We start from the raw sequence: 72,089 nt of genomic DNA, 5'->3' as shown, positions 1-72,089 counted from the left end.
TTTAGACCCCTAGAGATAAGCAATCCAGGACCCTGTGGATGATGGACCCCTGGTCTCAGAGCAGCATAACCCAATGCCTTAGGAACTCTGAGGGTTGGGATATACTTCTTTTATGGCTCCTAGTCAGGTATGTTAAACTGGATCTGGGGTCTCCCATAGCATGTGCACTTCACTGATCCTATCTCTTTCTTAGTCTTTGGAAAGTTTAATGTCTACACTTCCCTGGAGCTTAGTGTAAATACCAACTTTAAGAGCATCATATTGCCTGTTTTCTCCCAAAGCTTAGATGTTTCTCTTTATTCAACTTGCTCTCCTTTATGCAAGGAAGCTCAGAACAAAGATTCCAAAACCTGAAAATACCTTCTGAATGAGAAGAAACAATTAATTTTTTTGTTTATTAATTCACAATGGGAAAATAACCAATTAAAGTGGGGACTCAATTAATTAGTGAACATATTACTCAATAATGAATAATATTCCCCTATTTTGAAGTATTATTTAGGAGAGATTCCAGACATATAACACTGAAACAAAGTTATTTTTAAAAAGTGTTCTGTGTTTGCAACACACAAGCAAGTTGAACACCTTGTGGTTCTCACAGAAATCAATAAACTCACCAGTTTGCCATTATAACTGGCACTGTTTTGTTTTGTTTTTTAAGAATTATCTGGTTTAATAGTGAAAATAAAAACTGACCACCCAACCAGTAGCATTAATTTTTACTCTGCCATTTTTAGAATGATATTCTGTAATTTTTATCATTTTAGCAACAAACAACTGGAAGCAGCCCATTGTTTGTGTATAGTTCTCTGTCGAAACAGAAATCACTGCTTAATTACATCATAATCCATTGAGATTACTCATCTGCACAATTTACAACCAGGGAGTCCTCATTATCTGTAAAAGGCAAGTGTAAAAGTGGAATCAATTAAGTTAAATGCTTCATTGAAGCTGAGAGAACTGTTCCCTAAATATTTATTCTGATCATCTACCAAGAATATAATGTACACACAGCCAAGGAATGAGCTTTAGAACAACACTAAACAGATTGGTGTCTCTAAATCTTATTAGCATTAAGTAGTTATCAGTGGCCTCAAAATTTCATTAGCATCTGCCAATATTGACTAATAATATGAACAGTAGACTTAAGTGATTAAACATGTTAGGTAATTAGTAGTAGAAAGCTTACTCTCCCTCCAAATCACCAATAGTATCCAACTTGGGCAAAGTTAAGTTCATGGGACTTATAGCTAAAACCACATTCCCCATGAATTTCATATTTAAATAGTAATTTTTTTTGTGAGTGGTCCAGTTTGTCTTTATCTGGCTGGGACATAATTGGGAGATATTCTGCCCACTATTTCCAGACTTCAGTCCATTTCAAGGACACAGCCTTGAGAGAACAAGGTGCTGTAGAGACTACCTTGCCTCTGTATGTGACTGAACCCTGTTTAGGCCTCTGTTTAAACTTTTAAGACTTTGGCAGATGGGTACAGTGATTTACCTGTCTGACAAGCCTCATAAGTGAGTAGTCCTTTGCTTATAAAATCTGCCAACAGCCAGTCTGGGGTAGTCTGCCTCTTTCTTTAGTCTCTGCCTCTGAGGGCCAGTTTCGAATTTTACCAGGGAACTCCCAAGGTTGAGAATCAACAGTGACATAACAATGTTTTGAAAAATCAAAATGCCACATGTTTCACTCCAATAATAATTAATTATATATTTATCAACCTCTTGAATGTTCTTAACAACTGTGGCCCTTAAAACTAAAGCACATGAATCAAGTTGAAATATATACTACTGTACTCTCTTCTTTATTAATACAAACTCTATTCCCTTGAAGTATTTCCCTTAGTGTCCTCAGATAAAACATGGTGATGCCTACTTTAAAAACCAGGTCAAATTGTATGACAAGCTCTACTAATATTACTTAAATTATATTTTACTGAAGTGAAAAAGTATTCTTTTTTGGAGGGGAAAATGTTTTTGTAAACATCATGCAGTTATTGCTTTTCTATAAAATATAATATTTTTGTAGTCATTGCCCTTGTAAATTGGACAAGAATTCCCACTGTAAGTTAAAATACCAACAAGTGCCCCAAAACTAAAGAATATATTAACATATTCATAGTAAAACTATAAAAAAAAAACTCTGAACACATGTATGCACATTAAAATCATTCGAGCAATTTCCTTTGTCTGGAATGTTCTTTCCTCATCTTGCCTGTAGTGTATTGGCTTGTGATGATTTCAAACCCACTCGTTTATGACTTGAGTGAAGTGAACTTGCCCCACTGAGGAGCTGTGCCAGGACGTGGTCACATACAGCTGTTGCTGTCCCTAAGCACTCAGAAACTTAGCCGCTGACAGCAGTTCTAGGGACTTAACCAATAAGAACATAGGGCGGAGCAACAATCACACCATGAACATCAAATGTTAAATACCAAGAATTTGTGAGAACTCATGGAGAGAGCTTGGCCTAGGCAAGATTACTCTGCTGATAAATGGCTCTCCGAAGATCTTGAACGTCTTGAGGCCCTTGCTTCCACCATGGTCAGGCTATTCTTGATGGGTGGCAGGTGTTCAATGGTGAAGTTTCAGAAAAAAAAGGGACAAGAGACATGTGTTTCCTGCTTCAGTGAAGCTACTCCTGGTAGGCAGTGGTCCCTGAAGCAATTTCCACTGGAGCAGCCCTCCCTGTCTGCGAACACACAGCCGTTGCCTGCTGCCTAAGTGAGGACCTAAGCCGGCAGCGGATGCCCAGCTAATAGTTGGAAGGACTGACTCTATCAAAAACCAACTATTAGAAAGGTGCACCTCAATGAAATTTGGACTTTATTTATTTTATCTCCTCTGTATCTGGAACAATAGTGTGATTAATCTATCATTACTTTGGAATAGGTTCTTTTTTTATTGACTCATTAAAAGACATTATGCTGTATGCTATTGGCTTGTGAAATATTATTATAAATGATAATTCCCACAGCAAATCTATACTAAATATGTTATGTTATATGTTAAATATTGCAAAGACAATCTCAGTCTCTGAGAGTAATCTGCCCCAGAAAAACAAATTGCCAAATTTGTGAATCCTATTAGTCATGAACAAGTTAATTGTCTGCTTTTGACAATGTTACTGATAATATACCCTCTACATTTAATTACCTTAAACAAAAATCTCTCCTTTCCCTAAATTGCTAGAACATTTATTAACTGTGCCCCCTCTTTGGAATTTAGTTTAGAATGGTTTGTATTATTAGTTTATTTTTTACAAGTTTATCATCTCTGCCTAAAAACTATATGCTCTTGAATCTGAGAAACTAAGTCTTATAATTGTTTGTATCCTTTGGCTTCATGTGGTTTTCATGTGTGATTATCGGATGTCAGAGGAATTCTGTACTGATTAATGAACTTTGAAGCTTCATTAAGTCATCTGTAAGATGTAATTACTTGTAAGATGATTGATAGGAGAAATCACAAATATTACAAATATACACATAAATATATTGTAATTGTACTTTTTTTAAGATTTTATTTATTTATTTTTTAGAGAGGGAAAGGAAGGAGAGAGAGAGAAACATCAATGTGCAGTTGCTGGGGGCCATGGCCTGCAACCCAGGCATGTGCCCTTACTGGGAATCAAACCTGTGACACTTTGGTTCGCAGCCCGCACTCAATCCACTGAGCTACACCAGCCAGGGCTGTCATTGTACTTTTGTTCATGACATTTCTTCATGTGCTTTGAGGAGAAGATGAAACTTAAATTTTAGAGGTATGTTAGCAAATTATTTTGTAAAGGGACAGATAATAAATATTTTGGATTTTGTAGTCTATCAAATCTGTCACAACTGTTTAACTGTTATATAGCTGTAAGAATATCCATAGTCAATACACAAGAAAATGAGTGTAGCTAGTCACAATTTGATGTATTTGCCAAAACAAGGGACAGACCAGATTCAGTTGCCCAAATCTAGAGGGATGCTCTAGTGTTTTGTTCGAGAATGTTAAACAGGATATATCAAACTAAAAAAAAAAAAAACAACCACATCTTATTTCCTCTAAACCTATGGATACAAATTAAATAAACAAACTATCAGTCAGAAAAGATTACTTTTCTCACATCCTGATATTCGGCAAACTTAACATAGGCTTTGTTTTACAAATTTTGAAAATATTTTATAGTACAAGCATAACTTTGTTTTGCCATTATTATATTCTTACATGTATCTATGTTTTCAGTGGTAAGATAAAATCATAAAGTAAATGTGGTTACATTTTTTCCTTGAGAATGGAAACAATTATTTATTTATGACTCAGAGTTCAATTTTAATGTTTAATGATGTAGTATAACTTTTCATTAATCAATAAGTTCACTTGGAAATCTCCTAAACAAACGGTTGTTCCAGGAACCACAGAAAACTTTGTAGAACATCTGCCTTCATCTTATTTGTCCTAGAAACACATTCCTTGTGCATTCTTGATGCTTCTCTGTTGTGTAACTCCAGACTTCTGAAGATATAGTTATAAAGAGATAGATAGATGAATAGATAGATAGACTTATCTATTCATAATTCATTAAAGTACTCAGAAGTCAGAGTCAAGCTTTGAATTTTTGCTTATACACACTATTAAAAATAATACTAAATTTGTTCTTGAGAGAGTTTATTTTGCTGAAAACAATCAATAGCCACAGATAAATGTAAACAATTCTTTTTGTTTTTCTGCTCCAGGTGTGTGGTAGTGCCACCTGCTGGTGCACTTGAAGCAAATGTCAGTGTCATGAGTTAAAACAATCTACCTGTTGGACACAATATCAAAACGCAAAGTAGAGACCTAGAAAATGAAATAATGTTGAGCATTATTTGAGGTATAAAAAGTTACTTCACCTATTTTGAATTTTATTTTTTAGAATTTATTTATTTATGTATGTATTTTTTTTTTTAGAAAGATGCGAAGAGAGGGGGAAAGACAGAGAAAAATCAATGCATGAGAGAGACATGGGTATGTGGGAGAGAGGGGCCTCTCCCATGCCTCTGACGGGAGACCTGGCCCACAGCCCAGGAATGTGCCCTGAGCAGGAGCCAAACCAGCAACCTTTTGGTTTGCAGGCCCACGCGCAATCCACTGAGCCAAAGCAGTCAAGACAATTTTTTAAGATTCATTTTTAAATGCAATACAGTTGTTAATTTCAGACCTTTAGTGAATTTATTTTTGTAACAGTGAAATGTTTAAAACTTTCTCATGAGACTTTACAACTTTAGGCAGCAACATTGTTTTTATTCAATTACTTTGCACTCTTTCTAAAATTTCTTTATACTTTTCAGTTTTCTCAAACACATACTCAGAACATACTTTATCTGAATGCACTCATTTGATAGATAGTAAATATGCCTTCGACCCACTTTACACTCTGTTTTCCACGTTAATTGGTGAGCCATTATTATATGTTATAGTCAGAGTATTTCACATACTAGCCTTCCTATGCCCCTCTACATTTGTTTTTCCAACTTCCTGTACTCAAATAAGCCACCTGAACAATTTTTTTTAAATTAAAACTTCTTTTAAAATAATCAGAATGGATTTACTAGTGTCAGCTTACAAAAAAGACCTATAATTTAAAGCTACCATGTTTGTAGAGGAGAAGAAAACACAGATCTCTCTACCTTAGAAAGTTTTTTTTAATGAATGAATCAACCAAAAGTTTTAATATCATGTGAGTTAAGCCTAACTAATGAAATCAACTCTTCATTCACCTTATTCCTACAATATATTTTATATAAGAGTTAGTCCACAATTTGTCTATTGCCTTTTTTCTCCTGGCACAGAAAAATTAGAAGAGCACTGGCAAAACAGATGCATGCTGAGGGTGAAAGTGTGGAGTAGTCCAAGTTTACATCAATACAGTAGTTCCTTCACATCAACTTTCTGAGCATTTCTGGAGTCCCTCTAGCAACCATCCCACATTTAGTACTGATGTCTTCATGCAGCCCTCTGGCTATGCAGACTGCTGCTAAAATATTGAATATTTGGGATATTTACTATTTCCCTTAATACAGTCATCAATATACCTTCCCTGGACCAAAAACCGTGGTATCACCCCCTGCCTCTCTTCTGCTATGTAGCTTTTGATATTTCTATTTTGCTCCATTTTTAATTGTCTAATTTTAAATGCTTTTGCCATAAGCAATCTCAATTAAAAAATAGTCTGAATATAAAGAATAGCTACATTTAGCCCTGGCCGGTGTTTCAGTTGGTTGCAACATTGTTTTGTACCCCAAGAGGTAGAGGGTTTGATTCTCAGTCAGGGCACATACCTAGGTTGGGGGTTCAATCCCAGCTTGGTGTGTGTACAGGAGGCAACCCATCCATGTGTGTATGTCTCTCTCTCCTTCTTCTCTCTTCTCTCTCTAAAATCAATAATATTAAACAAACATATCACCAGGTAAGGATTTTTAAAAAAGAATAAACACATTTATTTTTTTTAATCCTTACCTGAGGACCCTTTTTATTTTCCACTTGCTTTTTTTAGAGAAAGGAAGGAGAGAAACATCAATGTGAGAGAGAAGCGTCAATTGTTGCCTCGGAATGCGCCAACCAGGGATCTGCACATGATGGGGACCATACACATCTAGATCGGGTGTCAAACTGCAATCCATGGATATGCCCTTCTGGGGAATTGGACCCACAACCTTTCGATTATGGGACAATGCTCCAACCTACTGAGCCACATCAGCCAGGGCAAGAATAAACATACGTAACAAATAAATATCTGTTGTAGGCTTTTTTCCCTTGAAGAAATTTTTCTAAAAAGTTATCAGTAGAACTAGTGGTTTAATAAATTCTTGGTTATGGCTTTGGCTTTACATGGTTGACTTTTTAAAAAAACTTTGCTTAAACTTAAAGGAGTCATATGAATGCTAACATTTTATCTACTGTATATATTAGTGCCAGGTTATGGAGAAGATGCAAGGTCTGTGGCCCCTGGAAGTCCACAATTTGAATATTGCTTTTTCTACCTAACATCAGAGCTGACCCAATGGGAGTTTAACAGTGAAGTTGCCAGGACAACTCTCATCTTAGTTTCTATTAGTATCATAGACCATTTTGACAAAACAAAGAAATAAAATTTCTCAAACATTTCTGAGCTTGCTAATGTAAAAGAAATTTAATGTGACTTCTATAGCAAAAATATTCAATGCTTTGTGATGCTTATATATCCTACCAAGATGTAACAAAGCCATGTATTACCACCTATCTCTGTGAAGACACATTACTTGACCTGAATGGACAATACTATATATTGATTCAAAGCATTAATCTTCTGAGGATGAAATTCATTTTGTTGCCCTGAGTTGCTTTATCATTAAATGATGGTCAATGCTGGCCATCTGCTTGAATGAGCAACAGGAAAATGACTAATTCATTTTGGTGCTAATTAGTTGAGGATTTGAGTTGGCATGTTATTGAGGAAGCCTTCTTTTATTTGCTTAGACAGCTTATCTTTTTATGTAAGTTTGCTAAAAGCACCTTTGTTGTCTCTAAAGAACTGTTTTAAGAGACAGTTTCAGTCTGAATAAAAACTTCAATTTATGCCATTACGCTTAAAATTTGGAGACTATCTAGCCCATCTTGGACAACTCACAGGGCACACCTCTCAGTGAATAAGTCTCTCTGTTGGAGTAAATTGGATGCCCTTTGAAGATACACAGATTACCAAAAGCTAGGAAAATGAGATTTAATAAAAATTGCTACTAATTTAGTGAAAAGTACCTGCTTATATGATAGAAGATCATTTATTACAGAAAATAACAAATTTTCTGCTTGTGTGTTATTAATGCTCATTGCAACTCTCTCACTAGTGGTTATGTGCTAATTCAAGCACAGAAAACTGTGTCTGTGATTTGCTCAAGTGCAAAAGTGCCCACAGTAGTAGTCAATGTGAACGTACATTTGATGTCCTGCTGCCCAAATGCCCAAATGCAGGGCCTTGGAAAGTATTTCCCAGTCATGATGATCCTGTGCTAGGAAATACAGGGACTCAGGTCCACTTATCTACTTAAGCTAAGATCAGTATGTAAAGTTTTAACATCTCTATTACTTGCTATTGAGGTTATTGGTAAAAAGTATTAAATACTTTAAAGGCCAAAAAATAAATAAATAAACATCCTGACATGTAATGAAAAAAGAATTAAATTAAAAAGCAGTAATCAATACCATATTCTTCCTATGTATTATTCCATACTTCAGGGGTATGTTGAAAACTTCACACTTATACATAGCTAGTAAGAATATAAATTTTAAAATCTCTTCAGAACATAATTTAGCAATATACATCTCATTCCTGAAAATATTTCTATTTTTTATTTAATCTTTACTGTATTTTTTCCATTACCGTTTAGTCCCCTTGTACCCCTGCCCCCAGCAATCACCACACTGTTTCTATCCTTTGAACAATTTATTTTCATTTTTGTAACAATTCATTTTAGTACTTTAAGGAGGTAATCATAGATGTTAGCAAATAGTTAAAATCAATTATTTCATTGTAGCATTATGTGTAATTAGTTAAATATTAAAATTTTCCTAAATATTTGAAAATACATTTAAATTAACAAATACAATAATATACATGATAAAATATTTTATAGACATTTAAAATATCTTTATTAGATTCCTTAAACATGAAAAAATGCTTATGGTATTTTATATTTTATATCATAAATACTCATGCTTTTTATATCATAAAGATGATGTAAATACATATTGACAGACGTTATTAACCAAATTATATTTGTTTGGCTAATTAAACACATATTGCCAAATGCTTTTAATGTCTTTTCTGCCTTGTCTTTTATTTTTTTTACATAGGCAAATGTTATTTTGGGCAAATAAAATAGTATATAATTAAAAATTGTAGGTTTTAAATTAGAACTCAAATACTAATTCAATAATATTTACATAGCTATCACAATCTAGCTAATAAAAGGAAGAAACATACCTGATCATTTTTATCAATTTTAAAAAATATATACATATATTTTAAATATTTTGGAAGGAGATCTATCTTTTTTAAAAAAGATTTTATTTATTTATTTATTTTTAAGATTTCATTTATTTATTTTTAGAGAGGGAAGGGAGGGAGATAGAGAGAGAGAGAAACATCAATGTGCGGTTGCTGGGGGCCATGGCCTGCAACCCAGGCATGTACCCTGACTGGGAGTCAAACCTGCAATTCTTTGGTTCACAGCCCATGCTCAATCCACTGAGCTACGCCATCCAGGGCTTAAAAATATATATTAAAAAACCCTTCAATACCTAAGGCACCACAGGCAAATCTGGATAATGGATTGGTGGTTTTTCTGTTGTTTCCATCAATCTTTACAAGATAAATATAATTGCCCTCCTCCAGCTTTGGATGTGTTTCAGCTTCTAAGTCACAGGCTGCCCCACTTGGATCCTCAAATTAAGTCTTTCCACCATCCAGTCCTAAAGTTCAGGTCAATGTATGCCTGTTATATGTCCAGTGGGGGTTCCATTCTATACTATATCAATCATTCAACTTAGTTATGATGAGTCATAATGGTGTTTCTTCAACTATGCCAGAGATGCATGAGAGAGAGCCCTTTGTCCTGGTTTACCCTATTCACATCTGTTACCCAGTATAATTGTTAATGGTACCACTTCCTTCTAAAGACTGTCCGTATTTGTATGATAAATTATATGGTCAGCTCTAATCACAAGAGAAGCAGACTATTTCAAGGAAGGAGTAACCAGTGGTTATCATCAAAGACTTGTCAGTGGAGATAATTATCAGGGAGTAAGAAAGGTTTGTTCAGTAATATCATGTAAACAGCTATTAAGTAGCCTTCATGTAGGACTAATCAGAAATTAAATTACTCATTGAATTATGATCATTCCATTTTTGCCATTATTGAAATAACTTTTTGAACCTCAGTTTTCTCATTGGTTACTAATTATATCTCCCATAATAGTTACCAAAAATGAATTGTGTACTTTAATAAACTGCATATCTTTAGTTCACCACATCTACTTTGGTTACTTCTACTTTTTATTGTGTCTCATTTATTTGTACTTTCATAAATTACTATAATTTAATCTGTATTTTCATAAGAAGACTGATTTAATTGTAGCCAAAGGGGTGAAGTTTGCGTTTTTTAAACTTCCCATGAAATTATTCATGTCATTTTCAAATATAATCTTTTAGATTCTAGTATTAAATATTAATTGAAGAAAATGTAGATGTCCTTTCTCCAAGTTATGCTTTCAAAAAACAAGATAATCATTGCATTGCCAACAACTTTTTAAAATCAAGACATGCTTATGCCAGAATTTATCTCCTCCAAATATGGTGGATGAGGCCAGGAAATAAGTGGAAACAGACAGGATTCTTACTTATCTCAAAGGCGTGATTAAAAAAATGTAGTAAAACCATTATTCTGGAAAGAAGTATATATGAAGACATTTTAGAAGGATTATATGATAGCAATATTCTTTTTAGATTTTTTTTAAATTTAGACAATAATTTCCAGCTCCCTTCCACATCCCAGATTATTTGTTTCTTTGGATAAAGTTAAATTTGGACTTTTTTTTAAAAAAAAAACTGATATTAGAAAACAGCGCCGTAATTAGGATTTTGCCCTAGTGGCCATGAAGACGAGTGGGAAGCAGTTCCCATTGCTCACTGCATTTCCTCCCACAGCCTCTGCAGCTTTCTAATCTGGTCTCCTACTGCCGCCAGCCCCCCAGTGCCTTTCTTCCAGTTTAAATACTACCCATTCTGCAAGGCTGCATTCCAGCCTCAAGCTCTCCATAAATAATTTTTATAATGACTTCATCTCAGTAATATCTTTTTCTTCAACCTACTGTACATAAGTCTTAGAACTTAGAGCAAGATATTTTTTGGAGATATTCACTTACATTTTCTTCTTGCATTCTCTATCTTTTCTTTCTCTATCTTTCCTTTCTACCTCTTCAAGTGTTTCCATGGCTTCTGTTGCAAGGCTTTCTGCATTATTTCCCAAAGTCTAAAGATTTGAGGAAAGGAAGGTATGAGCCTTCATACTGTTCCAACTGAGAGAATACAGTGGTGTTGGTACTTGGAGAAGAGGGACTAGCAGGCTACTCTCTGACAGGACACAGGGCCTCAGAAAGAATGGACAGAAGTTCTAGGTGAGGTTCAGTTCACACCTAGAGCTCTGCACTGAAGATTTCTGTGTGTCAGCCATGGCAGAAATGTAACAAGGCATGAAGTGACCATGTAGGTCAGAACAAAAGGTACCTAAACAGTAACCACTGCAATCAGGTGATCACAACTTCAGGGACCTGAGACCCTGGAAAAGAGTGAGGTTGGAAATCTCCAGGAATGCCTTTAAGTTAAATTTCCCACCATCCTTAAGAGATGAGGTACTAGAGTTAAAAAGAAAATGACTTAGAGAAATTAACATGGTTAGTATTTTTTTAAAGATTTTATTGGTTTATTTTTAGGAAGGAGAAGAGAGAAAGAGGAGAGAAACATCAATGTGTGATTGCCTCTTGAGCGCCTCCTACTGGGGACCTGGCCTGCAACCCAAGCATGTGACCTGACCGGAAATAGAACCAGCAACCCTTTGCTTCACAGGCCAGAGCTCAATCCACTGAACCACACCAGCCAGGGAGATTAGTATTTCTTCTATTGCTGAACTTATGAATGTAAATTCACACACTATGAAATTATTTCATAGAATCTCATAGGAAGAAATTATACCCTATTCTGCATTTTAAAGTAGAACTGGTAGGAAGAAGTTTCTTATGAACTTCCAGGTGTTTAAACATGGCTAGACCTGAGATCTCAGACTCCATCACCACAATTTTTTTTTATTTTTACCAAACTAACTTCTGGTTATTGATGGTGGGGGCGGGGGAGGCCTTTTAGAATTAATATTCACTGAAATTATGCTCTGGAAAGTGACTATTGTTTTTGAGCTTGCTTTGCCTTATAGATGCTCCATTCCTAAAGTCAAATGTACAGTTGCCCTTCGTAGTTTTCCCAGATGTAGTGGGAAAGTGTCTCTTGGACCATGATATCTTCAAAATGCATAAGCTGGGTCATTGCAGTGAGATAAGAGTGGCAGGGGAAAAAATATGGAACAGGGAGAGCCAAAAGATTCATAGGTTCCCATACAGAACCGTCTGCTTTTTCCTTTGAGTATCTCTATTCACACCAACTACAACTACCAATTTATTTACTTTCCTCTACTTCAAACCTCTTTAAAAACAAAAAGCAATCAGACTGACATTTGACAGAGGGGAGGGGTAAAAGAGGTAAAGGAATTAAGAAGTACAAATTGCTTGTTACAGAATAGTCACAGAGATGTGAAGTACAGCATAGAGAGTACAATCAATAACATTCTAATATCTATGTATGGGGCCAGGTGGGTGCTAGAAATACCGAGGCAATGACTCTGAGAGTACATGATTATCTAACCACTATGCTGTATATCTGAAACTAATGCAGAATAATATTAAATGTAAACTGTAATTAAAGAATGCAAAATAGTAAAAAATAAATAAAATTAAAAACCGCATAAACAATCTTGAGTTTCAGCCTCTAATTTCTGATCTCCTTTTCACTTAATTACTGAGAGATCTGGTTTTATATTGGATAGTTCTTGACTTTCTCTGCCAATGTATTTTCTTCTTTAGCTAAATCTTACTATTTCTTTGGGTAGCTACACCTTCTGTTGAATGTAATGTTTAATGCATAGAGAATGTGTGACCACTACACTCAGGACCCTGGTTGTTACTAAGCCCAACATTCATTTTCCCACACACAGGCCCAGACCTGGTATAGATTCACCAGCATATTTATCCCTGTTTGTTTTTATTATCTGGCAGAAAGGTTCTTGGTTACTTAAGTACAATTTTCCAGAACTGAAAGTATTAAAATTGTTGTACTTATGGTGATCTTGATATATAGAACTTTTTCATGTGCATATAAAGCCAAATATGTATGTCTTTTCCTAAAGGAATACATTTCTTTGTCTTTAAAAATCAATTTTCATCATAAGATCAGATAATCACCTATAAATCCTACTTGCAAGATTACATTTTTTAAACAAATACTTTAATCCATGCATACTTATTTGATATATGCTCAGAAATGAAGCTCTTATTCCAATGTGGTTTTCAAAAGTAAGCCAAGTGTCACAAGACCATTATTAAATAACACTTTCTTTTCCTACTGGTTTTTAAAGACACCTCCATCAAAAATGAAATTCTCACATTGATAATTGTATAAATAATTTTGAAATTATTAATATAATTTGAAAACTTACTGTAAATATCAAATACTAAAAACTACTTTGTTAGAAAAAAATTTAATTATTATGTTTTTAGGTTAAAATCTTCCCTTCTCTGTCTTTTGTTTCAAAGCATTACAAGTGACCTTTTACAGGTGCTGGAAATTGATTTAAATATGCTGATGAAATCGCTTGGCCTGCAAGATGTTTGATAGAAAAATGAAACCTTAAACTACCAACTGTGTTTGAACAGATGATGTTTTTCTGCCTAATGCACCAACATTCATTAAACAGAAGTATGTCCAAAGTTCAGGTATGAATAAAAATGAAATGGATTTTCTGGATGCTTACATGTTAATCTTAATTAGGTCATCGTTTCTTAATACCATTATGATTTGTACTTTGTTTTTCAATATAAAAGAAGCAATTAAAATATTATAAAGCCCCCATGAACTCAGAAGAACTTTTGTTCTCATTACTAATCATTTTTGAACTGGAATTCTGTAGTTAGCTTTACAAACTTGCGTAACTGACTAATTCTAGGAACTCATTCCACTCTTATTTTCATCCTTCTTATGTCCCTAAATTTTCTCCCAATATTATGGATATCAAGTAAAAGTAGAGAATGACTAAGAAGAAGAATTTGAGAAGACAAAATTCTTTATATTTTATATTGTGCTTACTATCTCTATTATAATGAACTGATTAATATTATGATATACTTTTATATATATCACCAAAACATGACCAGCACTCCCTGCCATATATGTTCTGTGTTCCTATGAGCCATTACGCTAGGTTCTCAGTGGATCTTTTAAACACATGGTATGTGATTAATCCTCTCCAGCCCTCCAACTCTCTTTTCCGAACTTCCTCTTCTTTTACATCCTCATCTTTTTTTCCCACCTTCTCCAAGCTATCTGACTTCTTGGAAAATATGCAGAGTTAAAGTGATGAGTAAGAAACATGTTTATTTCACTGTGTATCAGTTAGTCAATATGTATGTTTATTAAAGGGAAATGTATTTTACCAAATAATTATGTGTTTTTTATATTTTATAAATATTGTCAATATTTTAGTTACTCATTATTCATGATTTCTGAGTTACTGATATATTTTTTCATTAGAAATATAATGATCACATTTGGTCTAATATATAATATGTTTCTATGTCATAGACTGAAGTAATTAAGTGATTTTAGTTATATTCAATTTTATTTCATTAAATGACTCCATAAAAGCTTTTTAATTTGTATTTATGCACAGTATGCAAAGAATATCAGTGTCACTGGATTGATTTAGTTTTGTATTTAACTTTATTGTCATGAATGTTTCCATGTCAGTTCACTATTTTACTCAGATTATTTATGATCCTTTAAAATTCAGAATTTAACCAATCTAGTTTTAAAAATTTTATCAAAACACTTTGTTTATACCCTACATGTTTTCTGAGAACCATGGGAAAAACAGCTTTAAGCTTAGAGATAGCTCCCCTTTTCAGAGTCCAACAGAGTGGTTTTCATTTTCAGAACCAACCTAGGACAAGGCAGAGTTTCTCTCTTAGGAAGGAAAATTCTAATTTCATTTACCTTTTATTGAACTCTTCAAGTTTTCTTTTTTTTACTTATATAATTCTTCCTTTATTTTTATTGTTTACACTATTAGAAATGCCCCATTGTTCCCCCCTTTGCTCACCTCTCTTCATCTTTGCCCTCCCTTCCTGGCCACCACCACGCTGTTGTCTGTGTTTATGAGTTACACCTATATGTTCTTTGGATAATCCCTTCACCTTCTGTCATCCAGTCCCTCTCCCCACCTCCCCTCAGCTGTCAGTCTGTTCCATGTATCCAAGCCACTTACTATTTTGTTTTTCAGCTTATTTTGTTCATTAGATTCCACATAAAAGTAAGATCATATGGTATTTGTATTCACTGACTGGCTTATTTCACTTAGCATAATAATCTGCAGGTCCATCCATGCTGCTGCAAAAGGTAAGAGTTCCTTCTGTTTTATAACCACGTGGTATTCCATTGTGTAAATGTACCACAGCTTTTTTGTCCACTCATCTACAGATGGGCACTTGGGCTCTTTCCAGATCTTGGCTATTGTAAATAATGCTGCTGTGAACATAGGGGTGCATATATTATTTCAAATTGTTGTTTTGGGACTCCTATAAGTGGGATCACTGGGTCAAAAGTCAGTTCCATTTTTGATTTTTTGAGAACACTCTACACTGTTTTCCATAGTGGCTTCACCAGCCTGTATTCCCACAAACAGTGCACTAAGGTTCCCTTTTCTCCACATCCTTGCCAGCGCTTGTTGTTTAATTAAACTTTTAGGCTCCTGCCAAAAATAATGCAATTACATTTGTCTTTTTAGGAGAACTAAGATCTAGATAGCTAATATATATATATAATATATATATAATATATATATATACACATACACACACATATAATATACACATATAATATATATACACACACACACAAGAGTGCACACACATACCACATATATGGTTCATTATTATGGTACAGGTCATGAGGAAGTATTCTACAAATTATCTTTGTTTGTTCTTTTCAAGTTTCCTGGCAGAGAGAAACACATTCTACTTGCTTTGTAAAGACACTTAAACTTGAGTTTACCTCCCAAGACTTGTTCAATTAGTACACTGAAGAATTCTAGTACTTGATGAAAATATATGTGCAGAGATTAAGATAATTTTGAAGTAAGTACAAGAGAGAATATGTGGATATTTCTGTGATAGTAATACCACAAGAAATATTAAAGAAGTATTTTTGAAGAAATGTAAATAAATATGTATTTAATAATCCACATATCTAACAATAGTTGGAATATAGAACAGAAATTAGCATAAATTACTTGTATCATTAAATTTACATAGAACTAAGCACAGATGGGCCACATGTTCAATAAACAACTATAGAATTTAAATTTGGTTTAGAAAGAAGTGTCTTTTTTAAAATGTTCTTTTCCAGTTATTAGGAATGAATAGTGCTATGTGCCTATATACCAAGAACAGCCCTCAGCACTATTCTGAAATAACATTCCCCCAGTCACTGAGATATTTCAATGCCTTTAGTTATGCTGCCACTTAGTTTTCCCACATTCATCAAGCCATTTATTTTTTCCCATTTAAATTATTAATAGAAGATGACTTTGCCAAATCTAATTCAGAATAGTATAGATTTATGGAAGGTTCTGTTATTGGATCTTCTGTTCCTTAGATGATCACACAGAAATTTTAAAATACTTCATCTGCTTATGACATTTCTGCATGATAAGCAGAAAAGATGAAAGCAGCACAAATTAGAATTTTAAACATGGCAGTAAAGAAAGATAAGTGGAAGAGGGTATGCATGCTCTAGACAGCATGTTAGGATAGGTAGTCTTAAAGCAGAACGGGGCATGAATATGTCTTCTAAAAGACATGGTTCTTCACTGTGATCTGTAATAAGTCTTGCTTACTTTTATGATTTTTTTTAACCAAACCTTGTGAATTACACATAAATGACTGAATTTTTTACTTGACATATTTTGGCTGTCCTCAAAAACAAAGCAAAACTGAGGCAAATCCCAAATAATCAAACATAGCCTTTGATCTCTAGCAGAGGAAATGAAACACCTTTCTTTCTCCCTCTTTGCACCCCTGTTTACATTGTCTCCCTTCTACAACCCCGACATTAGATTATCTTGGGTCATGAACTAAGCCATAGCCAGATGATTATAATTAAATAATCTCACTGTAGTAACTAAGGAAAGCATTCTGCTTCTTTCATCTTCAGAGATGCTTAAATGAAAAAGGAGTCAGGCTCTTTCGGTACAATATCAATTAAGTTGCTGTGTTCTGTATTGATTTCTTGTTACATCATATGATATCCTTGTGTCACCCAGGAAGACTACTAAGGAGCTAATCACTTTTTTTTTTACACCGCGAGTATAAGAGATAAAAATATACATTTTCTGATTCAGGTCCCAATAACGAACATATTTTGTGAAAGATTTATGCACTCCACAATGTACCTGTATACATCACTTATTAATGCTGTCTAATAAAACTCAGAGCAAAGAGGTTTTCTGACTAAATTAAATCAGACACAGCAGCCCATTGTTTATACCAGACTTACTCTATTTAAGTGAGTGAGGCAACTGACAAATCTCCCCATGAACTCCAGTACAACAGGGACATTGCCCTTTGTGGACGAGCATCATTCCTCAGTCAATGGCTCGCCTTGCCATTTATTTTCCATAAGTGACAAGTTTACCCTTTAGACAGCATTAGGAGATCATTCATCTTCAGCAAGGTTGCAAGCCATTGTCATTATCTCTTCCCTGGGCAATAAAGAACCTTGATTTCTGGATATGAAAAAAATTTAAGTAAGAATAAATGGAATAATCTGCATATCATTGCTGCTTTCATTATCAGTAAAGAGCCAACCATGACATGTGTGACTGACATGCACTTTAAGTAATGTCTGATTCCAATGTGACTGAGGTCCTCTTTGAGTCCATATGTCTGTATAATCTTTTTCTTAAAACACAGCTTTGAGTAAAATTTATCATCTTTTTAGAAGTTATGAGTTGTGGGAATACTACATTTTATTGCCACTTAGACTAACTGAATAAATTAATTTAGATTCATTTTCATAGCTGGATGCGAATCTCCCCAACTTAATTCCTCTCACTCTCTCTCCCCCTGTAAGAGGTGGAGTGGGGGAGAGAGAGAGTATAAAATAACCACACATTCTAATTAGTTTGATGTGATATGAATTGCAAGTTGATGAAGAATGAATTGACAGCAATTGAGCATATCATTGTATAAAGTTAAATTGTTCAGCAGTGCTAGTTCATTGTCATACAAGAAATAATATTGATATTATTTATGCATTATACCTGTGTTCTAATACAAGGTTATATGGAGATCCAAATGCTGAAAACAAGAGAATATTATGTGTTTTAGAGAATTTGTTTCTTCTCATGTTTTTTCTCTAGAACCATATATAAACAAAAAGTCTATACAGAGAAATACATAGATATAGATATGGGACTAGAGTTAGATAAACCTCAATATCAATATACCTTTTTTTTCTACAACATAAAGCAGTGTTATTAACTTGCTCAGGCTTTAAGTGCCTTGGATTCCTATACCAGCTCTACTACTTACTGCAGAGCTTTTGGTAAGTCTTGAACCTCTTTATAACTCAATTTCCTAGTCTGTGAAATGGTACCTACCTCACTGGATTAATGGGAGGATCAAATAAAGTAATACAAAGCACATTGACTTAATAATAATAAACATTCATTATTATAAAAATTTATTAGTAAGTGCTAATCTTTATTAACAATTTTTTATATGTCTGACATTCTCTAAATGAAATAAGTATCAGTATTATCTCCATTTTACAGATAAAATAAACTAAGTCACTGAAAGGTGAAGTTACTTGCCCGTCAGTACATAGTATTAAGGTATAAAGCTTGGGTTCAAGCCCAAACAATTTAACTGCACAAACTAGCTACATACTAAAACCATTATGCTATCATTTTTAACTCAATCAAAAATGTTTAAAAAATTAGAAAGCATATATTAAAAAAACTATAAATTCTATTACCTTGAATCTCACTTTTATATAGCATACTAGCATTTTTCTAGGTTAATGTATTTCTTAAAATGTTTGATGGGATGTGAATTGATATGATATAATATGATATGATATAAAAATATTTAAAAATAATTTTTGAAGTTTTTCAAAAATAATCCTTTGTGTATTTTTCAAAAATAATCCTTTGCTTAATTGAATAGGAGGTATAGTAAATGAACCAGACTAATAAATATTCCTGAGTAAGACTTCTGCTATATTTTCTTTTATTACCTTAAATTTAATTGGATTTTCTTTTTATTTACCTGATAGTTTTCAGACCATGTTACTATTTTCATTAGTATTTAAGCAACTGTAAATAAATTCTAAAGTAGCAGCTTAAAATCTCAAGAGGAATTTTTTAAGACTCCAAAATAACAACAAAAAAAAAACCACCAAATGAGAGAACATTTTTTAAATTTAAAATCTTAACAAACACACAAAATAAAATATCAACATATTTAGTGCATACATAAAATACTATGTACAAGGGGGGACCCCCCAAAATAACATAATTATATTCTGGAGGGTCAGCCCCTTGTAGTATAGGCTTCCCTGCAAGGTGAGTGTTCTAGGAACCCATCTGTATCAGAGTACCAGGTAGTGTTATTGTGAGAGGCTACGTTCAACTTTAGTGCATTGTTTTGAAAACTCTTCCAAGGGAATTGCCCATTTTATAATGGGTGAATTAAGAGCACACCTGCTCACACTGTACTCCATGTTTGGCAGTTTTTGACCAAAATACGGCATGACTCCCATGCTCCACCCCCCCTATTCACTGAATCTCACCCCAAGCAACTTTGTTTCCGTGGATAAAAAATGTCCTCAAAGGGAAACATTTTGCTACTGTGGAAGAGATGAAGCTAAGAATGGCAAAAGCACTAAAAGGCACTAACATCAAAGAGTTCAAAAACTGTTTGTTATGATCAGTGAAAAAAAAATCTCGGTCAGTGTATTGCATGAAACGGAAAGTATGTTGAAGGTGACTAACTTTAAACACATAAGAACAAACACACAATTTTTTAGAAATAAATTCTGTTTTTTTTTTGTTTGAGGTGCCTCCTTGTATGTCAATGTCCCATATACATTTAAATTACAAGCAAGAAATTGGGAGAATTTTAATTATAAAATTATAAAAACAATGAAAATTAATATACTTAATACATTTAAAACACAAATTGGTAATAAAACTGAAGGTTTTTAAATAAAAAAGCAATATATACCATCTGTTAATTAACAAAATGATGAGTACGAATAGCTAATATAGATATGAACTATAACATATTAGCAATCAAAAATGGACATTAAATTAAGAAATGCTATAGTCTTAGTAAACATAAAGCATCAGTAATTAGATTTTATTATTGACATTGAGAATGCAAAAAAAAATGTCAATTTTTCTTTTGTGGTGCTATTGTAAAATGGTAGAACAGCATCAATCACATTTTAAGAATGTCTTTTCAGATAACAATTTCTCAGCATCTACAAATGTTGGGATGCTTCCAATGCAAACCAATTCATTTATAAGTGTGGGTACAGGAACCGTGCTGGAACACACCATAGCCACAGCCAGTGAATAGCCATAGCCAATCAGAACGGCTCTCTCAAAAATGTTGATTGCGAAGCAGACAAGTAATCTTGCCTGGCTAAAAGCTTAGGGAATGATCTGGAGATCTATGAGGTAGTATAGATAGAGAATTAGCCAGGCTGTTTTGTAGACAGTTTGGCAGTATGAAATGTGAGGAATACAGGGAAAAAGAGTAGGAAAGTCAAAAAGATGAAATGGCTTTCCATTTCCTATTTAGTCTTAGCTTATGTTTTAGCCTTTTCTATGAGTTCTATTTTTTGCTCAAATTGTTTCTGGTATTTGAAACCAAATCACAGTAGAATAAATTATTTGTAAAAACAATTTGGAAGACAAACCAATTGTGAGGGCAGTGAGACTGAGAGAAAATATTTGCAAAGGATATAACTGATAATGGATTATTACCCCAAATATACCAATGACCCTTAAAACTCAATGATATGAAAACTAATAACATAACTTAAAAATGGACAATCTGAATAGTCACTTCACTAAAGAAAAAATACAGATGGCAAATAACATATAAAAGATGCCAGGCATCATTTGCAAATTAAAACAATAATGAGATACCATTGCACACCTATTAAAATGGCAAACACCCAAAATACTAACAACACTAAATGCTGATGAGGATGTGGAGCAATAGGAACTCTCGTTCATTACTGGTGGGGATACAAAATGGTACAGCCACTTTGGAAGATAGTTTGGCAGCTTCTTACAAAACTAAACACACTCTTCCCATATGATTCAGCAATTGCACACCTTGATATTTACCCAAGGAACTTAAAAACTTATGCCTACACAAACACAGATGTATATAGTAGCCTTACTCGTAATTACCAAGATAGGAAAGCCACAAGATGTTTTTCGGTAGGTGGATGAATAAACAAACTTCGGTACATCCAGACAGTGGAATATTAGTTAGCACTACAAAGAAATGAGCTACCAAGCCATGAAATAATACCGAGGAAGCTGAATTGAAGTGCATGATAAAAGTGAAAATAGTAAACCTGAAAAGTTTACACACTATAGGTTTCTAAGTATGTAACATTCTGAAAAAACCAAGAGAGAGTGAAAAGGTCATCAGTGCCAGAGGGATTAGGAGGGAAAAAAGAAAACAAATGGATGAAATGCAGAATTTTAAGGACAGTGAAAATATTCTGTAGGATATTACAATGGTAGATACAGCCATTATAGATTTGTTAAAACCCATAGACTATACAATACACAGTCTTTATATATTTGTTAAAACCCATAAAATGTACAAGAGCAAACTGTGGACTTTGGGCAACAATGATGTGTCAGTGCAGAGTCATCAGTTATAACAAAGGCGCTGTTCTGGTGGGGAATGCTGACAATGGGGAGGACAATGCAGGTATGGGAGCAAGGAGCACATGGGGTCTATCTCTACTTTCTGCTTAATTCTATTTTGAACCTAGAACTACTCTAAAAAATGTCTTTTGTAATTAGAAAAGAAATTTGGAAATGGTTCTAAGAACTTTAAAAATATTATAAGACAGATTCAATAATCCTTCCTCTAGCAATATATCCTAAGGGAGGATATTCAAAACAATTCAAAATAGTTATGTGGTAAAAATACATTGTATGAAAATAGTTTGGCTAAAAAAGTTAATCACGTTGTTATTTATAAAAGTGAAAAGAAGAAAAAATGCAAACACCCAACAATAAAGAAATAGTTAAAATGTAATAGATCTATACAATTCAATATTATGTAAAATTAAAACTGTGTTATAAAAAGTTGATTTAAAAATTGATAAATGAATAGATTATAGTTCTGAGAATACTATAATGGGGACTTCTATTTCTGGCTTTCCACAATTACAACTATAACATTCTTGTTTCCATTACACAAAACAAATAGTTAAAATTTAAACATTATTAAGAAAATAATGTCTATGATTGCAATTTTAGAATTTTAGGTAGCATAGTAATTCCAGGCAGATTTTATGATACTCTTCATTATCTATCATTTGGCTGATATATTTCACCAATATATTCCAATGGCTCTAAATAATAATACCAAAATTATTAGGGGCAATTTTCAGGTGCTATTCTTTCTGTATATCATTTACTTAATTTTTAAGATATGCAATGCCCAATAAACTTATTTCTATTTAGTTTTGTTAGCAAATTCTTTTTTAAAACACACTGGAAAAGTACTTTTTGAATATGCAAAGTTCTGAAAAGTTGTAAGAATTCTGCAAGAGTAAGATCATTATTTATTTTTTTTAAGATTTTATTTATTATTTTTAGAGAGGGAAGGGAGGAAGAAAGAGAGAGAGAGAGAAACATCAATGTGCGGTTGCTGGGAGTCACGGCCTGCAACCCAGGCATGTACCCTGACTGGGAATCAAACCTGCAACACTTTGGTTTGAGCCCACGCTCAATCCACTGAGCTACGCCAGCCAGGGCAAGATCATTATTTTTGATTACCTATAATCTTCTCTCATTAGAGAAGACTAGTAAAGCTTGAAAATATGGAAAAATGTGTCATTTTAAAAATAACTATTTTTGAAGCAATAGCTAATGATTGGGGCACTTGTATTTTTTTGTAAAATACCAATGGGGTTATTAAGAAAACATTTAAGTTTTATGAAACTACATTCTTCTCAATATTAACATTAAATTAGCACAAAACAACCAAGTTACCTTGAAACATTCCAAAATATTAATGTTTAAAAAATTCTAATGAAGCATGGCCCTTGCTTAGGTCAGCAATATCCATCAATGCTTGTCAGTTTACTTCTGTTTGCTATCTTACTCCTAGTGTACATTTTTTAAAAGTGTCACATTTATTCACTTATATAATGAAACCATGATCATTGCAAAATCTTGATGCTGATATTTATCTTCAAATCAATTGTCTGTAGTGTATTGTTTTTTTTTCCATTCTCATATATTGTGAATCTATTCTGTATATGAAGTTGCACCCAGTGCTACCATGGTTACTACCAGCTCAGGAGCAGAATGATTAAGTGCAAAGGCTCAGGCATGGTCCGGTATAGAGAGGATGGTATGGTGTATGACTCAGGCAGTTGTTGTGAGATTTGCGTGGCATAACTGGGGAAAGTGCCTAGATCTCACCAGCATACAGTAAGAGCCTACTATATATTCATTTTTGAATGAGTAAGTTGAAATCGAGGGAGAGATACTATCACTCATGTTCATCTTCTCTACAGATTACTATAATTTTACTCAATGTTTTTTCATTTATAATACTATAAAAATTAAATTGGTTTTCATTGTTTTTCAAAAATGTATATACCTGCATGAATTAGTAGTTATATATTCATTCTTATATTTATTTAGTCTTCTATACTTTCAATTTATATTTAAATACTTAAATATTCATAATTTCTCAAAATTATGTAGCATATTCTCTTGTCATTCTGCAAGTTTAATGGAAAGTTATCAAAAAAGAAAAAATCTCATATATATAAATTTGTCATTTTTTAGTGATGAAAGACCCTTATTTTTCAATTTATTGGAGCATTATTTCTTTGAGGGACACTTTTTTTAAGTTTTTGATTTCTTTCTAAAAGGTCTGAATTACTAAAGTTGTGAAAAAAAGTTTCAGATTTCTCCCTTCCTTTCAATCTATACCCCATAACCAGCTTTCATCTCCCGCGTGGATTATGTTTGAGTTAGAAGGAAGGCAGTTCAGACTGATAAAGCAATACCCCTGGGAAAAGATGATTAACATGTATAAAGGGATTTCCCTGCAGTATAAATGCCAGCACGCGCCCTCTTGGGGCATCAGAGCCTTCCTGATGTATATATGCAGGTAGCGAGATTTGAAACAGCCCTTTGAGACAGTAATATAATAAAACTCTGATTTTGGGAGCAACAGTTCTCTTCCTTTTTCTACTCCTTTGTGGGAATGAGTTGCCAACCTTTTACTTCGGCTGATACCTTTATACCTCTGAATTCCGAGTCTTCTGCAACTCTGCCACTGATAATGCATCACAGCGCTGCCGCCGAGTGCCTACCGGTCTCCAACCATGCTACCAATGTGATGTCCACAGGTACGGACTCTGATAACAGTCTACAGGTGGCTGGGCCTAAGGATTTCGGAGTAGATTATTTGAATCTTGTTAGTTCAGAATCTCTTTGTTTCTTTTATTTCCCCCTTCAGTTTAATATATTTTAAGTTAAATATAAAGGATATTGAAGAATTCAAAATGTCTAAGAAACTTTTCAAGAAATATTAATACATGTAGCAATTTAAATTATTTCTAGTTTAATTATAAAGATGTGTTTTTTACACAATTAAACAGTGAATTGGGCCAATTTTAATCCAAAAATTATTTTAATGAAAAGTTTATGGGTAAAGAGCAAAACTAAAGAAATAATCTAAAATAATTTAGTGTTTTAAAGGTGTAAATTCTTTAGCTTACAAATTTATTTGGTTTTTAGATGACATTTACTACAATTTTAAAATCAGCCAAAATACCTCATAGTAAACACAACTAACTGACTCCCAATAACAACAATGCATGTCAAGAAATAAACTAATTAAATAAGTTTAATAAACTTACCTTTTTAGCATAATTCAAAACTCAAAAATGAAAAGTAGAAGCAATATATAACATTTAGAGCTAAGGAACTGCGTTAAATTTTCTCAAGTTTGCATTCTGAAAAGACTTCAACCTCTAACCAAGTTTTAATTTTTTTTATATAACTTTCCTAAATAAAAATTATACTTGAGAATTCAAATATATTGACTTAAACACAATTTTGTAACATGTTTTGCAAAAGCATAATTCATTCTTTAACTATGCAGTAACAAATAAAATGTTTTAAAGTAGAATTATAAAAAGACTAAATTGAGTTGAATGAATTTCTTCTATTAAATAACAATATACTATATTTATTTTCCACTTGTTTTGAAAGCAATTGAAATAGGAGATAAGTTTTATACATTTAGAAGTCAAAATTCTAGTTGATAAATTCATATTATGATTTAAATTATTTAGGCTTTATCTTTTATTATAATTAGGCAGTTTACAAATATATGTATAAATTCAGCATTAATCTTTAGCTGGATTTTAAAGAATATAGATTATATAGCTAGATTTTGGTAAAGTCATTAATGTTGAGATTTTTTTCACTTGCCTAAGAGTCTTTTAACTTAATTTAAAAGGTAATATTGAAAGTACATGCAAACATTTAAAAATATATAAAATATCTTACCAAAAATATGTGCTATAAAAATTTAAACTATCACATAGCTAATTGTATATTTTTAATAATAAAGCTTTCTATAAATAAGAGCTGAGGAGAATAACGCATTGTTTGTTTAATTTATTGTGTGTGAATATTCAGAATGAAAACATTTAGAATTGAAGTAATGATTTAACTACTTTAGGCTCAAAACCCCATTTACTTATTTTTAAAATGCATTTTTAAATAAATAAATAATATATTTAGTAAGTTAGCCTATCCTTTATCCATCTTCTCAAAATCATAGAAACAAAATATGTTTCGACTTTGTAAATTTTAAAAAAATATGAGTAAAAATGACTTAAAAATATTTTAAATGATAATATCATTGTATTTATATTTTTTCATCAAATCATAGTCATTTGTCCAAATAAGGAACTAGAAATAATGGGTGTAATAAGAAGAATTGAGTATTTAATGTTTTTCATTTACTTGTTTAATTTTGAAATGCATAACAAGGTTTTTATGTGTAATGATAATGCAAAATTACTTTAGTTCTTTCTACATGTCAGTCATAAAATGAAAATTTATACAGATATTTTAAAATATTAAACATTGTTCTCTAGTTAGAGAAAATATGTTTTACTTTCTGAAGAGACCTCATGGTTTTAATCACTATCATATCTCTCAACATTTTCAAAGGATTCAAATTCTCTACTTTTTAATATCTCTTGAGTTTGTTCAAGAGGATATAATTATATTATATTTATGAAAAGCCAACACTATATTCAGGATATGAATGAGAATAAGAAAATTAAATAAGTGAGGAAACATTGGCTAGAGATTTTATTGTCAATAGTCCATGCTTTTAGTCATCTTGGTGATTCATGTTTAAAGCCTGATTTTAAAAATCTTAGTAATTTAAATTAGCTTTTAAAATACACATTGATCTCATAAGGCATGTTAACTATGAACAAGCTTGTGTTTGTACACTATCCTCAACCTTTATAGACATTGCCACTCCGCAATCAACTTACTCTTTGACCTGCTTTATCATTAGAATTGTTAAATGGATTGTGTGCATGCAGAAACTTACCACCTCAAGGTTTCATCATCAACATAAATACATCATATATTGTCGAAGCATTTTCACAAACCTCTAAATTTAGCAGGATTTTTATGAGGAACCTAGTTGCTCTACCATTTCCTCTTTGATGGAAGAAATTTGTTAGGAGAATAAGCAAAGTAAAGAATGTCCAAGAGTCAATTTGTGTATTCATTCTTCCAGAGAAAGACCACTTTATAATATCATGTTATATAAGGATTTTAAGAGACTATTCCTCTAGTCAGTTTGTCGCAATGATTATATTGAGTGGAACCTACAAGAATTCTGCAGTTCTCAATTAGCCAAGGTTCAAACTGGCCAGTCATCCCCTCACAGTGTATAAGACTATCAATGAAGGCTCTGCTCCACTTCAATGATTTCCAGTCTCATTAGTGGAGATAAACTTAACCACTAGTTTTAACTTACTCAGAGAACTTTCCCCAAATGAGAACAATTGCATGTAAATTTAAGAATCATATAAATGTGTATTTTTGAAATGAAATGAAAGTGTCTTCAATCCTCATACATTTTCTTACCAGTCCCGTCTGTTTTGTCTTTGATCCAAACTTCTACATGTTTGCGTACATATTTCTTGACAATGTTGGGAAATACAGCAACCGGACTTCATTATTCTGTTCCTTCCTGTCATTATGGAAACCAACCATCAACCTATGGAGTGATGGCAGGTAAGAAAAATTGTCTTTACATATTGAGTTTGGAGAAACTTAGATGAATTTCCTGGGCTTGAGAGAATCTTGATCAGAAATTTGCATACATTTCTTTTCTGGATAAATAAATCATCACTAGATCAAGACTACTTATTTAACGATGCTCATATGGGGCACTGCTAGCATATTTCTTAAGGAAGAGAAAAATATGACCAAAGGGATCCATTCATTACAAAACTCGTGACTTAATTTTAGACCAGAGAAAACATTTTAATGGTTTAATATTTCAACAGTTTAAATTTTGTTATGCCTCAATTTTTTCAGATATTTTTTATCTTTTATATTTACAATTTCAGGGAGAGAAATATTATGGGTGACAATAAGTACTAAGGCTCTATGTGAGAATACAAGTGCATGTGTATGTGTGTGTATGTGCGTGCACACACTGTGTCATGCTGAGAGGGGAACTTCGGATAAAGTAATCACATATTAGGAACATTTTTTCTTGTGTTTTGTTATCCAGAATAAGTAATGAAAAAGTCAAACATAGATTTATGCCTATAAATTTGGAAAAAATTAAACAAATAATTGAATTTACCAATCTTTAATTTCTCAGAATTTCTTGTTTAGAACCAAGTGAAACATTAAAAGTTTAAAAATATAATATTCCAGAACTAATCATCTTCTCTTACATTCTGTGAAAGCAGCACTCTGAATAAGCTAGTATCATCACCTTTATGGAAATGAAGACTGGTCTTCTTAAAGATTACCTATACATTCTAATGTTTCTTCTTAATGATTAAGAAATAAGGAAAGCCATATATTTTTCTTTCCCTTTGAAAACTGATAATTTATGATTCAGACACTTAGTAGTTAATCCGTATTCATGGTTAATGAGAACACCCCTCACTGATGATGAACTACTTTCATTATAAAATAGTAAAATGATACGCGTTTAGCCACCAGAGGTGCAGGTAGAACGCTTTTGGTGGCCTCCACCACATTTTGATTATGAAGATGGAAAACGACAAGCACGTGGCGCGCTGCTCTTCTGGAGGAGAGGCCTTGCTTTTCATTCACAGTGATTCCCTTGGAGCCAGGTGCAACTTAATGCGCCCTCAAAACCCAGCCACAGGCAGCAACAGATTGAGGTTAGCCCAAAGATCAAATCAGTCACAGACCAAATACTTTAAGACGGTTTTTGCTACCACCTTCCTTCCCACTGATCTAGGCCAGAGCTGAGGGCCTAGTGAGTTCCCAGCTGCCCTGAAATTCTAACATCCTACTGTTTCCAGGATTGGAGCAAACAGGCTCAGGCAGTCTAGGTCGTGCTGGCTCAACTTTCCTGGCAGGCACTCAACAAACCCACAGAGGCCCCTGGAAAAGCCCTTTAAAATGATTCAAAGGCTGGGCGACAGCAAAAACAAAACGTTAACCTAAGATTTGGAAATATCTCTGTAGTCTTAAAACAAAATTAAGTATGTTGCTGAAAGAAAAACTCACTACACCAAGCATATAAATTATATTTGAACTATTTTTTTAGAATAATATCATTAAAATGTGATATGCTTTTTAATTTGTTAGAATGTCATTATTTTGACATATTCAGTATTAGCATTTGTATCACAGCAGAGTTAACTCAGAGAATCTGAGCTCTCCTGATGTTATCCCTAGAGATGCTACACAAATTGAGTAATAAAACACAAGGATTCACAAGTAAGATTGCAAAGGTATAAAATACAGGAGAGAAACCTAGTTATATCATTTGAATTTTCTGAGTAGTATTAAGACATTCATCAAATCACACAATCCACAGACATTTCTTATCACCAGGAGCAAAGACAGGTTCACTGCCACATACTCCATATAAAAGTGAAGCTACAGAAAGCACTATATTTCAAAGGAAGCAAAATTGCTATATTTTAAAAATAATTTTTATTGTATTTTTTCATTACCATTTAGTCACCTTATGTTCCCTTCCCCTCTGCAATCACCACACTGTTGTCCATGTCCATGAGTCCTTTGTCCTTTTTCGCTCAATCCCTCCACACTGTACCCTCCCCACCTTACCTGTCACCTGCTAATGTGCTTATCTTATTACCCACACTCTGATGCTTACATTAAGTTTGAGCATTTCATTACATTAATAACCCACTGAAAAAGAAAAGCTATAGCTAATATTTTGTTAAAGTTAATAGGGACGACTTTAATTAGAGGTTAATTCGCTGTACGATCATGACCCAGGTATGGGCATACCAAAGAGATTAACTAATTGGGAGCAATGAATTAGCTGCATTATGAAATAATTATGAACTCTGTTGAAGTCATTTAACATCTCTGAGTTTCAATCTCTTCATATTTAGGTTGTGTGGGTACCTCAAGTTGATTAGAGTTGAGTTGTGGCTCAAGTTTAGCAACTCAACCCATCTTTCTCCTTTGATCTTCTCTTTAGATACACTTGCGGCTATATTCCTTCTTCTGTCTCTTCTGAGAATTTAGATAATTCAACATCCTACAGTGTAGATGAAAGCAACCAGTGAATTATAAATGCTATGAATGCTATTCAAAATCTCTTTTAGTTAATCATAAAACAAAACAAAATAACAGCAAACACCCGCAAAACTTTGGTTTTTGAGTACCCGAGATTGTTTCTGTTTTCCAGTTTCCTATGCTGGGTGAGAGTTAGGAAACAAGCTCAGTGGACGGTTCACCCTGCCCGCCCACCTGCGGAAACTGAGCAAATCATCTATGTGGTAATGAATGTTTAACCCAGCTGAATTATATCACATGTTGGCCAAACCAAGACCTAATGTGACAGTCCTTGTTTAAAAATTAATTTTAAGAGAAAAGCAAAATAGCTGAGGTTTGGGAATCAACCAAGAAAATGAATGTCCATTTTTTTAATGAGAAGTAGATAATAAGAGAAAAAATCACTGTGGCTGAAAATGCCCACTTCTTGTGGACTAATGCAAAAGGCAACAGAAATCAGTTTGATAGCTGACAGAGAGAAATAGCCTATTTTGAAGTCCATCTCTTCATTCTCAAATTTTCTTTCTTTTCTTCTTTTTTTTAATTCTGAAGATCTTTTTCCTCCGAATCATAAAGGGCCTCACACTAGCCATGACCTAATGTATTTTTCCTGTTTTTTAATTAGTCTCTGTCTCAACTACTCAGCTTGGTGGTCGTAGCAGGAAAGCAGCTATAAGCACTATGTAAACAAATGGGCATGGCTGGTTTTGAATAAACCTAACTTACAAAACCAGGCAGAGGCCCTCTGTTGTATACAGAAAAGATTTACCAGTACACAAAAGAGAAAGGTCACAATTCAAATTTATGACTTTCTTCACATTGTCATGCATGAGGAACAAAAGAAAATAAATAGAAATATTTAAATGCATATTCCTGGGTATGTCTACAGCAAGGCACAGTATTTTGCTTTGTCTCTTTACTTCACGTTTGTTCTTTTAAGGCTTCAAGGCCATTACCTCAGAGGCACTGCTGGTTAGTATGTGTCAGAGCCACAGGCCGCAGAACTGCAATTTGCCCCATCCCATGATCCATTGAGCCAGTGCCCTGCAAGGCGGGCCAGACCTCTGCCTCCCCATTGCCTGCTTTAAAGATTCACCTGTGTCCTCCTACCTCTACCACACAGAAATACACAGAGAGCAATCCAGTGAGGCCATAGGGGATTCATTTGCAATGTGAAAATAGACTTTGGGCTGTGAAGAAGATGCAGATATTTCCAAGCTTTAGGTGAGCGCTTGTCTAGACTGACAGAAAACTTTGCTTTATTGATGTTTGGGAAGTTGAATATGTGACTCGCTGCTGCACATGAGTCACAGCATCTTTTGTCTTCTCCCTTTTCCCCTTTTCCACTAATCCAGGCTTTAGAAAGATTTTAAAAATGTCTTGCCAAATATGCCATACCAATCTCTCCCCAGTCTCCCCCAAATATGGGATCAGGTAATAAAAACTGCAGTGATTTTGGCTGCGCTTATGACTCATTATAAATTTCTGTTTAGGGTTAGTTCCAGAAAAACTGTGTCCCTGTGGATAATTGTGGAAATGTTCACTTAATGAAAAATAAAAACTTATCACATGTGTTCTCCTTTTTGTTCTGGGTGCCTAGCCTTTGAGTATGGTGCTTCCTATGCACTTTTCACAGACTCATGATCAAGTTTATTTTATAAATGTCTATTTTTGCAGAGCACTTATAATATATAAAATACTCTTAATTTTTTCTGGAACTAGAGATACCCACTTCTAATATTTTAATAAATAATTATAGTATTTTTGTTTGAAAGTGTTTATTTTAATGTAGCCCAATGTGTTTAAACTGTAGAAGTTTTCATAAGAAAGAATTTAATTTACCTGAGTATAGATGAGGCAATTATTTTGATGTGGTTTATTGCAATGTTCATTGGACTTCAGTTCTAGTTTCAACTGCATAGTTAATTCATTGTGGCACCCAAGGAAAGGTACTTAACTTCTTTTTACCTAAGTTTCCTACATTTTAAATTGTGGTAAAAAATCATATTCTTCCTTCATCATTTGTTTGGATAAGGATAAGAAAATAGCACCACAGAACAAAGGGCCACAGAAAATTTGCAGCAGTGTGTGACAAAGATCAGCAACAAAAATTGAATAATCAAGATTGCTAACAAATTCAGGTCTCATGGTATCTCATGTAAAAGATATGCAAAAAATTACCTGTGTAAAATAAACGTAATTCAATGTAGGTTAAGTAAATTATCTGAAGCAGCAGTACCCACCCCCTGGGGCTGGGTGGTGGACCAGTCCTGTCCCACCTGTTATGAGCCCGGCAACAAGCAAAGCTCACCTGAGCTCTGCCTCCTGTCCTACCTCCAGAAACCCATCCACAGTGGGGGAATGAGGCTCACCTGAGCTCCAGGTCCCTGCCGGCCCCATGTCCTTCTTCCATGAAATAGGTTCATGGTGCCAAAAAGGTTGGGTACTTCTGAAAAATACCTTAAAATATATTAGATATGCAAAATGTAACAGTGGCCTGATTTTTTGTCTCTGCTTTGACTGTGTTTCAGAGTATTTTATCATTAAGTGTATTATGTTGCATTTGAAATTGCTGAATGATGAAAGATTATTTTATATATAAGAATCAACTCTAAAACACTAGTGAAAGAAAAGTCTTGAGATAAATGCTAAGTATATGCTAAACTAAATGTGATCAGTTTTCTTATGTACTACTCTTTCTTTTACTTTAACTTGCAAAAATCTAAAACTAATAGAAAGCTAAAAATTAACCCCCAAATGAGTAATCATTTTCAAAAATAAACTATGTAATAAATTCAACATTGATACAATTGTTTTTAAAGTTTTTATCTGGTCTGATCAGTTTAACATCCACTAAAACATTAATTAGAGGACTAACTGACTTTTTGAAAAGTAAAACTTAATAATTTTGGTTTGTAAAAGTAATATGAAGTTTTCTAGACATGAATGGTTTCTTTCAAATATTTTTAATACCTGTGAAACAGCCTAATTGATTTTATGCTTTTTGTTTAATCTTTCACTTATATGTTTACTTTGCTTCAGAAAAAGAATATAGTCTATTGGATAAGGGTCTGATTTATAATTACATATTCTTCATAAACAAGCCAACAGTTTGCTGACTTACAGTATTCTTTACTCATTACATATTGATATATTAATGTAAGATCTATATATTCTGGCAAAATACATTATTACTCATGTCTTTGACTTGTGGGTATATTTATGAAGATATTATAAGTAGCATAAATTTGATGTATATTTTCAACATTTCCAAGATGATTATTGTATATATTCTGTAGTAATTTATTTTTGGTTTAAATATTTATTTATATTCATAACAAAAATGATTGATTACTGAATATTTATATAAAAATGTCTTGGATACATGTGTCATTTAACATAAATTGAAGTGGACTCTACCAATTAAAATATAATGTACTAATGAAGAAAACAAAATGTTTGGGAATTTGACTCTATTATCTCTCACCCCTGGTCCCCAAATGAGATAGTATCTTCTCTACTAATAGAGAATAAAGTTTGGAAGCAATTAAAAATTCTTTAGATATTTTATTTTTTTTGTGATTTATTTTTTAAACCACTCGATCAACACAGTACCCTATTATTCAGGGGTGATTACCTATCATATCTAGAACTGAACTCTTCCTTGACATTTTTTTTCCTTTATAGCGTCATTTATGGCATGAACTTGGGACATAGTAAGTTTACAGAAACACAGCAATTGTACATCAGCACCTTAACAATATTAAAGGACTTATATACAAGTCTACAGGCATTGTAGTGATGGTGCCTGCTGGGTGCCCCACCCACAGAGCCGATTGTCTGTGGTCTCTCTGCCTGGGAAGAGACAGCTCAGTCAAGTGAGTCAAGACTGGGGTGTCCATCTTTGCGCCTGCCCTCTAAGAGACAATAGGTCTATGAGGACCCCTTGGGGCCAGTTTTTGCAGGAATCTGGGGCAAGAGTCCCAGGTTTGCCTATGTCCAGGTCTTACCAGTAGGCTAGTATAACAAATTCCATAAAAATTCTGTGTGCATACTTTAAAAATTATCAAAAATGATTTCATTATATTGAATACTTTTCAAAAAATCTTGTTGACTTTTTAATAGAACTTTAAAAATTACTTTTTGTTCATATCTATTCACTCCTCAAATATATTTAAATCACATTAATGTACTGTATGTTCTTATAATTCTTTTTCCCTATGTTAAATTTTTAAGAGACATGATTATTTCCCTTTGAAGCTAAGCATTTATTGGTAAAAGTCAAGCTTCTAAATATTGTAAAATCAATTTTCTGATCCTTAGAAAATTTTCCAGTATAGCACTTATGAGACTTGATTTTAAAAAACATCACAGATTATGTGTTCAATGAATTAAGAAAATAGAAATCAAAATATACATTCTGATGAACAAACTCAACTAATAATCAAAAGAGAGACAGACTCATAGATGGAGACCAGATGAGAGCTGGTGGACATGTGGCTTAGAGAATGGAGGGACTGAGCAAAAAAGAAGGACTCATGCATGTGGACAACAGTGTGATGATTGCTGGGGGGAGGGGGTTATAAGGGGACTAAATGGTAATGGAAAAAAGTACAATAAAGATTAAACTTTAAAAAATACATATGTTCTGCTTAGAGTTGAACCTCAGATTCCTAGAAATAGGCAACTTTAAGAGAAAAAATGATGGAAAACTTACACTTCTGAGAGAATTTGCTTATTTCTATTGTTTATTTTAATTATTTCAATTCCTTTGGCATTATCTTAGGTTTTGCTTTTCTAGGAAAGGTGGGAAATAAATAATCACATTTATACTAAGGGGCTCATACTTTAGAAGACTAATTGTCAGTTTACCTTTTAGAATGGAGACTGGTTATAGCAAAATAATGGGCTCTAACAGGCAAAAACCCTCACTTGTATAGAAATAGGGGTACCTACAAATGGCCCTTTTCCTTTCTTTATTCACAGGCAGTTTAACCCCTTGTCTCTATAAGTTTCCTGACCACACCCTGAGCCATGGATTTCCGACCATGCACCAGCCCCTCCTGGCAGAGGACCCCACAGCTGCTGATTTCAAGCAGGAACTCAGGAGGAAAAGTAAATTGGTTGAAGAGCCCATAGACATGGATTCTCCAGAAATTCGAGAACTTGAAAAGTTTGCCAATGAATTTAAAGTGAGAAGAATCAAGTTAGGTATGTGCTTTTTAAGAGCAATGTGCCACACAACTTGGTCTTCGGGTCCTGACTATATTACTGTTCAATCTCTTTTAGTCTGCTCAAAAGCCCAAGACAATTCTCAGTCTACAGATCTCTACTGTGGATTTAAGTTTGTCCAAGTGTGACACTCCTACACAAACCTCTATTTCCTTCTAAATTTTTCATACTCTCAATACATAGATGTTTAAGTTAATGGCATTCATTCTCAACTTAACTACCTCAAAATTAGTTTCAAAGTGCCCTGTTTTCTCTGTATTTTCTTTGAACTTTTGAAAAGATGACACATCCATATTATTTAAAGATATAAAAGAATATAAAGTGTATTCCTTCTGCTTTGTCTTTCCTACTATTCAATGTTGTTAGTTTCTTGTGTAACCTTTTACAGATATTATAATATATAAGCAAATACATATATTTCTTCATGCATATTTTTTTTAAAAAAATAACTATGTTGAGGAGCTTTCCATATCCATTTTTAGAAACTTTTTTTAAAATGGATCTCTTATATTCCATTTTACAATTTATTTAACCAATCCCCTACTGATGATAAATTTATGTGGTCTCCAATATTATTTTGTTAAAATCAATGTTACAATAATAAACTTCATAAATGTCATTTTGTACTTATGCAAATATATGTGCAGGAAAACTGTTAAAAGCAAAATTGCTTCATCAGAGTGTGCATACTTATAATTTTGATAGATGCCAAATATGTCCATGTATACATTGTACCAAATTTTGCTGCCATCAGAATGCCTCTTTTGCCACCAATCAGAAAACAATATCTATTGAGGCGGGAGTTTTTTGCTGGTTGTTGATTTGTTTCTTTGTTTTTGTCTTCTCCTTAAGGACATCTCCTGTGCGCTTAGAACAGTGACTGACAAATAGAATAAATAAATAGTTGTTGAGAAAAAATATGTGCTTAATCTTTTGTATCTTTGCAAATCAAACAGGTCAAAGCCATATCTCATGGTAGTTGCATATCCAATTTCTCATCTGAGTGAAAATTCGAGTGTTGTGCAGTCACCTATAATTTCATTTCTGTGGATTTTGTGTTCATAGCCTTTGTTCACTTTCTACTGAAAAGTGTTTCATCATAAAACAACTGCAACAACTAATCTTGATTTAAATTCATGAAGTAGTGAATTTTTTAATAGATTGAAAATTATAGTTCAAACTTCTGTACTTGTGAAATGAACCATAAGTTATTTGGTAATAAAATGTATTGATGAGTATCATATGCAACCACTTTATGAATACAGGTATATAGCCCTAGGCCCTAAATTAATGTGTAGTTGCTACATGCAATAAACATAGCAGTAAGCAATTTATAACATTCATTTTATGTTTGGTATTTATATTGCTGTGAATGTTTCTAATTTGATATTGATGGTTCCTAGCAACTTGTACTGTAACAATGTCCGGGACAATCAATGAGCATCTTTGCCAGGAGATAGAAGCATTACCAAATGATGTAATAAATGTGTTTGGGTGTGTAAATAAAATGGTGGGTGATCAAAGTCTCATAATAAACATGGGAAACAAAGAAAGTAAGGATAATTTTTAGTTTTACTTGGTACCCTTCAACAATATAGTTTATTTTTTCACTCTTACAGTTGAGATAAAAATATTTATGATATAGCACCATATATGTTATACATTATATTAAATATACTATTGCCTTGAGCATATATCATGAGATATTTAATAATAATAACAAAGAGTACAAGAATGTTTAAGTATTTGATGATACAGCTATACAATTTGACTAAATAGTATGAATGGCAGGAGTTCCCATATGAATTATTTTGACGTGTAGGAAAAATAATTAACTAGAAGGAATATTTTTTTAAATACTGGACAATTTTACAGTGAACCTTACAAAATAATTCTAAATTTCCAACAAATGCAGGCTTAAAAGCAGTACTGAACAAAGAAAGATACACAGATTTATGCAATACTGGACCAAAATGAATGCTTCTTGAAAGCCGAAGCTAATGGTCTTTACTGTCCTTCCACAGGATACACCCAAACAAATGTTGGGGAGGCCTTGGCAGCTGTGCATGGCTCTGAATTCAGTCAAACAACTATCTGCCGATTTGAAAACCTGCAGCTCAGCTTCAAAAATGCATGCAAACTGAAAGCAATATTATCCAAATGGCTGGAGGAAGCAGAGCAAGTGGGAGGTACTGAAGCTGTATCTCAGAAGGCTCTGTGATGTTTTAACCTAAAAATAGTGGCTTCTATTGGTGGGATTAACAATAAAGTGAGAGGTTTGAGGTTTAGTTTAGTTTTTCTTCTTTAAGATAAAAAAATAACTGTCTTGTTTTATCACACTGAAAGGAAAGCTAATTCAAGCATAGGGATAAATTTACTGAGAAGGTAAATAGTGGAAAAATAAGTTGTATGAGGACAGCTTTCTAAGACAATGTGGCACAGGTGTGAAATGGTGAGATGAATTTTTAACACATTCAGATTTTCTTTGCTTTTGTTCTGTACTGTAGTGACTGTACATGCAATCATTTTTATAACCTTGTACTAGCCTAAACAGAGCATTTTCACACAGTAGTCTTCCAAGTGACTAGCATAAGCAATTGCCAAATGAGCAATTTAATGTGATAGAATTATCTACTCACACTAATATGTCAAGGCTGGATAAAGAGTAAGGTTTGGGAGCATCTAGACCAAGAGAGGGAACAAAAGCAGAGAAGCGATATGATTTATACACATTTTTTTTGAAAAGTTAATATTTCTATATTAACATTTTTTTAGATTATTTTATTATTCAATTCCAGTTGTCTGCATTTCTATCTAGGGCTTGTAATATAAAATGGCATCAGTTGCAAAAAATTAAAACAAAAATGTACAGTGATTTTATTTTGCATTGCTTTATAATGAACATTTGAAATCCAAATCCAGGTTTTGTTTTAACTCTACTCGGTTTCTGTAACTGTCCCTCTTTTTCCCATTACAGCTTTATACAGTGAAAAAGTGGGAGTCAATGAGAGGAAGAGGAAACGCAGAACAACTATAAGGTACGCTTTGGAGACAGTAAATGTTACTGGAGGAAGAAAAGGATATTTTACTAATAGAAATCGGTTTGTAGCACAAATAGGTGCAACATAGCATATAAATGTAAGGTGAAATAGTCAACTGAAAAAAAAGGTATGTGGGAAAAAGCATATTTTAATACCTTAATAGTGAAAAGCAGAGAGCTAGTAATTTTAAACAATTCTTGGAATAGTTTGTATTGCTAGATTCAAGAACACTTGTGCTCCACAAGTTTTGGATAAAGTAGAATCTGAACAATTACTTCTAAAAGTAGCGACTGTTTCTGCTGAAGTGTTAGATATAAGTCTTGCTCTGGCAATTTGGTATCTGTGTTATTAAAAATAACAAAACTAGTAATTAGTATTTTAGTTATTTTCAAGTCAAAGGCAACTTCTTGAAATTTAAACCAGAAAGATTGTTGTTTGATCTTTTTGTAATGTCCGTGAGGCTCACAGAGGAAATGCTAACATATAGGTTTTGTTTTGGTTGGTTGTTCACTGAATATTTCATCTATTGCATGGTAAACAACTTAAATGATTTCTGGGGAACTTGTAGAAATGCCTAGCAAAGTGTTCCTTCCTTCTCAGGAAGTCAGTGCCCTCTTGTGGTGAAAAGTGGGATAAACAAAGAAAGTCTGGGTTCCTCCTTTTTTCCTGTGACTCTGGTAATAAATAGTACCCTGAAAAAGACAAGCATCTAAAAGTATGACAAGTCATACATCTGTCTTCTTGAAGAGTTTTAAAAGTGTTTTCAGAGTCTTTAAGTTTTGTCTTCATGTAAATATTTAGGAAATTCAACCTAATTCTGAACTGCCAAAAACTTAATATCACCCTCTCTACCCCCACCTGCTGCCCCAACCCCATCTCCCAGTATTGCTGCTAAAGGGGCTCTGGAGAGACACTTTGGAGAGCAGAGTAAGCCCTCCTCTCAAGAGATCATGAGGATGGCGGAAGAACTGAATCTCGAGAAAGAAGTAGTAAGAGTTTGGTTTTGCAACCGAAGGCAGAGAGAAAAACGGGTGAAAACAAGTTTGAATCAGAGCTTATTTACGATTCCCAAGGAAAATCTTGACTGCAGATAAAATTTCCTATTGTGTAATTGCAAATTTTTCTACTGGTTATTCCTCTCTGTTCTCCAACAAACATAGAAATTAGTTCTTTGGTTGGCTTCAAAAATCATTTTACATCAATAACTTTTGCAGAAGCTTTTCTTTTCTACATTAAAAAAATTCAATTTAAATTATTTTGATGAATTATTTTCTTTGAAATAATTCTCCAAAGCTGCATTGTACATTTAAACTAAAAGATACTAATAGTAATAAAACAATAATTCTTTCCCTGATTGGTGCGGCTCAGTGACCAGAGAAAATCCAATTAGATAATTCCTTAACCAATGTCTTGATTACCATCAGCTTTAATAGTTTGTTCGAACTCCAGTTTTACACTAAGAGCCAGAGGTGCCTTATCATATTTAGGAATAAATCTTAACCAGAAGTGACACCTCTGAAGCTAATACAGTTAGGGCATAGTGCCCAAAGAAATGTTTCAATAGAGATTTGTAGAAACATTAATTTATGACCTTTTATTCTTCCTAGGCATGTTCTTGATGTTTAGCTATAGAAATATGCTTTTTTTATGGATCCTTAAGCCACAAACGGCTTTTCTGTAAACTGTGAGGGTACAGGGAAGATGTGTGCTTGTTTGCTGTTTTTTCTCCAGTGCCTTGGAAAGCATTTGCTTATAGCAGGCATGCAATCTTTAATTTAATTGATTAATGATTTGTTCATCATTAAATGAAGGAAGGAGTGTACTGTTAATAATGCCTACAAACTTGAAGAGTGACTGACTAAATTTAACAATGTAATTTATTTTTAAAATCTCATAACCACAAAATTATCTGGGGTCCTATCAAAAAAGACTATCATTTTTTGTTTAATTAGAATATCATTTATTATTAATAAAGATTGATATGCTTTTGAATTCAGGGAATTGTAGCTCAAGAAATATTTAATTTAGAAGAATGTACTTCCTTGAAACTTTCAAGTAGAAGCAAACTGTAATGTGATATTAATATCATATAGTGACATATTTTGCATTTTGAGTGTAAACCTGCTGGCAAAGTTTATCTAATTGATTTTATATAACGATAATGAGAATAATTATATCAAATTTTATTATTGATTTGGAATGCTTACTCAATAAATTATACTGTCCAGTCTCTTGCTTTTTGTAATATTGATAAAGACCAAGTATCACACAGGTTATAGTCTATGTAGATCACACATGTCTGTGCACCTACGATCAGCATCAATTAGATGACTAGAAACTTTGGTGTATTAGCAAGAACAAAAATTTTCAGTGGCCTGATCATTTATGCTTCAGTACAGGAGGTATTAAGGCAATAAACATATAAAGGCTTTTCTTATTCAAGAGCAAATTTCAAATTATTCAGCTACGTACATGTCTAAATTCTGTCTCTGGATAGATCCCCCGCTGAAAACATAAAGTGTTAAAGGGATTCTTTAATTTGCAAAAGGCATTGTGGGATGCACATATACACATGCACCCATAAAAATACATATTATGCACAGCTTTGAAACTTGAAAACAGAAGCAAAATGTAATGCAATATAAATCTAGGATAATGGCTTTTTGCACTTTCAATATAAATCTGCTGGAAATGTTTAATCTGACTTCACATAACAAACACAAGCACGTACGTACAAAGGCTTAGATAATCATCACATATGTATGATTCCTTCATTTCATATTATCAGATTCACCAATAAGGTCATTCTTTTCAAGTTTAGATCCAAATAGCATTGGGAACCAAGTTCTGTCCCTAAAAGGAATTATTCTGTATCAATACTTAATATTAAAACAGCAATTCTTTAGTCACGAGTTAGTTGTAAATGCACTGATATTTACTATTAACTCATTTGTGTTAAGTTTTGAGATCAAATTTTCTAACTATATTATCTTACTAGATACTGATCTTTTTAAAAAAATATAAAATGGTTAATGATATTTAGAATCCTAAACAGCAATTAAATGACAAATCTGCAACTTCCTGTGCAGTACCTGTGTTCATTTCTTTCAAGAATAAATGCCAAAAGCTGACTTCAGCCATACAGCGCTTCCATCTGATGTTTTTGTGAGCTATCCTGTATAAATCTTTGAAAATTCGGTAGAGTAGGCCATTAAAATGGAAAGACCTATTTGTTGCTTATGCTAATTGATACATTCAGCTTTACCTGGTAGAAGTGGTTGACAAACTCAGAATTTACTTTTCCATCTCTAACAGTGGAAGAATTTGTGTAGTTAAGTATTTTCAGTGATTGGGGATAGGAGGAAGTTGTTCAGGCTTTCAAGTTCTTGGGAGGATGGTGGCGGTAGGGAAAGTGTGTGTGGTGTTCCAGCAGTAGGGTACCTGGAATCGGACTTCACAATCCTCAGGTGTCCTCTAAGGCAAATTTGACCCAATTGGCTCTTGAAGGAATTAAGGTTAGAAGTAGAGATTAAATCCCTTTGTGAGACTCACCTTCTACAGAAAGGAAGTTGGAAAGCTGTTTTCTTATTGCTACAAGCATGTATTCATGCAGAGTAATGGCATCATAGGAGAAGTCCTCATAGATCTCTTTTCAGACCTGAACACACACTGTTTTACTGGGGAAAGTCTAAAATAGGATTATGTATTTAAATAGGCCCACAGGGATCAGGCTAGAAGTGTGGCTTCTGGGGTGGTAAGGAATGTGGAGAAGGTGAGAATGCAGGCTTCCCCTAAAAGTATTCAAATGCAAATAATAAAATACACGTCACTGCATATCAAAGAAGGTGAAGCCGCCTGGCTGCCAGATTCCCCTTTTAACCTATAGGGTCACAATCTTGAGCCCCTTGCCACCAGGCCTTGCCATAACCAGGTACTCCCCTCAGGGCACGGTTCTACACAACATGATTATCTGACAGATGGTCATTTTATGTTTTCTAAGATTAGGTGCTATCATTAGTATTGATACTTTTGTACCATATTCTACTTCTTTGATACTGTGAAATCTCCACCCATTAATTTTACACCAGGTAACCGGATGCAACACTGGGCTGCTTCATTTTCAGTAACAAACTGCTACACTGTTCTGCTATTGTTAACCTGCTGTCTGAACAGAGTTGTTAAAAGAAACTCTTCTGCCAAAGATGGGAGGGAAGTTAGGGAACATTTTTTTAAAAGTCAGTATTTTCATCAACATCAATGTGTAAGAATCTTTGTTTCCTAATCTTTAGGGACCAAAGAAAGTTTTATTTTTAGCGAAGGATATTATAACATTACAAAATTGTAGTGATTGTGAAAAGTGCCACTGAACACTTTATAAATGTAGTCAAATCAGAATGAGTCTACTTTCTTCTTTGAGTTCCCAAAGTCTTCTGTTGCATCGATGTTTGACTGAAATGGAATCACTAAAACTTGCCTGTTTAAAAAATACATTTTAAAATGTTTATCCCCTAAATATTTCTAGGAATTGTAAGATCAATTTCTTCTGAAACAACCTAATTCTTAGGCTCATTCCATTCACAACTGCCAATTATTATTATTATTTTTTAGCGCAATGGCTTTTTATAATATATATTTAGAAACGTGGATTTTTTTTAGGTTTTATTGATTGGTTTGGGGGAGGGAGGAAGAGAGGGAAAGAAACATCAATGTGAGACAGAAACTTGGATCAGCTAGCTGCCTCTCTCGAACACACCTCCACTGGGGATAGAACCCGTAACCCAGGCATGTGCCCTGATCAGGAATCAAACTGGCCTTTCTCCTTGTGAGACAGCACCCAACCAACTGAGCCACACTGGTCAAGATCCATTGCTAATTCTTAGAAAGAAAATTTTTTTGTTACAATATAAGTTGTAGAGTTATCTAATTTTATTTTTATAAATCACCAGATACACATAAAAATTTTAACTTAGCAGAAGCCAAAATGTAGTAAAAGAGATATATAAAAGCGTAATAGCAATAAATCTTTATTGAGTTTTTTTAACAAAATAATTTTTAAAAGCAAAAGCTCCCACATGTAAACTAGAAAGTAAATAAAGTTAGTTGGCATTACTATGTATATCCAAGAATCAAAAGAGTTCTGGGTAATTCTATAATCTGGTAAGATCTTTTGACCAATTAATGTGCAGGGTAACGATATTTAATACTACTATATAATGGAACCATATCTTTGAACATTACAAAATGGATTATAAACTATATTGTTTAGCTTTTCATTCTTTCCCCAATCCATATGACACCTGTATGCTAGTTCTAAAATGTATTCATATCGTCAATATTAATCCAAAATGTCCATCATCTCAAATTAATCAGGTTACATCTACATAATCTCCTCCAGGGTTTTTATGGTGGAATGTGCTAGAATCCATCTATTACAACATCATTTTTCAAAGCTAAACTAATTCTACATTCTATCTCTATAATCTGCTACTTCATTTCTTCTCACTTTCAATATATACATTAAATACCAAAGCAATTTTACCTTTAAAAATACTGCTATGACATTAACAAACATTTAGGGAATAATTTCTTACAAAGTTTTAGTTTATTTACCATGAAAAAAAATGCTAATTTTTATTTTAGAATTTAGCTAGAGTACTGCCATAGCACTGTTATTTATTTGAAAATGATGGCTTCAATTTAGAGGGTTCAATGTACTGATTAATAAAGTTCAAAATTAAGCAGAGATTAAGTAATAATCACATTGAAAAAATCTTACTCCTGTCGAAGAAAGACCAACATACATCACTTTATTACTACAAAATATTACTAATTCAGAATCCATTTTTGCTAATACATTCAATTCACTTTTATAAGCTATAAAGACAGCCAAGAAAATTTTTGTAAGAGGCCCAATTTTAATTTAAAATGTAATTCTTTTCTGTCAGTTACAATAATTTAAAGATGTGCACAATATGTTTGTGCTATTTAAGGCAGGTGCCAAGCACATTTTCAAAGGTAATACACTTATCAACTAGAATGTCCTCCCAAGGGGAAAAGACAGAAAACAAAAGCTCATGAACAGTTTTTATTTAAGACAGATGTTTAAATAGCACTCTTCTTTCAGATCATTTAAAACTAATTTGGCAGCTGAATCACCTATGGTCACATATCACTTATAAAGGACAAGCAACAGATAGAATTAATGATAATACTTTTAATATTTTTACAGGAAGCTTTAAGTTGATGCCTAATGGCATTTAACAAGATTTTTGTCTTCAGTGTAAAAAGATTTAGAACATAAACTACACTAAGTAATGAATATAATTTCTCTATGCCATGCAGAGAAGTTGTCAACCTTTTACACATCATCACTCCTAAACAGTTCTAATTAAAACCCAAAAGAGTTCCCATTTTGCACCAATATCATTCTTTGGCAAAAGAGTCAAACAGCCATGGGTTAGGAAACAACTGTTTACTCACGGTCTTCATTTTTGCAAAATAAATATGTCTTGTAAGGGGAAAATGGCAATATGCCTGGTTTATAATTATAACTAAATAATTATAAATATGCAAAATATTACAGCTTTTTTGACTAATCTACTCCTAAAGCTTTGAGTTGTCGTTCAATCTCTTCATCGGAGATTGTAGCCTTTGAAGTAGAGGCAGATGGTAAGCTTCGCGCAGCGGATGGAGCTTTGGCCATCTATATTAAAGAGAGGAAAAGAGAAAAAAAAGTGTGTGTCATTAAACATCTGGCCTAGGACACAAAGGATGTGCTACAAAGAGGTTTAATTTACTTTTCAGATATAAAAATATGTATCTAATAGTAAAGGACAACTTAAAACATTTAAGTGACAAAAGTGGTAGAAACTACTTCCAACTAAGAAGACATTCATACCTTTCCAGAGATTTCAATTCCGATTTCATCAAGAACTTGATTCACAATATCTTGGCTTTCTTCTTCATCATCAGAGCCATCAAAGATGTCATCCAGCGTGTCATTGACTTGGGAGAATGGGGAGGAAAATAGCAGTTACTTTCAAAAATATTTCAGGGATTTCAGGCTGTATTTACATTTTTAGAAGGCAGCCCAACTATATACTATACTATACTATACTATACTATTATATTATAGCAAACTTAGGTGAACTAACAAATTACAAAAGTTATTTTCAAATGTCAAAATAGTTCAATTTTTAAGGCACTAAACCTCGAATAACACTTGTTTCAACACAAATTATCCTTAAATGAAACAAGTCTACTCTGATTTTTTAAAATTACATCTTTAATAAACAAGAACCGTATGATAGCCACAGCTATAGGATTAAAGTTTAAATATGATTCCACAAATTAAACCTGTTCAGCTGGTAGCTGTTAAACCTGACTGTGGAAGAATACGTTAAGAATCCAATATCTTATAAGTATCTAGGAGACAATTTATTCTTTTTATACCTATAATTATATTTTCAACTTTTTAAAATTTTCACTTAAGATGTATGTAAAATATTCTAACAAAGTTTAAGATTAAATATTGTATTGAACTTGTCCAAAGAACGATGTCCAACCCAGCCCTGCAGTGATTATTACTGCCCTACCCTTTCCCCTGCGTCCCTCACCTTCCTAAATATTACAGAAAGCCTTCTGCATAGAAGGCATCCTGTCAGGAGCTGTGGGGAAGGAATTGCTGAAGGCCTGGGAATATGTTTCATTTATCTTCAACACTAAGTGTGGTACAGATACAACTGACAGATGGAGAAAAATGAAGATTTGGTGTAGTGTACACTTAAATAGAAAAGAGAAAAAAAGAGATAATAGATTGTGATAAACAGAAAAATAAATGATTATAAAAAGGGAAGAGATTATCTCCAGCTGGGAGGAAGTAATGTGGCGTGGTCCTTGAAGGATGGAAAAGATATGACCAAAGAGCATAGAGGGAACACCGTGAACAAAGACACGGCTGAAGACAACAGGGATGTATACAAGGAAAAGTAAGTTCTTCTACTGGTGTATAATTTAAGGTGCACGAATGGAAAAAGGTTGTGAGGGAAATAATTAACCAGCTGGCCTATGATCGGTCTCCTGATCACTGGGGGATGCTCCCAAAGGAGAGGAGACAGGTAGCCTTGTGAGATCTCCTCATAAGCCTGCTGCTGATTGGTAAACAGAAGCGTTTTTCTAGTGAAGAGAGTTCTTGTCTATGGAATGCTCTTAGCCGGATTCTGCTTTTAGCAGAATCTTTTAGTCACAAAGATTTTTCCCCATAAAACTTGAATGTAAACAAGTTTTAGAGCAACACTGCATAATATAAACTCTAATTTTAAAAAGATGTCCATTTAAACTTAAAATTTATTTGTGGATGAAAATACTAATGCTAACATACATTATTTGGTTATAGAAAAAACAAACAACCATCAATAACTACTATTATTTCAGAATCATTTGGAAAGTGGTAACATACAAGTAAGAATTGTGATAAGTATGAGTTTTATGTATGAGCTTATTAATTCTCTTCACTATAGGTTAATGGATAAGTTAATTCCTCTGATAAGATCTGTTCACACCTGTGCCATCACTGGAAACCAAATAAACATGTTAGATACTGTGATCATTATAAAAATGACAATTCTCAGTCACTAAAAATGCACTAAAGATGTTTCAAAAATTTCATTTTTCAAAGTAAAGATTCAAGGTGAAAACTAAAGAATTTTTTATAAAAATACAGTATTATCCAGTATTATTAAATTCTAAAAGCAAAATAGATAACATGAAATAGAATACCACAGCAATGGTAGTTTAGAAACCTTGGTAATTTAATCAGATACCATTTATGCACTAAATGCTGTAAAATTAAAATGCTAGCAGTGCTAAACTAGCATATCCCTACATAGTTGTAAGATGATTAGAAAATATCTTTATAAAACAATCATGCCAATTTTGACTATCATGTAAGTAATAACTGAATGTGGACCAGGATGCTATAAAGGGACATTCATCACTGATGAAACAGGGCCTGGTATAGTCTTTCTGAGAAGAATCTGGTAGTGTGAAGCAAAGCCTTAATTAAGTTAATGCTCCAAGGAGATTTAAGACATTTAGGCAAAGATAAAATAGAAACATTTATGAAAAGATTATCGAATACATTAAACATTTTAAAACAATCTTACTGACCACTTTAGGAATGATTTAGTAAATTAGGTTTGATGTTATTTGATATTGATGTTATACAATATTGAAGCCATTTTTTTAAAAAAGGCTTCAGAGAAGATTTAAGGTCATGAGCACATGCTCATGTTATACTATTATGTTCTTTAAAATGTGGATATGGTTCAAAATAAAACATGTAATATGACCTAACTATAGTAAGATATGGAAAAATATAGGAAAAAAACACATTAACAGTAACGGTGTCTGAGTAGTGTGAAGATAGGTTTAAAATACACTTTATATCTCTGTAGTCTCCATATTTCTACACAACATGCACTTAGTTTATATTCAAAAAAGGAAAGAAAGAAAGAAAAGAAAACTAAGTATTAAATAATTTTGGGAGGAAAAAAAAGAATGAAAGAGCTCCATTATCTCTACCTCCAATACCCATAGTATGAAAGAATCAATGCAGTTCTGGAATTACCCAATTTATACCAGAAACTTATTTTATTCATAAGATGATTTTGGTCCACTAATCAATATAGTAGAACAGCTGGGGACAGTATGGCATAGAAATGTGGCATAACATATTTTATATTTTTTTCTCCAGTTAAACATTAATAGAATTTTAAACCATATACATTGCCAATTTCAAAATACAAGAGTTATAATACAAGTTGATTATTTAGAAGGGTACTATATTATTTTTTTCAATATTTGTGCTTTCATGGATGATAATATGAGGTTGCTAGTAAATAGACTTAGCTATTTCAAGCAGGAGAAAACTGTAAATTTCATTACAAATTATTAAACTTACTCATTTCTTCCGTCATTTCCATCTTCATGTTTTCCTTCTGGAAATTCTGCATTGTTTGTAATGTCTTTTGTGGATCCATCTTCTTGTTAACAGCCTGCATTGTCTTTAAAATATGAAAATATCTAAGTGAGCTACACAATTATGAAAATTTTACTATGGATAACTCCTAAGAGAACACATCAAATAGACACAGGCTCTGAAAAAAATATACATTCTTCCATACTTAAACATAAGAATCTTAAGTATTCTAGAAAAAAAGTACCATTTGGAAACCATCTGCTTAACATCTGTATAACAAATACTAGTGTGAAAAAACCGTATCTCAACTGTAGGCAAAAAATTACACAATAAAAAAACTGTGCCAATAAAAAAATCCACTGCTATGCAGATGGGAAAGCTCCATTTGCCTATTATATGGTAAGTAGATAATATCTAAATTAAAAATAATCTTAATTTGATTTTTACAAAATTTTAAAAAATATTTTATTGTTTATGCTATTACAGTTGTCCCACTTTTCCCCCCTTTGCCCCCCTCTACCCAGCCTGCCTCCTGGTTCCATAATCAGTCATTAATTTAATATCAAAACTAAAAAGGAAACACTAGCATATATACTTAATCCATTAACACATTTTAAACCATGGTTTAAAGAAAAAAACAAAACATTGAGTTTTGTAAAAAATGTGAAAAGAATTCTTTTACATTTTATGTTCATAACCCATTTATTAAAAGAGACGAATGCCATCTAGTATAGACAAAATGTCTTATATATATATAAAATATATATTATGTATGTGTATTATACAGTTAGTTTAGTATTAAAAGACACTATACAATATAAAAATACTAGTTTCAAAATGTTAAGCATACAGTATTTTCTCAATTTGTGTGCAATGTTGCAGCCCAAGTAATCTTTAAGTAGGACTCTACGTTCCCCATCCCCCGCCAGTCCACACATACCTAGTAACTCTGCAATGGCTTCCCACTGCTCTTAGTATTAAAAGCCAAATTTCATAATTCACCTCTGAGAGCAAGTATCATTTGAACTCTGTTTAATAAGCCAGTCTCATTTTGCACCACTACCCTCTAGTCACACTGATCTTTCATTTCCTTAAATACGCCATGCTCTCTCCCAGCACCAGACTTTTCTGTACGCTCCCCCTCACCTGCAGTGCTCCCCCATCTGCTTTTACTATCAACACTTCAGACTTCAGGCCATATGAGGGGGGATCCCCCCAAAAAACAAAATTATCTTGGAGAGCAAGCCCCGTGTAGTATGGGCTTCCTCCACTAGGTGAGTGTACTAGGAGCCCAATTTGTATCAGTATATCAGCTCGCATTGTTGTGAGAGGCTGCATTTGGCTTCAATGAATTTTTTTTTAAGACTCTCTCAATGCATTTGCCCATTTCATGATGGTGATTTACAACCACACCTGCCCACACTGTGTGGAGTGTTCAGCAGTTTTTGACCAAAAAAGGCACCATTCCCATGCCCTCCCCTCTGTATTCACTTAATCTTGCCCCAATTGACTTTTTTTTTTGTTTGTTTCCCTGGATGAAAAAAGTCCTTAAAGGGAAATATTTTGCTGATGTGGAAGAAGTGAAACAAATACAGCAGATGCACTAAAAGACATCAAAATGGACGAATTCAAACTTTGTTTTGAGCAGTGGGAAAAAACATCTCAATAGATATATTGCAACAAATGGAGAGTATTTTGAAGGTGACTGAAGTTTAAACATGTAAGAATAAATACACAATTTTTTAATAAATTCTACATTTCTTTGGGTCCCCCTCATAATATCAGTTTCTTAAAGAAGTAGTTCCTGATACCCAGATTAGAATACATACCCCTGGTTAAATTCTACTCGGTATAGGTGAAATTTTATACTTACTGGTATATATTATAATACTTTACCTGCAATTGACATTATTGTTGTAAATAATACAACTAGTAATAATAATTATAAGTGCTTTATAATGATAATAACAAATATATAATATAAACATGGTAATATTTATACTACTACTACTACTGATGATGATGATAATTATAATGAGTGCTTAGTGCTCATTTGTGGACGTGCACAGAGCACCAAAAGTTTTAGTCACCCAGCATGTACCTTTTCAGCCGAGGTCAAACAAGACAACACCCTGCCTTCTTGTTTCAGCTTTCATACTGTAAACAAGTATACTTTTACCCGTTTACATATTGCCAATTTCTTGTGCCTTTATTAGTGATTTTGCTGTTTAAAATGGTCCCCAAGCATAGTACTAAAGTGTCATTTTTTTGTTCCTAAGTACACAACAAGGCTGTGATGTGCTTATGGAGAAAATATACTGTAAGAAGAGCTTTGTTCAAGCATGAGTTAGAGTGCTGTTGCCATGAGTTCAATGTTAATAAATCAACAATTAAATATGGCTCCTTTCACCAGAAATACACAAAAAACAGATTTAGGTATATATTGGTTGACAAAAATGTTTTAACCAAAGGCTCACCAGGAACCTAACCCTGTATTTTCCTTCAGAGCAATGGCTCGGCATTCACTAATTCCAACTTTGTTGAACATTAACTATTGCAAAAAATGAGAATCAACTATATATACCATTTTCCTAATAAGAATCTCATACTTTCTCTCCTCTGTGGCTTTCTTCCCTTTGCTCTTCATACAAATATTCACCCTTCCTTGTATTTAACACCAACTGATACTTTTAAGACCGAGGTCTTCTGCAGTCAGATAATTAATTCTATTCAAAGACCTGTGTGGTTCACTGAAGCTTAGCACAGACTGATGTACAGTGGGTAGTTTCCTTTTCAAACATACCTTAATACCACCTCCCAATGAACTGTAATTTCTGAGAGGAGAGTCTTCATCTTTGTTCCTCACAGCACTTCATATGCATTAAGTAGCTCATTATTTATTAAAAAAAATCAAAAGGCTCAGAGTCCTTTAAAGTCTAGAGTAAAAACATCTTTAATATAAAGACTGTAAGTTAAAACATAAATCCCTATTAAAATTAATCGATAAATCCTTGTAACACTATTCATGTGTCCCTCTCACACATTTATGAAAATGAATCAAGAGGAAATTACTACTCCAAAGTAATCAAAACTTAGAGCTTAATGAAATAAGAAGCCCACAAATCTCTGACAATTTAAGAGAAAAAGGAAATAGTGTTTTAAGTCAATATGAAAAATTCAGAAGCTTCATGTAGCCATGGAACAATGGAAATGTCCTAAAACAAAATTTTTTTAATGAAAACAAATCAATAAATACCTAGAAGTGGTTATCTGGATTATCTAACATTATAACTCAATTTGCCAAAAAAATCACACAGATTCTATACTACATATATATCAGGAGGTGCTTTTAAAATTGACTTGAATGTTTATATTTAAACATCTTAGATTAAACTCTAAATCTATGGATATAAAGGCTTCCACTGACCTTTGCTGTAGTAGACATTGCACCTGCCATCTTCATCTGGGAGTTCATCACTTTAGTTTGTGTGGACATAGAAGTGACTTTAGAACTCACAGCAAAAGTCCTTGTTTTCTGTTTCCGTAGTTGTACAAGCTGTTTGGCTAAAACTCTGCAAGCTTCTTTATTACCAATTTTGGCCATCTTCTTAATTTCCAATTCCTGAGACAGGAAATAAAAAGGGGAATAAAATCATTGAGGGGGAGACTTCAAGACTTATTTCAAAAGAATAGATCAAATATACATGGAGTAAGTCAGAGTAGGTTTGCAGTTGTTCATATGGAAAGTACAATAATTAATAATAATAATAATACAAGAATAAACTGTTTCATGTACTCACAGCTGTAAACCTACCTTTGCCCACCCCTGTATAGTACAGCCTTTCTCCCTGATCATGAAACGAACCAGAACAGAGAAAGAGAGTCATCTGAGAGGGCAATTGATTCCACATGATTTCATGGGAAGGACAGAAACCAGTACCTTCATCCACAAGTACAAAGCTGTTCTATGAAATAGTCCTTACACAGAGCCCAAAAGAAAATTAAAAAACACTCAACCCAAAGTATGTAGGAAAAAAGAAATAAATAAATAAACAAAGAGTTGGTGGGACATAGCAAAAAACAAAAGAGCAGAGTGGTAGATTTAAAGCTAATAATATAAACATAAAGTGAAAAGGCTCATCTAATACCTCATTAAAAGTCAGGTTACCAGATTAGATAAGAACCCAACTATATGCTATCTCAAGAAACCAACTTTAATAAAAAAAACCAGCTAAGTAAAAGAACAGTAAAATATATTCTATATAAATACTTATTAAAATCTGGAAATCTGGAGTGGCTACATTAACATCAGATAAAACAAATCTTGAAAATAAGGAATATTACCAGAAATAAAAAGGGGCATTTCATAATAACAGAATCAATACATAAAGATGTCCAAACAACCTAAAGGTCCACGCACCTAATAACAATGCTTAAAAATATATGAAGTGCAGCAGAAAGAACTGAAAGAAGTAGACAAATTATACAATTAGCATGAGGGATTTCAACAACTCCTCTCAAGTATATTGCTGTAACTGTTAGAATGAATGGATAGAAAATCTGTAATGACACAGAAGATTTACAAAAAACACTATTACCAACTTGATCTAACCAACATTTATAGAAAACTCCTTCAACAGCAGCAGAATACTCCTTTACAAGCATGTACTGAAAAAAATTCTCCAAAATACACCATATTCTCCTTCAGACAATAAGAGACAATAAATTTAAGAGGGTTGAAAAGGGCCAAAGTACATTCTCTAATCACATTAAACTAGAATCAGTAAGGAAAATATGAAAGGAAAATCACAAATGAGCAGAAATTAATATGTTTCTAAATAAGTCATAGATTAAAGAAAAACATCCAAGGGGAAATAAAACAATATTTTGAACATAATAAAATGAAAATACCACATATCAAAATGCATGGGTTAATAGAGTTCGTAAAGAAAAATTTACAGCATTAAAAGTCATATTCAAAAAGGTGAAGGTATTAAGAAGTACTAATTGTAGTTACAAAATAGTCACAAGGATGTAAAGTACAGCACAGGAAATATGGTTAATAATACTGCATTAGCTATATGTGGTGCCAGGTGTACACTAAAATTATCACTCAGTAAGTTATCTAAGTGTCTAGCCTCTATGCTTTATATATGAAACTAATGTTGAATTTCAACTGTAATTCAAAAATTTAAAAAAATGAATTAAGCAAAATAATAGTAAAGGAAAAAAGGTTATATTAAAAAATATCAAAAGCTTCAACATTGAAAAGTGAAAAAAAGAAAATAGAACACAAAGTAAACAAAAGAAAAGAAATAATATAAACATAAACAAATCCAGAAACTAGAAAAAAATGTAGAAAATTAATGAAGCCAAAAGCAAGGTTTTTGTTTGTTCTTTTTGCAAAAATTGATCAAACTGATATACCATTAGCCAGACAGATGAGGGATAACAACTAAAACTGACAGAAAGAACAAGCAAATTACAAATTTTGCATTGGGAATGCAAAATGAGGCATCATTTCATATCCTAAGGATGTCGAAAGACAGTAAGAATATTATAAACAGTAGCTCATCACATTGTAAAATTTACAAGTGGACAAATTACTTGAGAGACACAAACTACCAAAGTTCAGTCAAAAAGACATATAACTTGATCTATAGCTTTTTTTTCAATGAGCTTGCAGTTTAAAACCAACCTACAAACAAAATTTCACTCCCAATGTGTTTGCTGATAAATCCTACCAAATATTTAAAGAAGAATACACAAACCCTTCTAGTAAAGGAGAGAGTGAGGGACACCTGCCAACTCCTGCTTTAAGATTAGCATTACTCTGATGTCAAAACGATATAAAAACACTACACAAAAATACAACCACAAATAAGTATGTTTCATGAATATACATGCAAGTATTCTTGACAAAATTTTGGCAAATTGAAGCTAATGTTATTTTTTAAAAAATACATTATTACCAATAACATTTATTCCAAGAGCAGAAGCTTGATTCAACTTAGGAAAATTGATCAAAGTAATTCACTACATCAATACACCAAAGAAAAACTACATGATAATTATCTCAATAGATGCAAAAAAGTAAAAAAAAAATTGACAAAATTCATTCCTGATAAAAAGGCTCAGCAAACTAGATAGAATGGAACTTCCCTTCCTCAACCTGAGAAAGAGCATCCACAAAACTCCTACAGTTTTAATGTCATACTTTATGGTAAAAAACTGAATGTATCCCTCCAAGTAAAATATGAGGATATCTGCTACAACCACTTCTATTTAACACTGAAAGTTTTGGCCACTGTAATAAGGTATGCAAAAAAGGCATCAAGAATGGAACAAAAGATGAAAAGTTTAATTTATTCATGGATGACATAATTGTCAATGTAGAAATCTAACAGAATCTCCAAAGGCTACTACCAATAAGTGAGTTTAGGAAGGCTACAGGATTTCAGATCAATACACAAAACAATCAATGTATTTCTTTCTACATACCAGCAATTAAAAGCAGCAACTGATTTTGTTTCAAAAATATCTAGCATCAAAAATATGAATAGTTAGGGATAAACCTGACAAAAGAAGTATAGAGCCCATATGATTATTAAGTACAAACACTCCTGAGAAAATTTAAAAATCTAAATAAATGGAAAGATATACCATGTTCATGGATTATAAGACTCAATATTGGCCCTGGCTGGTGTGGCTCAGTGGATTGTGTGCCAGCCTGTGAATCAAAGGGTCACTGGTTCAATTCCCAGTCTGGGCATATGCCTGGGTTGCAGGCCAGGTCCCCATCTGGGGGTGCACAAGAGGCAACCACACACTGATATTTCTCTCCCTCTCTTTCTCCCTTCCTTCCCCTTTCTAAAAATAAATAAATAAAACATTTTTTTAAAAGACTTACTATAAAGCTGTAGTAATAAAAAATGTAGTAATAAAAATATTATTAAGCCAATATTACTGGCTTAATAATAGTCATATAGATCAATGGACTACCACAGAGCCCAGGATGAAGCCCACATGCATTTGGATAACTGATATTCTATAAAGATGACAAGGTATTTGAAAAGGGAAGGATGTCAGCAACAAATGTTGGAACTGAATTTTCATATGCAGAAGTGAACCTCTATTCTCACCTGACAACATAGTGCTTTAGTTCAATATGGTTCACAGTTCTAAATGTAAGAACTACACTATAATACTCCCAGAGGGAAACATAAGAGAAAATACTAGTGACGTTGGGTTAGGCAAAGATTTCTTAAACAGGGCACTAAAAGTACTAATCATAGAATAATAATAAATTGTACTTGATAAAAATAAAACTCTCTGCTCCTCAAAAGATACCATTAGGTAAATATAAGGCAAAGACAAGAACTGGGGAGAGTATCTGCAAAATATATATTTAATAAAGCATTTGTATCCAGGTAGAGAAGTAATTCTTACAATTAAATTAGAAAACAACTTGAAAAAAATTGGTAAAATTTTTCAGGGGACCCTTTGGCAAAGAAGATATGTAAAAGGCAAACAGGCACATGAAAAGGTGCTGAACATCAATAGCGATTAGGAAAATGCAATTTAAAATGACAACCTACTACACACCACTAGAGTGGCTAAAAGGAAAAAAAGACTGTTAACTCAACTCTTGGCCAGGATATGAAACAACTTTACTTTCTTATATAGCTGATGGGAACAGAAAACATTACAGCCACGTGCAAAGCTGTTAAGCATTCTTATACAATTAAATATGTATACATTTACTCTATGACCCAGCAATCCCATTCCTAGGAATATACCCAAGAAAAATGAAAACATATGTTCACACAAAGACTTCAATTGAATATTTATAGAAACATTATTCAAAATAGCCACACTCCGGAAATAACCCAAATGTCCATTGGCTGGTGAATGGATAAACAAATCGTGGAATATCCACATAATAGAATAACATTCATCAATAAAAAGGAATTAATCCTGATAAATGTAACAACACTGATGAATCTCAAAATAGTTATAAGTGAAAGAAGCCATATGAAAAAAGGAGTTCGTATTATGTATAATTCCATTTATATAAAATTCTAGAAAATGTAAACTAATCTGCACTAACAGATCAGTGTTTGCCTGACTGCGGACGAGGCAGAAAGGGAGGGATGAACAGTAGGGACTGCAGAGGGAGTAAGGAAACTTAGGGGTGAAGGGTATGTTCATTACCTTGATTGCAGTATGGTTTCACTAGTTAACACATATGTCAAAATGTATCAAATTATTGGCTTTAAATATGTACAGTACATTCCATGTCAATTATACTGCAATCATGCTATTTATTAAAGTATCTTAAGCAATATATATTTTAAAACACACAGTCTATTTTTAAAAGTACGAGCATTAACACAGACAAAATGATGGTTAAAATAGAAAATTAAAACATAAAGACACCTACGAATTATTTTCTTGTAACTAACTCTCTTTTGTTTTCGAGGATTGCATTATCTTTGTTATTAACTGAGAATAATTTGGCTGTTTTGAGCAGTATTTCTTCCTAGGCACTCATGACTTTTACAAACTGAACAATAATTTGATTTTATAATCAAGAGAATACACAGAATCCTGATAAAAGTCAGCAGAATGACACAAAAACAAAGGTAAGCAGAAACTGCAGAAAGGCGTTAAATGCCATTTCTTTGTAAAACAAATTACTTACCACCTGCCATGTGTCTTCTTCCTGGTTAGCTAATTATTCTAACACTAATTTCCAAATTTGTTTGGAAAGTTAAACTGAACTCTAATGTTCTACTTACCAGCTGTTTTTCTTGTTTCTCTAAAGCTGCTCGATCTCTGCTTATAGCCCTCTGTGTACCTCGTAACTCCCGGTTCTGTTCCTTTATTACATCTAAGGAAATGCACAAAAGAAACCTAAATGTACATGGGTTGTAAAATTTTCCTTAATACCATTTAAAATATTGAACTGAGAGATGTCAGTCAAAAATAAACCTTGATTTATTGGATGTTAATTTTTTCAATTTAATATACAATACTAAAAATCAGTAAAATAGTCAAACTTCAATGATAAATATTGATTATACACAAAAGTCAGTGCAAGTGTGCTCTAGTCTGAGGCTTAGCCAAAAGCACATATAAATCACAATAAAACATTCCCTTGGAGAACTGATTAGTATACAATGTTTTATATGGCACATATATATGTCACATACACACATACATCCTTTTTATCTTTTCTTACTCCAGTATTATATGGGAAAAGAAATAAGGTCATTTGTGTATGAAATCTTTTTTCTACACTAAGTCACTGTAACAGTGAAGCAGCAGATCTTCCAGTGAATACCACTTCTGCCATTTGATCATATGTTGGAAAAGTTAGTTAATACTCTCAATCTCAGGTTTCTTATGAAATAGGATTGTTGTTAAGGAGTAAATAACATACACAATGCCCTGAAATACTATAAGTGTCCCTCGATGTCTAATTTATCTCAGTTCATCTAGATCCATCAGTCTTACCCTTTGAAGAATTAAACTATTAGTCTAGGCCTGATGAACAATAATCATGGTTAGCTGTTACTAAACAGTGATTTCTTCAAAGGATCACAGATATGGATGGTAATTCTTACCAAAACTGATCTGCCATTGTCAGGAATTTTTTAAGTGTTTTATGTATATTATAATATATAATGTTCACAATAATGCTAGAAGTTTGGTTTTTCTATTATTTTATATATAACAAAATTGAGTATTAGAAAGTTTAAATACGTGCCCAAGGTCACAAGGGAGTAAGTGCCATGCCAGATTTGAACTTAAGTATTCTGTCTCCAGAATCAATTATTTTAATTACTTCACTGGAATACTTTTTTAGTCAAGAGGTAAATTCAAAAAAAAACAAAAAAACAAAAAAACAAAAGAATAGTCTCATCACCAAATGGTGCTGGGGCAACAGGATGAGAAAGAATGAAACTGGACCCCTGATACATGCCATATATGAAAATTAACTCAAAGATTAATGTCTCAATTATAAGAACTACAATCATTAAGCTCTGAGAAGAATAGTCAGGAGTTAATCTGTATGATCTGGAATTTGGCACTGGGTTCCTAAACATGACACTAAAAGCATAAGCAACAAAATAAATAAATAAATGGGACTTTATGAAAATTAAAAACTGCACTGAGGGACATTATCAAGTGTAAAGACAACCTACAGAATGGGACAAAATATATGCATGCTATATATGAGTATATGGTAAGACTCTATTATCCAGAATATAATACAACTCCAAAAACTCAAAAACAAAAGACAAACAGCCCCATTAAAACTGGGTGAAGTATTTGAACAGACATTTCTCTGAAAATAAAGAAAAAGCCAATAAACACATGAAAAAATGCTCAATATCATTAGTCCCTAAGAAAATGAAATACTGGTTCACATCCACCACAATATCTATAACAAAAACAAAAAAGGAAAATAACAAATATTGATAAGGATAGAGATGGTACCCCTGTATATTGCTTATAGAAATGTAAATTATTTCAGCCCCTGTGGATAACGGTTTGATGGTTCCTCAAAAAGTTAAACATAAAATTATCATATGACCCAATAATTTCACTGCTAATTATTTACACAAAAGTTGAAATAGGTACTTAAACAATTACTTCTAAACAAATGTTCATAGCAGCACTATTCACAATATCCAAAAAGTGGAAACAACCCAAATGTCCATGAACAGGCAAATGAATGAACTATGTTAGGTATGTAAGTATAATGGAATATTATTCAGTTATACAAAGACATAAAGTGCTGATACTACTGCAACATAGATAAACCTCAAAAATGTGATGCTAAGTGGAAAAAGCCAGATACAAATGGTCACATTTTATGCTTACACCCATACAAAATATTCAGAATAGATAAATCCATAAAGACAGAAAAACAACAGATTAGTAGTTAGTTGCTAGTTGTTGGGGTGAGGTAACTAGAGGTAATGGTTACACACAACTATGACTGCACTAAATGCCACTGACCACTTTCAAATGGTTGATATTCTGTGAATTTCACCTCAGCTAAAATAACAATAAAGACAGCAACCATTATTCTTTTTAATGATGGAGCATCACAACTTATGAAGCACTACATATTCATGTGTATAATATGCCTTTCCTCAAAATAAAAATCACTAATTATACTGAGTAACAGGCACAATATTAAATGCTTCACGACCCCAAAAGGTAGGTAGGTCCTATTACGACACTTCTTTCAGAGGAGGAAATTGGTATTTGCTGAGATAATCTGCCCAAGGGAGAAAAAGTGCTAGGATTCATACACAAGGATGAACACACAAGGGGTCTGATTCCATGGCCTCTGATTTTAACTACTATGTTATGCTGCTGGGAAGCCTCTTGGACAAACTAGAAATAAAGTCATCAGAGATATAATCCTAATAACAATAGGCCCATATTAATAAAAATATACAGTATTTCATACTGAATAAAAAACATTCAAGTCATCATATATTCTGAATAAAAGTTAAAATAAGATGCCAGAGCTCCTATGTTCTACATACAAGACATCCATTTCCCCTTCTTTGCTTACTGTTTTTCAGTGAAGCTATATTGGTGAATATCTCATGCTCAGGACTGACAAAGAAAACATTATCTGTGTTCCTCATATACAGAAATATAAAACCATGCCATATCTTTAGGGGAGATGAAGAGAAATACGTCTCTTCCCTCAGCCACTTCCTTCTGGATGAGAAACACACAATTCATTTAACAAAAAAGAAGGGCATGTATCTGTAGACAAATATATCTGGGAACTGTTGACTTTGAAATAAAATTAAACAGATTTCTTTACTTCGAGGCTTCTAAAAATGCTTAACCTATGAATATGAGTTGTCAAATCCTTAAGGGGAGAATATATAATAGATTATTTCCCAAATTTATTAAGCCAAGGATCCCTTTCAAGAGATCTCTATCAACATTTCCTAATGTTCCATGGAGCACTGGTAAAAATCCTCTTCTAAAATGACATGATTTATTAGTTTGCTAGTACTGCCATTAGAAACATCACAGACTGAGTGGCTTGAGCAACAGAAATTTATTTTGTCCATTCTGGAGGCTGGAAGGCTAAGATCAAGGTCTTGGCAGGTATGATTTCTCCTGAGGCCTCTCTCTTCAGCTTGCAGAGAGCTGACTTCTTGCTGTGTCCTCACGAGGCCAATTCTCTGCCTGTGCCATCCCTGGTGTCTCTTCCTCTTATAAGGAAACCAATTCTATTGGGCTCAGCCATATGACCTTATTTAATCTCAATTAACCTTTAAAAAGATCCTATCTCCAAAAAACGTAATTACAAGGCATTAGGCTTCAACAAATGATTTTGGGGAGGGGAACACAATTCAGCTGGTAACACACAATATCTTTCCTCTGATATTATAGAGTGACACTAAACCAAACAGCAAAGAAAGCTCTCATTTCTCTATCTTTCAAAGAAATCATAAGCCTTTCCATCATCAATACTCAAACACTCCCATTTTTTCTGTACTTAGTTCCCTATCTTGTTAAAGCCAATGGATTGGTATGAAAACATTTACCACTTACTGTTTCAATAGAAAAACAGGCTCTGAATTTAAAATTGTGATATTACAAATGAACTTTTGAAGTATAACCTGTTTGTGCTCTAAAAACTCCCTAGTTTTTAGTATAAGATGAAATATTGTGATAGTGATGCTGAAGCCACCATATTAATAAATTACACTGTGGCCAGATTATTAACACAGGTGCAAAGCAACTGCTGAAGCCTTGATTGCTCATATCTAGAATTCTATCAGTACACCCTTTTTCATTACTATGGTGGCATAATGAAAACAATATATATAGTTGGTCTTTTTCCTGAGTTCTTGGCACAGGGCTCCTAAAACCCTTGCAATTTCCTTAGTGATAGAAATGTCTTTTCACTCAGGAAGGGGGACATTTAGGATGGAGCTGGTTACCCGAAGACCAAATACTTGATTAGAAGGTGGGAACTTCCAGCTCCACCCCTGAGGATAGGGGAGCAGGTAGAGACTGGGTTATACAATATCTTGAAAAAAGACACTGCTAGAGTTTCTGGGTTGGTGAGCATATTCGCATAATGGAAAGGTGGCAGGCCCACAGGAAGGCATGGAAGCTCTGTGCCCCAGCCCCAATACCTTGCTTCCATTTGGCTGCTTGTTCCTGAGTTTTATCCTTATAATAAACCAGTAAGAGTAACTAAAGCACTTTTCTGAGTTCTGAGAGTTTTTCTAATGAATTGTCAAATATGAGGGAGTTGTAGTGACATCTGAATTTATAGCCAGTTGGTCAGAAGTAATGGTGGCAACCTAGGACTTGTAATTGACATCTTGAGTGGGGGCAGTCTTGTGGGACTGAGCCCTTAACCTGTGGGGTCTGTGCTAACCCCAGATAGTCAAGTGTTACAATGGAAATGAATTTTTTGAGACACACAGTGTCAAGGAATCAGAGTAAAGAATAGATGTAGCCATCTTTGTTGAAAAACAAGAATTATGACATAAAACTTTAACAAAACATAATTTCATCAAATAGTTTGGCTTCCCCTTTCTTAGTTTTATGTAACTATGTATACCATAACTGTCACTGTATATTAGAAAAAGAAAAATAAAGAAAATTAACTACTGCAAATTTCACAGTCTATTGTTAATAGAACCTATTAATATTTAAACAGTCTTAAGCTATAAACTGAGAGCATACAATGTTATATACTAAAATAGAGTCATAATACTTAAAACATATTATGGTCAGTAGGAAAAGGCAGTGAAATATTTTCCATATGGGATGATCAGTATATCCTATAAAACAAACAAATTACTCTTTAATTTTTAAAAAACAATTCCTAGGCTAAACCAGCATTTAACGATTTGTTTTCTAGATAATAAAGAAGAAATAATATGAGAAAGGTTCTAAGGCACTTCCAATGTTTTTAAGGCCAAGTTTATTTGCCATTATATTTATTTCTTAGTAGGTTTGATTTCTCCCCCAAATTACATCTAAGAGCAAGGAATGCATGTATTTTATTTATTTATCTATCTGTATTCCCATCTTAATGCCAACTACTATCCCAATATATTAGTTAACAGTGATCTAAGGAATTACAGACCTATATACTGAAATATAAAAGAATTTCCCTCAGAGACATATTGAACACATTACTTTAAAATGTATGATAATATCTACTGGCTATCAAGAAAGATGGTTGATATTAACAATAGCAAAATCTGAACTATGATACATATCATTCTATAATGGAAAAAAAGATCATTGAAATAATCAGTTATTTCTCTCATAATTTTCTGCTTTGCTCTCTTTTCATTCTGAGTCCAGACAATGACAGAAACATGTACAGGGTATTGCTGACATCTAGGAGAGATGAAGTGCTTGGCTCCTGTTCATCCTCTGCTTCCATCTCCAGGTAAAAGAGCATCTCCTGAATTCTTACCCTCCTGCACTGCATTTACCTTATGGATCTCTTGTGAAGCATTTCACAGTAGGTGGTAATAGAAAACTTTCAAACTAAAAATGTCAAAAGGATAAGTATTATATACTTACTCTGTCACCATTTGGTGAGATAAAAGGAATCTGGCGGCTCTCTCCTCCGCCATTACCCTCCCATCCTATACCCAGCACTACACTTAGAAAGGCCACCCAGGCCACTCTTGGCATTAAAAGCCTGTTTCAAGCCCTTTAAGTCTCTAAATACTGAACAAGGTTACATATGTGCACTAGAGTAATAAAATCACAGACTTAAATTTTGGACTTAAGAAGATAATGACAGAAAAGGTCATTCTGCCTTCTTTGGTTCTAAGTCAATAAGGTCTATCTGTTCACAGGAAAAAAAGTAAAAAATTATAAATAAATCTAAAAGGGCCTCCCATGCAGTCTAGCTCACTGAAATTCTGTAGTGAGGTGTGAGGCCAAGCCTCAACTTGAATTAAGGTTGTCTTTCCAGACCTGCTCATTTACATGCAATTTGCAATCTGATGAAAGAAAAAAAGTAATTACCAACTGTAATTATGGACATTCATTAATCAGTGAGGAATACTGTTCTAAGTGTCTGTCCTCTGAGAGAGGGGGCTGTCTCAAGCTTGCAGGGCCATTCAGGACTACTGTCTCATGAGCACTGAGGCATGACACGCAGATCGCACCTCTCAGCGGGATTCCAGCTAGTCTATTAGACAGCAGTATCCACTCTACCATGTACTGGGTTTTGTGCTTTACCATAAGGTCATGATGGACTTTGTAATCTAATACAGCATATTTTCTGCTTTTATTTCAAAAGGAACATCTATTACTTTTACAATAGCCTCTTAGATTCTTAACGCTTTCTTGCCAGATGCATTTGGAGGTGCTTTCTGGGCTGGAGCTTTCGGGTCCTTCCAAGCTTTTGGAGGAGCTACATTCTGGCCTGTGGCTTTCTGGGTGGGAACCTTCTGGGCTGGGGCCTTCTTGCCTACAGCGTCACCTTTCTCGCTGGAACTTTTGCAGCGGCTACTGCAGCTGCACCTTTAGCAGCAAGTGCTTTTTTGGGAGAAGCTTTCAGAAAAGCTAGCCACCTTTTGAAGTTTTTCCCTAACTTCAAGCTTAATTATTCAGCTCCTCATTTCCTTTGCCTTCCTGACTTTGTAACCATCAAAATCTGCCATCTTGCCTTTTCTCCCCTCTGGCTTCAATCTTCTTAGCCTATTTTGTATTGATATCTGCCTTGTCAAACATACTTCTGGTGGGCACTGTGTGGGGAACTTGAGGATGAAGTCAGTGAGCTGCATGCATTTGAAAGGCACAGACTGTCACCTTGAGTGTACAGTCCAACCAGAGCCCTGTTTTGATTGGTAACATCTACAACCGTGAAGGTTCCAGGCATGGGGCCCAAAGGAGTCGCAGACACCTGAACACCACGTGCTACGTAAGGCCCGCTGGGCGTCATTCAGCACCCCAGGAGATGGTGGAGCTGCAGGGCAGCCAGACCTTGAGCCCATGACAGCAACACTCAGGTTCACATTTTCTGCTTTTAAATGTATTTCTTTAAGAAAAAATCATGTTGACTTATGCAGCTTTATTCCTGTCAATTATCTTGAATCTAACCATCACATGCATTGAGATAGGAAAACAAAATGTTCCCACATTCTGCTTTACCATCTCTGTTAACTGGTTTTGAGGATCTAGATCCCAAGGAGAGAGTAACCCTTTAGATTTCATCTACCAGCTCTGCCTCAGCTGTCATCCCTGGAAATAACGGACATTGTGGCCCTGGTATAGTGGGATACTGGGTATTAGATAAACTCTGACCATGACTATGAAAAGAAGAGCCAGGAATGTGAGTTCAGCAAAAGCAGTCATAGCAGAGCTCACCAATGAACAAGAAAGTAGAAAAGGGCCCTGCCTACGTAGGGATGTACAATCTTCTTGGGTTAATGAAGAAAAAAACTACAAAAATGCTACAAGTTCAAAGAGTAAGGAATAAGAAAGAAACATTAAAGGTCAGTACCTACAAAATGTTGGCTCTAGGAACCAAAGGAAAATGACAATGAGAAAGTGGGTGAGGAGGAATCAGAATTTGATATGCAAAGTAAATTTGCTTTTTAGGCTTCAGAAATAGTATATAAGAAATCAGGTAGGAATTACCGGAATCAGCTTAATCAATCAGTTTTGATACATGGTAAAGGAAAAAAAAACTACGGAAAGCAGAAAGGACAGTAGAAGATCACATCAACAGCTTTGAGTATGGTCCAGGGAGCCAAGGATCCACTTAAGAACTAGGTTGAAGTTGACTTGCGTGGAAGACACAGAATACTAAAGAAAAAAAATAGGAGAATTTAGCTCTAGGGTAACATAAAAAAAGTAAAAAGGAATGTTTTCTTTTTCCTACCAGTAAACTTTCAAGTCACTCAAGCCCTGAGGAATTCATTGAAATGAATTTATTACTATTATTAAAATGTCAGCTTTTTTGAAGAGCTGAAGGTGTTGAAATGGGCAGATCTCAGCAGATCTTTAGGTCACATTTGGTTCTCAGAGACACAGATTCTGGCACTATCATCAAGAACAACTTAAGTTCACAAAACAGCTCAAGGTAATTTTTCATCTTAAATAAATAAGGGAATGAGAGGAAAGGCTCCTCTGAAAAAAGTCTCAGACACCTGAACTTGAAGGTAGGCAATCACTGCATGAAAAGAAATAGGAGTCTCAGGTGTCATGATAACGATGGAGAAATACAAAAGGAAGTCACCTTCCTAGAAATAGTCATTCTAAACGTATGGAGAATTTTGCTCAGAAAAATGCTAAGAAGACTGTACTGTGTTCTTGAATACCACATGCAATATTTAATAATAATGATAGTATTTTAGTGTGCCAAGAATGTAGAAGCCAAATAGAAAGTAAAATCTGAGTTTTTAAATACTCAGAAGAATAAGTACCAAGGGAACACACATCATCCTAGGAAAGATCTGGGTACTCTGGGTAGCACCATGAGAATGCTACGTTTTATCTGGAAGAAAGCAGATATGTTTCTGGAGGGAATTCAGTTTATACACATGGTAGATTTTATTCCCTCTTGAACTGTTGGATATGTGACCGCACAACTGACCTCTGGATAAATTTCTCCTGAGTCAAAACTCCACAGGTTCTGCTTGCTGTATAGCTAACATACATGTATAACAACACTCCAATGAGGCAAAGACTAAGAAGCTCTGTTCCTGTTTGTTAGTAATGTCCTTCCAACTATTTCTAAATTTGCATTAAAGTTCAATGTAGGTAGCAATATGGATGTAGGCTATAATAAGCTCTGGATACTGGAAACACTACTTTGGGTTAGTAAATACTATTGTTTTGGAATTTAGTCTCTAAATTATAAACTGCTGCACAGAAATATTTTCATTATGCTCAGGACTCTGCAACCCTGCAAATATGGAATGTAGGAAAAACTTAGAATAAGCATAATACATAATACAACTTTGGAAGATCACAAGGATCTACTTTGGTTCCATCAATGCAAATCAGGAAGAAGATGTTTCAAAAAAGAAAAAGAAAAAAAACATAAATAGTAAGGGATTTAACATAATTTGAGAAGAATTCCCAGAGAAGGAAAAAACCTGAGATAGGTCAGGTTATCTAGAAGAGAGTTTTTTCCACAAAAGCATCATAAGCAAAAATATGTCAGAGTGAGAAGTATGGTATATGCAGATGAATATGAGAACAGTGTTGTTGGACAGTAAAATGTCCAAAGACATGGTCAGATCAAAGAGAGCCATAACTGCCTTATTAAAAGCACCCACATGACCCTGTTGGTACCAGGGAGTCAATAAAGGAGTTCACACTGAAGAATAACATAGGAAGATCTAGGTCTTAGGTATATCAATCACATAAACAGCTTTGCAGATGAATAATCTAAGGGCTGTTTGGTTATAGCAAAGAAAAGCAGAAAGGTGACTGCAATATAGTGCAAGATAAACGGGATCTGAATGACAGCAAGGATTTGAAGGCATATAGAGGAAGATCTTATGTGTCAAATATTTAAGAAGCAAAAGGAGTAGGATTTGGTAATTAACTGAAGGTAAGCAGCAACATGAAGAATTCCCAAACAATGGAGGAGGAGAACCCAGGAAAGGAACCAATTTAAAGGATATGGTGATGAATTGTTTGAAATCTCTTTGACATCAAAGGGATGTCCCAAACCGTTGGGACCTCAAGATAGAAATACTGATCTGACTCTCAGAAAAATATTTCTAGAGATACAAATTTGGGATCCACCAAGATTTAGGTTATAAGTAAAATAATAAGAGTTTGAATAAGATCATGCAAATAGAGAATGTACAATTTTGTCATGCAAGCCAAGAGAGCTTTAAGGAAGAACTTATTACTAGCATGAAATGTAAAACAAAGGCCCAAGAGATGATCACCCACAAATAGGCATTGAGTCTGGCTATCTAGAAGTCATTGATGATCTTAGCAAAATCTCATTACATGAGATGTAGGCAAACTGCTGTAGAATGGGGCATCTGAGAAATAAAGAGGTAGAGATAGGAGACATAGCTACTTCTATAGGAGGTTGAGATGAAGAGCAAAAAGAGGAAGGACAATATTACCTAAGAAATACTGGGTCAAGAGAGAGTAAGGAAAAGGAGAGTTGTTGCCAGTTCTACCACCATTAGATATTAAAGTTCTGTTATGAATTCTGAGAGAAGAGAGTCTGGTTCACAAACTAAAGGTAACATGATACCTATCAAAAGTTGAGAATTCCAAGTACTTAGCAAGAACAGCAAAATTAAACTGTGCCATAGGATTATCTAATAAAAAATAACAATGATAATATTCAAAGAGATTAGGCCCTGGCTCTGCCACTCAGTAGCTGTGTGATCTTGGGCAAGCTACTCAGTCCTTTGCCTCTCAATTTCCTCATCTATAAAGTAGGGGTTACAACAGTACTTACAGGTGTTGTGAGAATTCTAATAAGATACTACATACAAAACACTAACTTCGTGGTGGCTTAGAGTAGAAACTCAAATTTGTCTTTATTTAGAATAAGAGACAACAATTAAACAGTGAATTAAAAACTTCACTTTTTAAGAGGTATATTTAGTTGTGCATCTATGACAAGCCCTCATGGCATCCTGATTTACAGGTTTATAATTAGCTCCAATAAATAGGTCACCATTTGTCACTTAAGGGAAAAAATACTTTACCCTTATATATATACATATACACACACACACACACACACACACACACACACATATATATATATAAATAATAAATCAGTAAAAGGAAAATCAAGGACTCAACTGTAATTTCAAATTCAAAAGACTCTTTCTCTTCTATGGCATTGAGGTACAGTTCTCATTAATTTCTGTAACAAAGTATACAGTGCATAGACTCATCTCTGTGTCAAAAATGAATTAAACATAACTCTGAATAGTAATAAGTGCAGTAATGTCTCCCTTTTTAATTTACATGTGCAGTAGTCTTTAATGATACAGTATGCAACTGTTCCAGCCAATCCAAAGAGACAAAAAGATTCAATTATTCTTCAGATGTATAAACAGTTACATGCTTCCTTTATATATCAGAATTTCATTACTGCTGAAACAGATAAAAAGACAGCATACAGTAAAAGATATTATGATCAATAATCAACGAGTCCAAAGATCTGGGAGAAATGCATATAATACATTAAATTTCACAATATATAGCCTCATTACTACTAAGAAAGCTGTTACCTTTTAAACAAACAAAACAACTCTTTTTAGTAAAACAAGGAGTAAACACAGCATTAAAACTCTGTATCAAAATAACAGAAGTACAGTTCTAGAATTAAGATGTCATTAAATGATTTGAATTGACATGATAATTTCAGAAAACATCAAGTATGTAGTCTGGTAGTTATAGTCAATGTACATGGTGGCAAAATTTATATTCAGGAATTTCATATACAGATCTTTAATTCACTAGCATAGTTCCTAGCAGAAGTCTTTAAGACTGCCCCCCGCCCAAATAAGTCTATTTAGCAAAAACATTATTTCTTGGATGAATTAACCCAACTGCAAATGAGTATACATTTAAACACCCTCATTGCACATCCTCATTGACTTTATTTTTATTCAGCTCTACACTTCAAACACAACAGTCATCAGATTGCCAAAAGCACCAGGAAGCACAACAATGAGAATACAGAACTGACATTTAAGTGTTTAAAAATATTTAATAGATATTAAACAATTAAAACTAGGATGTTTGGCTGTTAATGTTAAATTTTTAAAATAAATTAATTTGTAACATCAGAGTAAGAAAGATGCAATCCTTTTCCTCTGCTTAGTAAAACACTTTTTTATTTATTTTCTTTTTTTAAGTTTTCTTGTGTGTTTTTTTCCCAAGTACAGTTGTTTCCATTTCCCCTCCTCCACGTCCCCTGGCCCCACCCATCCCCACCTCTCACCCTCGATCCTACCTGCCTTTGGCTTTGTCCATGTGTTCTTTATATAAGTTCCTTGACAATCCTTCCCCCTTTTCCCCCATTATCCCCTTTCCCCTGCCCCTCCCCTCTGGTTACTGTCAATTTGATCTCAATTTCAATAGTAAAATTCTAATTATATAATAAAGAAATGAATCTTTTTTCCTCCATGGAGTATTATACAATCATTGAAAATCAAAATGTTAGTACTGGAACACTGAAAAAATAAAGTGCCAGGTTAAAAATTAAACAAACAGCATTCTCAGAAAGAACACACATAAAACCCACTTCAAATCACTGTATTACACCCTATAACAACTTGGTAATTTTTCTGGTATTGTAAATGATTTTTTAAGAAGTCTGTTAATGAAAAGTCAATAAATTAAAAAAAAATCTTATCACCAACTCAGTAAGCAAAAGTATATTATTAGGGGTAAGATGACATTATGTGTTAAAGAAAAGGGCAGAGTGGCAGAGTAAAAATGATGTCTTTGTTATCCTCTCCAAAATAATTTTCCTGCATTGGAATAGTCAATAAAAAGAATGAAGGAGTTACCCCAGGTCTGGATTGTGCATTCTGTCCAGCTATATCCACTGCTCCTTTTGTTGAGTTAGACCCTTACAAAGAAGTGATTCTTTGGCTGAACCACCAGTAACATATACTCAACATGTAATAGGAAACACTATTTTAAAAGAACTTGAATGAATTTGATTCCTGGTAGCAGTCAATGAAAATATCAAGACTATCAAGACTAACCAGTGTTATATGGACTTACATTACAAGCAAGCATTGCTTATAAACATTAATTTGCATATTCCTGTACATGTACTTTTTTCTATTAAGATGACACTGACCTAAATGTCTGGAACAATAAAAGCACCTTAAAACGTAAACTTCTATGTAGATAATACACATCATATCTCTTACTTCTGAGAGCAAAAGATAATCACAAACGAGAAAAATCCATTATGAAACAATCCCGGCACTTCCTTTGGGTTTCTTTTATTTTTCTATTGGAGTTAGTCAAGAATTGTTTCACATCTCTGCTGATGGGGTGTTCTTAGACAAGACCAACTCAAACCCAAATTCATTTTGATAACTGGAGCCTGTTTATCCCCTACCCTCACCCAACCCCATGCCTCCCACCGTAGACACAGGTTTCCGGTTCGCGCCCCCAGAAGTAGTACACAACAAACTAAAGAAACCAAGACAAAACTATCAAGAAATTCATTAAATCATCAAGACTAATGATACTCAAGGGCCAGCAGCATCCTGCCTCCTCAGGATTCCGCTAAAGGAAAATACAGGGCGGGGGGCTTGTTACTCGACTCGTGAGAAGCCAGACCGCCCAGGTGGTGCTGTTGAGGTGGGCTAGTGAGAGGAGATGGGAAGCAGAAAGTGACGCACGAGGTCAATCACCTGTGGGGTCCCTTGATCCAGCCCCGCCCCCAGGGACATAAACAAGAATCACAGCCAGAAGCCCCCAAAACACATCTGGAAAACACAGAGCTGGGCCTTTTCGGCCAGGCCTGGAACTTACCATCCACGGTTTTCTTCTTAAAGAGGGACGCCATGGTCCAGAACCGCGCCCAGGCGGCCCAGCTCGGCCCGGTCCGGTGCGCAAATGGGAAAGGACAAGAAGGAAAGGACTAGCCCTCGGAGGGTTCGGGGTAGCGAAGCCAAAGAACAAGAAAAGAGGGCAGGGTCTCCAAGTAGGACCCGCAGAAGTCGGTGTCCCTGAAACCCGCAGTAGCCGTCTCCCGGAGCTCAGGTGACTGCGAACTAAGACACTTTTTGGAGAAGTCACTTGTAGGTGGCGCCTGCGCGTTGTGATCTTGCGCCTGCGCACTGAGGCGCCTGAAGCCGCCCCAGTTGCCCTCACCTCAGTTGCGGCCGGGTATCCCACTTTCCGGGTTTGGGCGTTGCGATTCCGCGGAGGCCGTTGGCGGTAGCAGATCTTCGGAGACCGTGGGCGGTGAAGGAAACCTTCTTGTGGGCAGGCTGAGTGCTGACAAACTTGAGCCTTGCTTAGCGCTTTCCCGTTTGCCCGGGAAGAAGTTGGAAGTACGGGTCTCCACTGTCCGAGGACAAGCCAGGTGGTCTGGAACCAGTTGAATTACGATTATCCAGTTGCTGTCAGTATCAGTACTTTCTTAAGTGCAGGGGCTGGTTGTAATGCTAAGGTGCTTGTCCCTGGGTTTCACCCTCTTTTTCTCCCTAACTCGTTCAGCGACTGCCTCAGTGCCCTCAGCTCTCGTGGTCCACGGCGCAGCCGCCTGCAGGACCGAAGCGTTCACTTGCGGCCCTGGACCCAGGGCTCTGACCACCCGGTGTCGGTCTCTAGGGATCCGGTTTCTGGGCCTGAAGGTGGTGGAGGAAGAAGGAAATGGGGGGCAACTTTCTTAATGCAACACTTTAATGTGCTTGGCTGGAAACATGAACAAAAAAAGCCCATGCTTATTTGTATGTATCCAACCCTATTTTTTAAAATCTCGATTTCTTGTAATTCCTAAAGAAAAATTAATGGCTATACTGTGAATCTCTTAAAATACCACATAACTATATATTGGTTATACTGTGGAAAAAATAAAACGCCATGTTAAAGGAAAAGCATAATGAATAATTTAGAGAATCCTTGTGTGTATAGGCATAAATATGTAAACAATCTTTGAATCAGGATTTTAAGTTCATTGTTTTACTTCATTGTGTGTGTATACGCATATTTCAGTTTAATGTATTATTTCACTATTTAGAATCTTAAGTGTGCTTTGAACTTTCCCCTCCCAATCTATTAGAGCTTTGAGCAACACTGCCTTCC

The 72,089-nt window shown here is 34.0% G+C and overlaps 2 protein-coding genes across 3 annotated transcripts; one reads left to right on the top strand and one right to left on the bottom strand.

Annotated features, from left to right (window-relative positions):
• The first annotated feature begins 24,435 nt into the window (after positions 1 to 24,435).
• POU1F1 (POU class 1 homeobox 1) lies at positions 24,436 to 39,387 on the top strand. Of its 2 annotated transcripts, none has more exons than XM_045851810.1 (6): positions 24,436 to 24,580; positions 27,438 to 27,509; positions 35,007 to 35,231; positions 37,277 to 37,441; positions 38,230 to 38,290; positions 39,177 to 39,387. In XM_045851810.1, exons 1-6 carry the CDS (start codon positions 24,436 to 24,438, stop codon positions 39,385 to 39,387), a joined length of 879 nt encoding a protein of 292 aa, XP_045707766.1. The 2 variants fall into 2 exon arrangements, with proteins under 2 accessions (XP_045707766.1, XP_045707764.1); XM_045851808.1 differs by having other exon boundaries at positions 27,363 to 27,509.
• Positions 39,388 to 43,301: 3,914 nt separating this feature from the next.
• Positions 43,302 to 71,086, bottom strand: CHMP2B (charged multivesicular body protein 2B). The gene is made up of 6 exons (XM_045851232.1): positions 70,812 to 71,086; positions 57,074 to 57,165; positions 51,700 to 51,894; positions 48,255 to 48,357; positions 45,192 to 45,298; positions 43,302 to 44,996 (listed from the first exon to the last, which is right to left on the bottom strand). Exons 1-6 carry the CDS (start codon positions 70,843 to 70,845, stop codon positions 44,886 to 44,888), a joined length of 642 nt encoding a protein of 213 aa, XP_045707188.1. The 5' UTR covers positions 70,846 to 71,086; the 3' UTR covers positions 43,302 to 44,885.
• Between the last annotated feature and the right edge of the window lie 1,003 nt (positions 71,087 to 72,089).

The sequence above is a fragment of the Phyllostomus hastatus genome, unplaced genomic scaffold, assembly GCF_019186645.2.
Source record: "Phyllostomus hastatus isolate PE091 unplaced genomic scaffold, TTU_PhHast_1.1 phas_contig_86, whole genome shotgun sequence".
Lineage (NCBI taxonomy): Eukaryota > Metazoa > Chordata > Mammalia > Chiroptera > Phyllostomidae > Phyllostomus > Phyllostomus hastatus.
This window is presented reverse-complemented; position numbering and strand designations above follow the sequence as displayed.

Coding starts and splice junctions, on each gene's coding strand:
- POU1F1 (XM_045851808.1), top strand. CDS start 24,436: ATGAGTTGCCAACCTTTTACTTCGGCTGATACCTTTATACCTCTGAAT. Junction 35,232..37,276: donor AGTGAGAAGAATCAAGTTAG/GTATGTGCTTTT, acceptor GTCCTTCCACAG/GATACACCCAAACAAATGTT. Junction 38,291..39,176: donor AAACGCAGAACAACTATAAG/GTACGCTTTGGA, acceptor CCCATCTCCCAG/TATTGCTGCTAAAGGGGCTC.
- CHMP2B (XM_045851232.1), bottom strand. CDS start 70,845: ATGGCGTCCCTCTTTAAGAAGAAAACCGTGGATG. Junction 48,358..51,699: donor CAATGTCTACTACAGCAAAG/GTCAGTGGAAGC, acceptor CATATTTTAAAG/ACAATGCAGGCTGTTAACAA. Junction 45,299..48,254: donor GGAAATGACGGAAGAAATGA/GTAAGTTTAATA, acceptor CATTCTCCCAAG/TCAATGACACGCTGGATGAC.